Source organism: Mirounga leonina, unplaced genomic scaffold (genome assembly GCF_011800145.1).
Source record: "Mirounga leonina isolate KUSES-001 unplaced genomic scaffold, KU_Mleo_1.0 Mir_93, whole genome shotgun sequence".
NCBI lineage: Eukaryota > Metazoa > Chordata > Mammalia > Carnivora > Phocidae > Mirounga > Mirounga leonina.
The window spans coordinates 16,090,383-16,161,077 of NW_023270854.1; the positions used below are offsets into that span (position 1 = coordinate 16,090,383).

The window sequence follows — 70,695 nt, forward strand, 5'->3', positions numbered from 1 at the left end:
TTCAGAAAGAAGAGGGGAGGAGTCTGCTAGAGATGGCCAAACTCTGAGTGGGGGGGTGGGTCAAGGCTGCTGCAGAATGGTCATCCTTGGATTTACCTTCTTAGCACTCTAAAGAGGATTGCTGAGCTTCAAGACCATCATCCCCTTGAGATAAATGTCTCTTGTGCTTCCCTTAGACACTCTGAATTCAATTAGTTTAATTAGAAAACAAGTAAAGAGGAATTATCTTAATATAGCTTTGCTCCTAACAACTCAAAAAAAAAAAAAAAGAGCCCATTTCTTTGGCAGAAATCCAAGTTTCCCTCTTTTATTTATATATTCTGAGATAATGATGTAAATGCTCCATTTTATTAGCAAAAAAAGTGGACATCTCTTACCCAATAGATCATATTTTAGCTTTAATAATAATAATAATACTTTCTGATTTCTTCACTCTTTAATGAAGTAAGAACATTGGTATTCTAGTTAATATTTTTAGACCACTAATGGGGGGTGGAGAAAGAGAAGAGGGAGAATGCTTTGATTTTCGGGGCTTGCCTAACTGTGACTATGACTTGTTTCAAGCCACTAATGTGGCGTCTGCGAACTCAGAGCTGGGAAGGGATACTAACCCATCGGCTCTCACAAGCCCCTGCTGGCTGATTCCGGCACACGGGTTGTTTGCCCAAATGCCTGCAAATCTATTGCCAAGGGAATTTTTCCTCTTACGTGGAGGCTACTTGGATTGGCATCAGCTGCAAAAGCAAGCTCAGGACCAAGGCCAAGGTAATTGGGTTGGTAAATGATTGGGGAGTAGTGGAAGAGTAACTTCATTGTGTTTGTTCAATAAACGTATTCCTCCAGGACTCATGCGCACATTTACTCCAAAGACAAGCATGGGACTTCCAAGTGTAGGACTCCTGAGAGCTCAGCGTGGCAGTGGTAAAGCCACGGTGGCCTGTGGAAGAGTCAGGGAGTCCAGAGACTAGCCCCTCGTCTGAGCCCTGCCACAGCCATTTTATCTCATCATGGGCAGATCACTTCCTCTCTCTGGACCCCGGTTTCCCAGATTCCCAGATCTCCGAAGGAAAGGTGGGGGCTAGCAGTGGGAGAACAGACAAGATAATCACCAAGCTTTTCCTTCTAAGTCTTAAACATATGATCCTCTGAAATACAAGAAAACTAAATCAGAGGCTAGTTTTAAGTGATGGTGTTCCTAAAAATACCGTAATTGGGAAACAACAGGGATGCCAAAGGAGGACAGACTTCTTGCCAATTAATGGATGATCTGCGGAGAGCTGTGGTCTCTGTTCTTACACAAAAGGAAGTCTTTCAAACAGCGTAATGCTACCGGGGAAACTCAACAGCTCCCAGATGCCCTTGGTTTCATCTTGTGATTAGGTAAAATGTCTGTTTCCATCTGCCCACCTGAGAGGTTCTCCATTCAGCCAGAAATGCCTATATGATGCCCATCCCTTCATTGGTTGGTGTGTTTTAGCCACAGATATGTGATGGGGTAAATAATAATTCACTGCAGTATCTTTTTATCAACATTTACCCCACCTCAGTCTGAAAATACTAGAAGATATTTAGATTGCCATAGCGAGTGGTAAACTGATGTATAGGAAGTGTTTTATCTCGTGCCAATCTGATGAAAGTGGCCAACAATATTCATTATTGGTTGTCTACTTGTAAAAATGGGTTTTCTAATAAGCATTTCTGAGAACATTTTCCTGGTTTTCCTTCTGCTATGCTTCAACTAGGAAAATATTTTATTGGTTAGGAAGATCTGGTAGTGAGAGACAAACAAGCACTGTGTGTTTTATCTCTGAACTCACTGTGTCCGAATTAAAGACAGTTTAGTGATTTTTTTTTTTTTTACAACGGTCTGCATCTTGTATATCGTGCCCATGACGTGACATGCAATGTACAGTAGAGTATAGGGGAGAATTCATAGCATCAAAGGAAGACAAAATAAATGACACAGGGCTGATGCTTAAAAATATACTGGGTGGTTCAGTCAGTTAAGCCTCGGACTCTTGATTTCCATAGTATTCCTATATCCTTTGACTCCCAAATGTTCTTATTTCATCTGCTAGTTCTCTTAGAGTCACAGGAAGATTCACAGGGCCTATCATGTAAACACGCCGTATTGGGAGGCAGTGCACATAGTGGTTAGATGGACACATTACTGAAAAACACCTAGGTCCAGATTCCACCCCAAACCCTGAAACCTTGGCACGTGATTCAATCTGTGTTTCAGATTCCTCGTCTATAAGAGGAGATAATATTGACTATCTCACAGGGTTACTGTGAGGACTAATTAGGTAATCCACGTAAATTCACTCTCAGAAGAGTGCCCACTGGCATAGCATTAGTAGTCGATAAATTTATTTATATATTTCCCTGAAAGAACATGTATGAGCTAATAATAGAAGGAGTGTGAGACAAGAGGAGTTATTCCAGGATAAAAATACATCTACTGAAGGAAGAATCTACATGCAGATGATAGAGTTGGTTTTACACACGTGAAGTGATATCATATAAGCCCTTAAATAAACATTTTTCGCCAAAACCTCAAACACCGCTTCAAGGTGAAATTACTAGACGCCACAGTCAGACGCCATTAGCTCACTTTGTGAACGTGTCACCTGCTCACCCGGCGCACAGGAAAGTCACCGTACAAAGGCCCATTTCCCGCAAGAGGGTTCTGGGGGAAGCAGTCCACCTAGAATGCTTCCAGAAATGGGACCTCCCGCATCCATCCAAGACAAAAGAGCCACTTTACATTACAACTTCCCATAATTGCTGGTTACATTTAGATTTCATTTTCTTCATGCTGGCCTGTCCTTATTCCCTTTCTCCTCAAAATCTCCCCCTCTCACCCCACCCCACTTCAATTATTGTTCCATATTGTCCTTCCCACGTCACACGGAACCTCCCACTCTAAAGACCTTCCCAAGCCCCGACCACCCCCACTCTCCTCACTACTGGAAAGGTTTCTCTGAGCCATGCCAAGTTTAAAGGGGCTTTAGCTATGTCTAGGTTCAGCCCGCATGTGGGGGCTGGCAGGACGGATTTTTCTTTGATCCACCTAATGAATTAATGAATTAAATAGAGGTGGAGTTCAGAAGGCAGGCTCCTTACTTTTGCTGAAGTTCGGCTGATTATGAGCCGGCGTAACTGCTGGAAAAATGCAGCGAGCTCCATGCTAGAATTAGGGACATGGCCGAGTCCATTCATCTTCCCTAATCGAGTTCTTGGGAAATACACATGTAGATTAGCCCCTAACAATGACCCCCGGCTGATTGCTTGGAGTACCCTCCACCGCGCCCACAATGCCATTGACTAGCTCTTTATGTCGCGCACAAAGAAAGCCCCAACCTCCCCTTGTCCTGCTTTGCCCTGTTTCCCCCGAAGTCCCTCGCCAGTGGCTGTTGAAGCCTTTTCTGCTTTTCTCTCAAGACTCTGAAATAAACAGTAAATAAAAGCTAACCTCACCTGGACCTATTAGGGAGAGCTGGGCAATCCCAGAGGGAATTAACTTTGGAAAACAAGGCTCTAAGCCCCTTAGCGTGTGGGCAGAAGCTTAAGAAAACACTGCCAATCTTTGTTGAGCAGTGATTATAGAGATCAATTTAATATTGGGGAAGTTTACATAAAAAGCATTCTTGGTCATAGGGAAAACAACAAACACCAGTCAGCCACTCGGGCAGCCACCAGGTCTATGTAACTGGCATTTGGGACATTGTGGGGGTGCCACCAGACCCTTTGCAGGGACAGTTGCCTTCGACAGCCTAGAAAGCCCGAGGACCCCAGGGACAGGCTTTGCCTGGACTGAGATGGGAACCTCCCAAGGATTTGTTCACTAGTCTGGGACACCAGCGCCCCAAAGGCCTCTGTCTACGGGCTCTGGCTTCACTTCTCCGGGAAGCTAAGCTGCCATTACTTCAGCCTCTTAGATGCAGTGGCCAGTCTCAGGGAAGGATTAAGGATGGACTGCAGGCTAAGATGGGCTTTTATTCTTTTCAAAAACATCCCACTCTACAACCTTTATTACAAATGAGCCATAGGCAGAAAACGCTGGACAAGGAGTCCCGTGGTCTGAGTTCTAGTCCTGACCTCTCCCCTTAACAGCCTCAGTGTCCTCTTCTATAAAATGGGGACAAAGGCATTTGTCCTGCTCACCTCACAGGATTGTGAGCATCCTCTGATGGGAAGAGTGTGAAAGGATTCTGAAAGTTATAAGGTGCATATTGATTATCATTAACCTAGCTTTTTCTTAAAATAAAACGTCACTTCTGGGGTGCCTGGGTGGCTCAGTCGGTTAAGCATTTGACTCTTGATTTCGGCTCAGGTCATGATCTCAGGGTCCTGGGATGGAGCCTGCAACCAGCTCCTTGCTCAGCAAGGAGTCTGCTTGAGATTCTCTCTCTCCCCCTGACCCTCCTCCACTCTCTCTCTCTCAAATAAAAATAAATAAATCTTTAAAATAAAACATAATTTTTACTTGAACCTGTAGCTCAATATCTCCTGCAAACTCACCTGCTTGCTATTTTAATTTACCTTTTTATAGGTCTACTAAAAAATAGAGTGATTTGTGTAATGACCACTTGCATATGCCCATCATAGAGAATTAATCATTTCATGATCCTTAATGTGGTCACATGTCCTTTTGAGTGCCCTTCTAACACCAATTTAAAGGATTGGGGGGTGCCTGGCTGGCTCAGTCAGAAAAGCATGCAGCTCTTGATCTCATGAGGTCCTGAATTCTAGCCCCACGTTACGTATAGAGATTACTTAAATAAATAAACTTTAAAAAAAATAAAATAGAAGTGAGGGTTGGAAGATAATGTGTTTTTCTCTTGTTTCTTCTGTTGTCTTGTCTCCCAGGCTGGCTGTTAAACTTCTCAAGGCAAGCACCCAGCCTTTCTTTTCTTCTGTGGTGCTGGCATGGCCCACCTGAGTGTGGGACCCTCAGAAGGGAGGCAGTAAACCCTTGTCTGAATGCAAGCAGAGAGAAACTAACGGTGGGGGTGGAGGAGACGTCCCTGTGTGGGGATCAGAGCTCCTGCTGCAGAGGACATTTTAAGAATCTCTATTTTGTATCTGTATGAGATCATGAGGTGTTAACTAAACTTATCTTGGTAATCATTTCACTATACAGGTAAACCAAATTACAAACCAAATTACACTGTACACCTTCAACTCACACAGCGCTGTATGTCAATTACATCGCATAAAAGTGGGGAAAAGGAAAGGAATCTCTAGGTCCTCAGACCTTTAGGAAAGCATTTTGGTTCACCTTTCCCGCTAATAGTTTAGAGAAGAGGGAGGGGGGGGGGGGGGGGTGGCCTCGGGTCGGGCATCAAAGTTGAGAAGTGTCAGCCTTCACAGCGCGGACCACAGCACCCGCACACGTGAAAAAACACTTGTCGGCAGTAACCATCATTCCACCTGGCCTGCGACTCTCATTCTGGGCCAAGGAAGCCTCGTGGGGCTCCCAAAGCGCAAAGAAATGCAAGCAGATTACGCCTATAACCCCCCAGAGAAGTGCGAGGCCTTCACCCCAGACGAAGGTCCTTGCCCCGTCAGCCTGAGGCTGGGACATCTCCTGGGTCTGGAGACTGTTGGCGGGGAGAGGGGTCCCGCGGGACAGTCTACGAGAGTGAAGGCGGGCTCCCCCTACCCCACCCGCCCCGGGCCTGAGCCCGGCAGCAGGTCCGTCTCGGGGCCTCCCAGCCTCCTGCTGGGCGGTCGGGCACTCGAGGTCACCGGGCGCGCAGGGACAGATGGCCCCACCGCCTCCTGGGGCTGGCGCTGGGGTGAGCGAGCCTACCGGCGCGCGAGTCCGAGGGGACAGGAAGGAGCGGTTAAACATATAGAGACAAATAAAATAAACCCGAAGGCTTCGGACTACGGAGCCGAAAGAGGAGTGCCCTTGGGGGTAAAAAGAGGGAGAGAGAAGGGAAATTTCAAAACTGGGACGAAGCGTGCGTGGCCCGACGTCCTACGCTGTAGAGCAGGGCAGCCGCCCGTCCGCTCTGTCTTTCCAAAGGTCGCCCCGGGCGCTCAGCCCGGCCGAGGAAGTGAGCCCGAGGGCGGAGGCGACTCTGGGGTCGCGGGAGTGATCGTGGGGGCGGGGTGGGGGGGAAGCCCAAGAAGGGAGGCAAACCCACGGGGCACTGGGGGAAGGTGAGACCAAGGGCGTCGGCCCCATTGAGGCCAGACGGGGGAAGCGGGTCCCAGAGCGGGGTCCCCAGGTGTGTCAAACATCCCACCGCCGGCTCCCCCCGAGACGTGTTTAGAGCGTTTGGAGCGGATCGAGAGGTGGAAGGTGGAAAGTTCGCAGTGCCGGCCCCGCCCGGAGTGGCAGCACGGGGACCCTGAGGGAAAGACCCGCCCCGCTGCCGAGGGAGGGGCCGAGGGAAGAGGCTGGGTCCGGGGCAGCAGGGGAGGAGCCGGGGCGAACGGGCTCGCAGCCTTTAGCCCCCGGAGCCCCAGCTACCCCGAGTCCGAACTTCAGACTCCTGCAGAGACCCAGGCCGCCGTGGGCCGAGCGCTCGCCCGCCTCCGGCGCGCGCAGCCCGGGCCCGCGTCACCCGCCAAGCTTGACCTTGGGTCCGGACGCCGCGGGTGGGACGGCGGTACCCGGGAAGCGCCGACTTCGAGCCTCTTCTCTCGGCCTCCAAGGCAGGCGGCGCTGCGAGAGCGCGGGCCGCGCCCTCCGGCCTCCTGGCGCTCCCCATGCACCTGCCCGGCTGCGCCCCCGCCATGGCCGACGGCAGCTTCTCGCTTGCCGGCCACCTGCTCCGCAGCCCGGGAGGAAGCACCTCGCGGCTGCACAGCATCGAGGCTATCCTGGGATTTACCAAGGACGACGCGATCCTCGGTTCCTTCTCCGCGGAGCCGGGCGCCCGGGGCGCGAAGGAGCGGGATAGGAGGCCGGGAGCGCGGGCCGCCTGCCCCAAGGCGCCCGGGGGAGGCGGCGAGCCCTCCCCGCAGCCTGCCCCGGCGCCTGCCCCGGAGTACGAAGGTGAGTGTGCACCCCTGGCTGCTGCGGGGCCCTGAGGGGGTGCCCAAACTTAGGAGCTCCGCAAGACGAATAAGCCCCTGCCTTAACCTTTATTAAGGCATTTGGGCGCGGAGTCGGGCTGTGTAGAGCAGGAGGCTCCAGTTTGCGTTCCGAGAAATCTTAGGGGCCCCTCACAGCCTTTCCCCGACCTCCTGGTCCCGCGCCCGGGAGGAGCCCGCGTCCCGCTGCCGGCGCCCAGGGGTAGGTGGAGTGGGCCCAGAGATAACTCCCGGAGTGTCTCTGACCGTCTGGGGCCTCTTCGTCCCAGCCCCTCGACCCTATTGCCCCAAGGAGCCTGGGGAGGCACGGCCGAGCCCAGGGCTGCCGGTCGGTCCCGCCAGCGGGGACGCGAAGCTGTCGGAGGAGGAGCCCAAGAAGAAGCACCGGCGGAACCGCACGACCTTCACCACATACCAGCTGCACGAGCTGGAACGCGCGTTCGAGAAGTCGCACTACCCCGACGTGTACAGCCGCGAGGAGCTGGCCGGCAAAGTCAACCTACCCGAAGTGCGGGTCCAGGTAAAGCGCCCAGATCGGTCCCCGGGGAGGGCCCCAGGCCCAAGCTGCAGCGAGTGCTCACCGAACCCCCGGGCGTCCACGCATGTATTGTGGCGCTCTTCCCATTGGTCCTCCTCGACGGGGCTCGCCCAGAGCCTCAGAGGCGCGTCACCGACCTTGTGGGTGACCCACCACCGCCCCTGGGACAGTCTGTTCCAGTTTGTAGTAGCATCTCCCTTTTGGGGGTCTCCCTCTTCGAACCTAAAGAGAGCACTAAGACAGGGCTGGCAAGACGAAGAGCGACAGCTCGTTAGACGCAGCCAGGACTGGGGCGGGAGGCGGTGAGTAGGGAGGAGATGTAGGCAGCCTCCCGCACTGGGGCCCCAAATGCCACCCTGGTCGCTGGCGCTCACCCTGTCGAGAAACCCAAACCCAGTCTTCTTGCAAGGGCCCTGGCGCCTGCAGTTGAAACTTTTGGTGGATTTGTTTAAGAAACGGACTTTTGCTTCTTTGGTGCACATCCAACCAAACTTCCTTCCCTCTGCTGCAGAGAGGCCTTTTCTTTTCTTTTCTTTCTTTTTTCTCTCTTTCTTTTTTCTTTCTTTCTTTCTTTTTTTTTTTGTAAAAGGGTTTTTGCTTTAATTAAAGCTGAATTATCTTTAATCCCTGATCATTAAAATATTTGAAAGCCTTAAATATTTGCTAGTCATCTGTGAAAAATCTGGGAGGATTTCCAAATTAGGAGAGTTTACAGAGGCCTGAAAGGGAGTCATTGGGAACAAATTTCACTACCTCTGAAAGGCAGTGGAACTAAGGTGGGATTTTTGTGTGTGTCTAATGAATTAGATTTCCAGGAAGTGAAGATATTCAGATGTTAGGGGACTTTTAGCCTTACCTTAAAGGTAAAAGGGGACAAGCTTTTGCCTTTTGTCTCTTCTGCTTATTATATTAGGGGTTTAAAGTAATGAGTAAATGCTGCGGTTTAAAAAAAAAAATAGTTCCCTAATGTAATTTAGGATTAACTTGCAAGGACAGTTCAATTTCTCTTAATTTGGGGTGGTGGAACTGCGATGGATGTGGTTGAAGGTGTGGACATTTTAGTACCTGCTTTTCAGGGAGAGAGGCTGCCGTAGGGGGAAGAAAGGAACACAAGTGAAAGACGAAGGAGGAGGAGAGACAAAGCCTCCCAGTGCCCCCACAGACCACAGACACAGCCAGCACAGGGCTGCCTTCCCACTTGGTGCCGCTTCTGTCTTACCTTCCTTCCTCCCTCTTTATTTGTTCGGGGATTTTGGCTCCTCCTCTAAGTTGTCAGCTTCTTGAGAACAGTGTCTGCGGCTTCTCTGTGACCACAGGGCCAGCACAGTGCCCGGCATATGGCGGGTTCTTAACACATGGCTCTGATGTAATCAGACAGGGGGGGGGGCTCCCGTGGGCCTCCAGCTGCGTGGAGGGCAGCAATACAGCCCTCTAAGAGTAGACTATCCCAATCTTCAGCTCTCTGACTTGGAAGACTGGGTGGAAGGCAGTAGCCGATATTTTGGGGGGCCAGAGTGGGACATGCATGGAATTGGAGGAAGCAGTGGGATGGGAGCCCTCCCGAAGCTGATGTTTCTCTTTTCTCTATTATCGGCAAATATCTAATGTTTCTGGGGGAAATTAGGGCCCCAGCTATGGAGATGAATCTTTTGTGGGAAGGGGACAAGGGTACCTAACTTTTCTGTTCTTTTTCTTCCTCCTCCTCCCCCCAAATCCTAGCATTACATACATTACCCTTCTAAGGTCTCAGCTATTCCCCTATTTCCTTCCATTAAAGGAAGCCACCACTTTGGCCAAAGTTCTTTCAGATTCTCTACCAAACTAGACCAGTTCTCTCTGTTCTGTTTCCAGGGGTAGGAACTTGGTAGTGAAACCCTAATTACACCTTTTCTTGGGCTTTTACCAAATCACTAATGGACGTTTTATCATCAAGAAACCAGACTTCATTCTTGGTGCAGACTTTCTATATGTAAAGGGGGGAAAAAAGAAAGAAAGAAAAATTGAATTCATTGAACTTATCTTAATGTCAAAATTGACTCCAAAAAATTCAAGGTAAATATAATAAACAAACGACTGTAATCATTGAAAGCCATTTATAAGAAATATCAGAAATACTAAAGGGATATCAGTTAAAGAAGAATGAAGATCTTATTAAAGCAGCAACTCAAATAAGCTTGGGATAAAATAAAACCACTTTTTTCTACTAGTTATAACCAGTAATTCCTGGAAATAGCTGTATTTTAACATCCAGTGCTGCCACTTAGGGTACTTGGAGTATTTGTTTATATATATGTTTATAATAGAGACAAAAGGTAGGCAAAGCACAGAAACTGGGGGCGCCTGCCTTCTGCTCAGGTTATGATCCCGGGGTCCTGGGATGGAGCCCCGCGTTGGGCTCCCTGCTCAGCCGGGAGCCTGCTTCTCCCTCTGCCTCTGCCCGCCGCTCCCCCTGCTTGTGCTCTCTCTCTCTCTCCCAAATAAATGAATAAAATATTTTTTTAATTAAAAAAAAGAGAGAGAGTCTGAGCCCAAACACAGTCAGTGAGAGCAGGACCATAGAGAGAGGAAGCAACTGCTAAACCGAGGTGCCAGGAGGAGCTGACAACCAGCAGGTCCCCGACATTTGGTGACATCTGCTTTCCAAAAACGAGAGGAGGGAAGAGGCAAAAAGGAGAAAACGGGGTGGAAAAGAAAGGAGAAAGTAGGGGTGGGGAGGTGGTGCGAAACAGTGCAGCCCCGGTTTTCTTTGCGGAGGAGAGAGTCGTCCCGGCCGGGCTGCCCCGGGGGCAGGGCGGGGGCGCGGCCCGAGCCTCCGCCGCAGCCCGACGGCCGCTGTGCTGCCCTCCGCAGGTGTGGTTCCAGAACCGACGGGCCAAGTGGCGGCGGCAGGAGAAGCTCGAAGTGTCGTCCATGAAGCTGCAAGACTCGCCCCTCCTCTCCTTCAGCCGCTCCCCGCCCTCCGCGGCTCTGGCGCCCCTCGGGGCCGGCCCGGGCGGCGGCGGCGGGCCGGCGGGGGGCGCCCTGCCGCTCGAGTCGTGGCTGGGGTCGCCGCTGCCGGGCGGGGGCGCCACGGCGCTGCAGAGCCTGCCGGGCTTCGGGCCGCCGCCGCAGAGCCTGCCCGCCAGCTACACGCCGCCGCCGCCGCCGCCGCCCTTCCTGAACTCTCCGCCTCTGGGCCCGGGCCTGCAGCCCCTCGGGCCGCCGCCGTCTGCCTACCCGTGCGCGCCGGGCTTCGGGGACAAGTTCCCCCTGGACGAGGCGGACCCGCGCAACAGCAGCATCGCGGCTCTGCGCCTGAAGGCCAAGGAGCACATCCAGGCCATCGGGAAGCCGTGGCAGGCCCTCTAGGGGCACCCGCGACCAGATCGGGCCGGACGACAGTCCTGGGAACCGACCCGGACCCGCAGGCGCGCGCCCTTCCCCCCGGGTCCCCACACGGCCACCCTGCCGAGCCGCCTGATGCTGCAGCCAGGCTTGGGTCTCGGACGCGCGTCTGCTCCTGGCTCGGCCGGGAGGACTGACCTTCCGGCCCGCCGAGGCCCTTTGGCCTCTGGCCGCCCCTCCACCCCCACGGACCTCCGGCCCTGCTGCTGGAGGCGGAGAGGCGGCCCGGCCCCCCGGAGTTCAGGGGACCCAAAGCGCCTGACCTCGGCTGTTCCCCGGGCGGCGTGGCTACCCCGGAAAACGACAACTGGGAAGAAGGGGAGGCCGAGAAATAGAGTTTGAGGGACTGTTTGTATGCGTAGTTTGAAATATTGGGGAGGAGAATTAAAGATTGCCTTGTTTTGGTTTGACTCCGGTTAAGGGCTCCCAGGACTGCGGTGGCGGGGAGGAAGGCGCATGGGGGTACGGGAGGGGCTGCGGTGACGGTTGGGGGGGGGTCAGGGAAAGCAGAGGACCGCGCAGGACCTGGGGCTCCCTCCTGCGTTCCCTCCTGGGGGTGCTTTGCTGCTGCGGAGACTCCGAGCTCCCCCCAACCCCCCCAGCCCCGAGCGCTCCTCTCCTGACGCTTGCGGGAGCCGCGAGTGTGTGGGGTTCGGGGTGTTTGGAGCCCAAGGCTCAGCTGCCTGCGCGTTCCCAGGCCCTCCATACCCCAATAGCCAAGCTGCGGCTGCTACTTCGAAGGACTGACCCCAATAGGAAACGTCTACACGACCTTCCCCAGGGGGAGAGCTGAATGTCCGGAACCCCTGAGGGCCCCGCCTCCCTGCTTGCAGCCCGTCGCTGCCCAAGGGCCCTCTTGGATCACTGTCCGGGTCATGGGCTCTGTGCCAGCCGCTGCTACCCAGGACTGATGACATTAGTCCTCCGAAGACTCGGGCAGAACAATTTTTCCTCTTCTGATCCCCACGCCTCTCTCTCGCTTCCCCAACTCGCTCCTCAACCCCCAACCCCGCGGTTCTGTTCAGTGCCCGTCAGGTTAGCTGCCGTGCTCTAGGACAGTGTCCTGGAGCGCTCTGCGCCGCGACCCCGGAGCGCACATCCTTGCGGGCGCGTCGTGGACAGTATCCGCTGTTCTCTGGGGCGGGAGGGAATCCAGAGGTCTCTGCCGGCTTCCGAAGCTCCCGCGGCACTTGGGGAGTCACCCGAGAAGGAGAGCCCAGAACTTCCAGCCTGAGCAGCCGCGGTATCCGCAGTGGATCCTGGAAGCCGGGCAGACTGGGGAATAACCCGCTTTCCCACCGCGCAGGTCCTCTGGCCTCGTTGCTTTGAGTGCACTGGAAAAGATGCGGCCGGAGCCTTAGCATCATCCACCCGCTACTGTTTTGTCGTTCGTTAGCACGTTAGTGAGCCACCCCAGCCCCCTTCCCTTGTCTAAATGAACCTATGTCCCTGGGAGGTGGAAAAGATGCAGAAAGATCAACTGTAAGGGCTTTGTGTGAACTACCAAGCACCAAGCAAGGCAATACATACTGTGATCTTGCTTCTCTGATCCCACGCTATCCCATTCCTACTCTTGGGCTCCTGAAACCGACCTGGGCAAAGGACGACTGTCCTGAGGCTGGGGGTAGAGGAAGTCTCATCACAGGACTCAGGCCTTGCCATGAGGGTCCTGAGAGGCCATAGCATAATCAGGGGTGTGTACCCCTAGACCCTCATGTGGTGCCTTGCATATAGCAGGCTGGTCAGTAAGGATTTATTGGATCTGTTATTTCCCTCAAGAGGTAGGAAGTAATACCTGTACTTTCTCTCACAAGGATGTTCGTTGAGAAATGGATGGATTGGCCAAGTGATCCCAGCCGTTGGCATGGAAAAAAAAATAGGTAAACAGGATGAATGTGTAAGTAAATTTCTTTCAGTTTGGACTATCCTCTTTCATCCATCCTTTCATCCTTTAATGCCCTCCTTTTACTAGGAATGGTTTATTCAGAGAACTCCCAAGGTCACTGGTGAGTACCTGCTCAGCCTTCCCTCTCCTTCCTGCAGTCCTGGGCACCTCTGACCTTGCCCATCCTACCACCAGCATCTTCTTTGCTTCCTTTAGATCATTTCCATGACTATTCATTTTGCCTCCTTGCACCACTTTTCTTCCTATGCTTTGTCACTTGCAGCTTTTCATCACTTCTTTCTCCTCTTTTACTACTTAGTCTGAGAATGAATATTCTAAACCGTCTCTTTAGACACCAGCAGAGTGAGTCATACCTGGATTTCAGGGACAAAGCCTTGGAAAATGATCAAAACACTAACAGCTAATGATCACTGAGAGCTTATTATGTGCCAGCACTCTTACAAGCAGCTTACATCTACTGATTCATTTAAGCCTCACAAGGACCATGCCAGGAAGACACAGTTAGCCTCATTTTATAAATGAGGAAACTGAGGCACAGGGAAGTTGCCTCAAATAACACCTCTTACAAGCATTGGAGCTGGAGTAACCAGAAGCTCTGGTCAGTTCACAAGCATACTGCAGTGTTCCAGAAGCACTTGCTGAGTAAGTGCTCCTATTTCAACTCCCGGGAACACAACTCACTAGGCCACATGGGAATTAAGATCCTGAGGGGTGGGTGCTAGCTTCCAACAGCCCCAGAGCCCCTCTCCCCCCACTCCTAGGGGCTGCCTAACAGAGCAGCTCTAAGAGCTCCAGGAGTAGAGGTGCAGGAGAGGCCGGAAGCCAGGACTTAACTCAGGCTGGAGGTTAGAATGACTTGCGCTAAAGAGCCTTAAAGCGCCAGACGACCCTGAAACACCTGCGGATGCTGCTCAAGCTCATGGCTGCGAAAAGCCCTTTGCAGAGGCGCCGGCTTCGGAAACTAGATTGTGCTGGCTATGATTTGGGGTGTCTTTCAGGGACTCGGGGTGGGGGGAGGTCTCCCCAGTAAGCCTGCATCACTTGAAAAATGGTTCTTGAGTCTTCCATAATGAGACTCAGGTCTGGGTTTGGCTCAGGCGGGTTTGGCTCAGGCGACGCTTACAGCGTCCACTGAAGGGGAGCAAGAACCTGTTGGGAGTGGTTCCACAGGGTTTGGGGAAGAAAGACACTGTTGTCCAAGCACAGCGACTTAGGTCCCCAGGCAGGCGCTGCTTCAGGCTGACTGGATTCAGTCAGTCTAAGAGGGAGGCCTTGGGAGCCTCCTCCCCAGAAGAAAGCACACGCTCTGACCTGCCGCGGGAGGAAGGCAGGTGAGTCTGTAGCCGATCGCTCCGTTTGGGCTCCTGGGTACCTGGCTAGGAGCCGCGCAGGGCCGGGCTCCGGGCCTGGGGGCGGGGCGGGAAAGGATGCCTCGGATTGGACCACTCCGAGAGAAGGGCGGAGTCAGGCGCGGCCTGGGGACCTGGGGCGCTCGCTGGCGGGTGCCCAGCCGAGACCAAGGGCTAATCCAGAGATCGCGGACGCGCGGAGCTATGCCACCCCGGCCACGGCCCCCGCGTCGGGGGCGTTTCCGTTTTCGCGTTTTCCCCATTTTGGAGGAGTGTCTTCTTGCCCACGGGAGTGTCGTGATCACACCGCGCGCCACGGCTCTGGATTTATGGTGGCGATTTTTCTCTGCCGCAGGGACGCGGGGGACTGAGGGCCCCGCCTCTCCTGGTCACCCGTTTCTGGAGCCACGGGGTCCAGAGGCGGCCGCGGCCCCGCGGGGCCCTCCTTGCTCCGTGTCCTGGGGCCCCACGCTGTGGCCCCAGGCCCGTCCAGGCTCTTCATGAGGATTGGTTGTCCCGCTCTCGAAACCCAGTTCTGCGCCCTGCGGGTCTGAGCTCCCACCTCTGCTGCCTGGGAGGGTGACCGGGACTGGTGTGGATGACACGGGGAGGACCGGGAGAGACCCCTGGGGAGGGGCAGGCTTTGACCAGAGGTCAGCAACTGGCCTAGGGTGGCCCCTATGTAATTTTATTTTATTTTATTTATTTTTTAAGATTTTATTTATTTATTTGAGAGAGAGAGAATGAGAGACAGAGAGCAGGAGAGGGAGGGGGTCAGAGGGAGAAGCAGACTCCCTGCCGAGCAGGGAGCCCGATGCGGGACTCGATCCTGGGACTCCAGGATCATGACCTGAGCCAAAGGCAGTCGCTTAACCATCTGAGCCACCCAGGCGCCCCTCCCCCCCATGTAATTTTAAACAGAGAGTCCCTGTTGGGGAGATGGGAAATGTCCAAGCAGGGGAGACAATCCCTGCCCGTCCCCCACTCCCATCTCCAGTTAATCCAGAATCCAAAGAACGGAGACAGGGAATCCTAATCCTCCCCTCTCTGAGCCAAATTCATCGGTTAATCGAAAGTCTGCTGAGGGATTCTGGAAGCCGGGGCAGCCCAGGACTCCAGTCCCCGGGAGCCGCGTCCGCCCCGCAGGCGGCGGACAGTGGGGCCATCAGGAGTGCGGACTCAGCTGCCCAGGCGACTTTAACATTTGAAGTCATGCCTCTCCTCTCCTGCCACCTTCCCTCCTCCTCCCCTGCCCCCCAGCCTCGCCGCGGGCCCTTCTCTGTCTCCATCCAAGTGCTCCTTTTCACCCACAGAACCTTACTACACGAATAGAACTCAAGCCTCCAGGAGGCCAGCAGGAAAAGATTTCCGGGGGAGATAAAATTAATGAAAAAATTGGCGCTTCCTCTCTGCACAGCCAGCGCGAGCTCCGCACCGGCCCTCGGGGCTCCGCCCGCGTCCTAACTCGCCTGGGAAAGTGGGACGGCCCTGCAGCGGCCCGCGGGTGCGCGGGACCCTTCAAGAGGCGGATGGTGTGCTTTGTGGCCAATGTCGTCCCCTTAATTGGGAACTGGCTCTCATAATCTGGCCTCAGCTTGTTAACTGTACAATAGTGGGCAGAGTTAATGACTCATTAGTGATTAATTCTTTAACTGTGCCTTAACTGCTCACTGTAAACCCCCTTTCCTAAAACTGGATTAAATCGTCTAGATCCTTGGCCACGTCTCTCACAGCCCTGGAAGAGGCTTGGAGGATGCCATGTTCCCTCCAACTTCCAGGTCAGCTTCTTAAAAGCAGGTGCAGCGGCGCCCCTCAGCGTGGAAGTGGGGAGACCTGTGGGGTGGCGGAGTTGTGACATTGCCTGGTCATGACCTTCAACAGCCCCATCCCCCCCACACACACACACCAAAGCTGGATCTCCAAGATCTCCCCTCCTCCCTCATTGTCCCACCAAAGACACCTGAAATGTAACACCCCATTTTCCAAGCAGCTTTCCTCTGCTCTGCACTTAACATGGGTGTGTGTTCACAGTAGATTCTGAATGAATTGTATAGGGGGGTGCCTTCCTGTCAAAAGTCACCTGCAGAAGTTATTTCCAGGGCTAACAATAGCTGGGTTCTATATATAGTCTCTCCATCTGTACTTTTAAAAAGTTAGCCCTTAGTGGTTTTTTTTCACCTTCTTAATTTTCCTACAATCGTTATCCATTCTGGAAATTTGTAAGATATAGTGGACATGTAATGATAAACAAGAATCTCCACCCTCAAGGAACATGGTCTAAGTAGAGGAAATGACCCATTTCTACATATGTTTTCAAATGCCTACTGGTTTTCTCCACTTGGTGTTCCACAGGCCACCCAAAATAGATATGCTCAAAACAAAACTTACTCATCTTTACTCTGTGGCTTCCTATAAACCTCCTTAAAATTCCTCCCTCTTTCTTCATTCACAGCCACCCAATGGATATGAGAATCATTCTTGATGCCGACACAAGTTATTTTCCACTTCCTTTCTACCTCTTACCTCTCTCCCCGCCATATAGCTTCCAAATCTTAGCTGCCCAGAATGAAGACACCTCCCAGCCTCCCTTTCAATTAGATATGATTAAATATCTACTAATGTCGTGGAAGGGAAAACACTTCTAGGAAGTAAGTTCTAACAAGTCACCAGCTTGCTCTGCTCTTGTCCCTTCCCTGCTGCCCACTGCCTACGAGGTGGGTGTGATGCTGGTGCTGGAGTACCCACCTGGGACCATGTCATGAAGCCATGTGTTGCGAATGTTGAATGACAGGATAGAAGGGACCGTATGTGGTAAGTCCCTGACACAGGAGCACTATACCAGCTCCGGATTGCTACCTGGGTTCTCTGTTTTAAGTCTATTTGTTGACTGCCAGCCAAACCTAGCCCTGATTCAGTCATTCCTTTAAACACCTATATGCAGTTCATTACTTAGCCACATTGCTTTTACTTCAGAACACCTAAGTTCACCTATCCTTGATTTTCTCTGCCAGTTCTCTAGTTCAGGGCTTTATTATCCCTCCCCCATGTTGCCCGGCTTCCCACGGCATACAGACTTTCTCATATGGCACTTAACACATATGCTCCTGCTTCATGGTTGTTTCTTCATTGATTCATTTACGACCATGTATTGAGTTCTTTCTCTCTCTCTCTCTCTCTCTCTCTCTAGCTGTGAAGATATGGCCTCCATATGGATCTGCTTGTCACTCAGTCCTCAATCTCTCCTTCACACTATAGCCAGAATTAGGTATCTCAAACAGTTCCTCTGCTTAAAATAATTCCTTATGGCCCATGGGACCAAAGCCAGGCTCCTGGTGAGTATGGCGTCTGAGGCTCTTTTGAACCAGACCCGACCCAGCTTTCCAGGCTTGTCTCTGGCATTCTTGCTCTTTCCTTACCTTCCTCTTTCCCTCTTCCTTTCCTTGCCCTCTGTTCAAGTGAGACCAGCATACTCTGCCTCTCACTGGTCCACCATATGCTTTTTCACTTTGTGGCTTTGCGCGTAAATATTCCTTCTGCCTAGAAGGACTTCCCACCATCCTGCTCCTGGCAAACTCCTCCAGGACCTGGCCCAGGTGCCACTGCCCCTCTGCACAGCTGGTCTGCATTCCTGCAGGCGGTCAGTTCCTTGCCTCCCCCCACCCCTGTACCAATCCCCCCTAAGAGCACTTCATTGTTGTCCTCCACCCAAGGGCTATTCCAGCACATATCCCATAGTGTTGTCTGTGGCCCCCAGTGAAACTGTAGGATCCTTACAGGCAGCTGTCTGACCCTTCTGGGCATATTCAGTGCCTGACCCCATGGAAGCACCTAGTAACTGATGAGCAATAACTAACACAAAGGGCAAGTGATTCCCAGAGAAAGCACCACATTCTGTAACAGCTTATAACAAAGAAACCCACCTTAGCCTATGACGTCAGGAAGTCACCAAAGTCACCCTGAGGAAGTGACACTCATGAGCCCTGAAGGGAAAATGGAAGAAAACAAGGAAGAGGTGAGGAGAAGGGGAGTTCACCACACCTGCAAAGGAAGAGAGAGCCGGGCTTGTCTCAGGCTCTCAAACTAGGCTGGGCTGGCAGGAGTCGAAGGACAACTTAAAGAAATAAGTCTGTATGTGGCTACAAACAATTCGGGAGCCAGGCTCAGCATCCAACCAAGACACATAAGGAGAATTCTCCAGCACAGGAAGGGTGTTCTTGTGCTGGACAGCCCAAAATTAACTGGACAGCCCAAAATTAACTGATGTCGCTACAGGTGGTGACATGATCATTTCAAATAGATTATCCTGCCCGTCATATGGAGAAGAGCTTGGAAGGAGGTAAGAGAGGGTTCTAGAAGACCAAACAGAAGGCTATTGCTGTAACTGAGGGAAAATGGAAGCTTGGCCTTGTGTAGTGACAAGGTGGCTAGGTTTGAGGTTGAATGAGGAGATTTTGGGGGAGCACCGTTCCTGGGAGTACTGCAATGCCAGGTCAATGCATAGAGTGGACGGAGCAAACTCCTTTTCCACCTCCCCACTCCAAAAATCCATTTAATATATTGTCTTCGGATCCAGGACATATCAGATATTAAACTGATCGGAACAGATACTACACTTGATCTTAGCCAAAAGACTGAGAAACAATTTTTTTTTAAAGTTCAGTTTTGATCAAGTGAGTTTGAGGGAAGATATTGAGTAGACAATTCCAAGTACTGATTTGGAGCTCAGGGGAAGGATCTGAGCTCTGAGATCAGTATACAGAAGACAGTATAGACCATTGGCATACCACAGAGGAGGTTGCCTCGGGGGAGGGAGCAGAGAGAGAAGAGGATGCTAATGTCGGAGCCTTGAGAAACGCCAGCATTTTGTGAACTTGCCCTGAGCTTTTCCACCCCTATGGCTTTACCCAAACTCTGGAATATCTTTCCCCACAGAAAATGCTTAAAGATGAAGGAGAATGCAACATACCCAAACTTCTGGGATACAGCTGAAGCAGTGCTTAGAAGGATTTTTAGCAGCAAATGCCTACATTAAAAAAGAAGAAAGATCTGAAATCTACAACCTCACCTTCCATCTTAAGACACTAGGAAAAGAAGATTAAACTAAACCTAGAGTGAGCAGAAGGAAGAAAATAGTTGAAATCAGAGTGGAAAGGGTACCTGGGTGGCTCAGTCATTTAAGCGTCCGATTCTTGATTTCGGCTCAGGTCATGATCTCAGGGTAATGAGATCGAGCCCTGCATCTGCTCCGTGCTGAGCATGGAGCCTGCTTCAGATTCGCTCTCTCCCTCTGCCTCTGCCCAACCCCCACACCTCTAAAATAAATGAATAAATTTTTTTTTTTTTTTTAAGAAATCAGGGGTGCCTGGGTGATTCAGTGGTTAAGTGTCTGCTTTTGGCTCAGGTCATGGTCCCAGGGTCCTGGGCCCCTCATCAGGTTCCCTGCTCAGCGGGAAGCCTGCTTCTCCCTCTCCCACTCCCCCTGCTTGTGTTCCCTCTCTTGCTGTGTCTCTCTCTGTTAAATAAATAAATAAAATCTTTAAAATAAAATAAAACAAAGAAATCATAGTGGCAATCAATGAAATGGAGAAAAGAAAAACAATAGAGAAAATCATATGAAAAATATTTGATATAAGCAGTCATCAGAGAAGTGAAAGACAAAACCCCAGTGAGACACCACTGCATACGTATTAGGATGGCTAGAATCAAAAAGTCAGTGGGAAGAAGTGTTGGTGAGCATGTGGAGAAATGAGAACCCTCGTACAATGATGGTGGAAATGTAAAATAGTGCAGCCACTTTGGAGAGCAATCAGGCGGTCCTTCCAATGATTAAATACAGTTTCTTATGACCCATCAGTTCCGGGCAAGAGAAATGTAAACGGATGTCCACACAGAAACTTGTACGTGAATGTTTGTAACAGCATTCTTCATAATGGCCAAAGGATGGAAACAACCCAAATGTCCCTCAACGGATGAACTGACAAAGTGTGGCATGTACATATGATGGGATTATTCAGCCAGGAAAAGGTATGAAGTATGTATACGGGCTACCGCATGGGTGGACTTTGAAGACATTATGTTAAGTGAAAGAAGCCAGTCACAATAGACCACATACCATACACATGGACATTGCTATGAAAGTCCAGAATAGGGAAATCTATAGAGACAGAAAATTGATTCACGGCTGCTTAGTGCTAGGGGACAGGGGGATGGGGACATAGAGGGTGATAGATAAAGGATATGGGATTTCTTCTTGAGCTGAGGAAAATGTTCTAAGATGGGCTGTGATTATGGATGATTGCATGTATCTTTGAATATACTAAACACTATTGAATGGCACACCTTAAGTGGGTGAATCGTATATCCCAAAAGTTGTTTTAAAAAAACACAAAATAGTCTTTCCACCAAGCTCTTGCTCCTTCCATCCATTTCAGGTACTTGTGCTGGAATAATTTTCCTAAATACCATTTTCATTATGCCGCTCTCTTGCCAGGTGAGCCTTTGCAGGGTCAATAAAGATGCCGCAGTTCAGCTAACACATTCAGCGCCTACTGTCCTAGGCGCAGTGATACATCCACCTGCTTCCAGCTCCAGATCTCAACTCTTCTTTCTGACCTTCAAGGCTCACCCTGCATGCCTCGCTCACCCATTTCCTTTCCCATTGACCTTCTCGGTGATAGAGACTCTTCACTTTAAACAAGTGATCTGGACAGCATTTTGCTCCCCTCCAATTCCTTCTCCATATTGTTACTCAGGGTGGCAATACCCTTTCATCCAAAATGACAGACCGGCCTAAAAGGCCAGTGCTCCCGGGAAAGAGAGCAATTGCTTAAATTCACTGTGTGATGTTGAAGCTTGGTGGGAGAAAACTTTCTCTGCCAGTGACAGTTCAGAGAGCTGGGCCTATGGAAAGAGGGGGGCCTTTAATAAAAAAAAAAAAAAAAAGAAAGAGGGGGGCCTGAAGCCCCAGGGAAGCTGGATTCGCATGCCATTTAAATAGGGCCAGCCCTGCGTCCATGTAGGATTGTTCCTGCTTTTTTTCACCTGGGTACGTACTAACCACCCTGCGTCTGTCACCTTTTCTCCTCTCCTTGCGTCTAACCCAACTCAAAGCTCATCTCCTCCAGGGATCTCTCTTTGGTTTCTCTGGCTGCAGTCTCCTTACTTCCCCAGGATCAGTCTGTCTTGTATCTATGAATTCCCCTCCTCTGTCCTCCCCTACCTCTTTTTATTTTTTATTTATTTATTTTTATTTTTAAAAATCTTTATTTAAATTCAGTTTAGTTGACATATACTGTATCATTAGTTTCAGGAGTAGGACTTAGTGATTCATCAGTTGCATATAACACCCAGTGCTCATTACATCACGTGCCCTCTTTAATGTCCATCCCTCCATCCCCCCATCCCCGCACCCACTTCCCTTCCAGCAACCCTCAGTTTGTTTCCTAGAGTTCAGCATCTCTTACGCTTTGCCGTCCTCTCTGTTTTCTTATTTCATTTTTCCTTCCCTTTCCCTACGTTCATCTGTCCTGTTTCTTAAATTCCATATTTGAGTGAAATCATATGGTATTTGTCTTTCTCTGACTGACTTATTTTGCTTAGCACCATTTTTTAAAAAGATTTTATTTATTTATTTATTTGAGAGAGAGAGAGCACGAGCAGGGGGAGGGGCAGAAGGAGAAGCAGACCCCCCCGCTGAGCAGGGAGCCAGACCAGACCCCAGACTCCAGGACTCGGCACCATGACTGGAGCCGAAGGCAGACGCCCAACCGACTGAGCCACCCCCGTGCCCCTCTGCTTAACATAATATGCTCTAGCTCTATCCACGTCATTGTAAATGGCAAGATTTCATTATTTTTGACGGCTGAGTAATATTCATGTGCGTGTGCGTGTGTGTGTGTGTGTGTGTGTGTACACACATCTTTATCATTCATCTGTCAATAGACATCTGGGCTCTTTCCATATTTTGGCTATTGTGGACATTGCTGCTATGAACATTAGGGTGCAAACAAAAGTAAAAATGAACTATTGGGACTTCATGGAGATAAAAAAAAAACAACACCTTTTGCACAGCAAAGGAAACAGTCAACAAAACTAAAAGGCAACTTACCGAATGGGAGAAGATATTTGCAAATGACTTATCAGATAAAGGGCTAGTATCCTCCCCCACCTTTTTTAAAGCAAATAAGCCCATTTGACAAAAATCTGCTTGAGGCTCAAGGTTTAGCCTTCGAGGCTTTGTACTCAAACTCACAGGACTGTGTGAATATTCAAACAGCCCTCCTCCGTCTTTTCTATATTTTGTTTTGAGGTGAGGAGCACTCCTTTCAGATTACCATTATAGAGAGATTTCTTGTCAGGAGGCCACAGGAACCCCAGTTCTGCCACGGATTTGATGCGTGGCTTCCGGCAGAGTAGTCTCAGTCTGGCTGGAGTTCCTGGGCTGTGAAACCAAAGGGCTAGACCTCAGGGCCTCTACCAGTCTCCCAAGCAGCAAAATTCTGTCCATCGAAAACACGCACTACAGTAATTTGGCTGAGGGTGCCATCTGATGGCCCTTTTGAGAACTTCACCCGCTGATTGCGCACTAGAAGCTTTCCTACTGGAATGCTGACTTCCCAGCAGGGCCTGCAATAAGGGCCTTCCCTCAGCCAGGTAATGGCTTTACGGTCTGACTCCTCCCAAGTCCATGGGCTTCATCTTCCCCTTGGGCGGAAAGACCCTCCTTCTCCACTCAGATTCCCACCCAGGCTAGGTCAACCCAGCCACGGGGATTCTTACATCATTAAAGCCACCCTAAGAGAAACCAGGACGCCAAGAAAGCTATGATTTCACGTTCTCATGCCCCCTCTCCCCCAACACACTTCACATTAGGAACGAATTGGTTCTAAGGTAATTCGTTCAAAGCAGGAGTGACTTCTTAAAACTTTCATGAGGAAATATGTGCATTTTTAATACAATGAGCCCTGAAGTAGGGCAATTCTTTTTTTTTTTTAAGATTTTGTTTATTTATTCGAGACAGAGAGAGCACGGGCAGGGGGAGCGGCAGGCAGAGGGAGAGGGAGAAGCAGGCTCCCCGCCGAGAAGGGAGCCCGATGCAGGACTTGATCCCAGGACCCTGGGATCATGACCTGGGCCGAAGGCAGACGCTTAACGACTGAGCCACCCAGGTACCCAATTCAGTACCTTTTAGATATTCAGGAAAGGGTTTTGTGTCCAGATGGAGTTTCCTTCAAGAATAGAGGCTATAGTGGGGCGCCTGGGTGGCTCAGGTGGTTGAGCATCCGACTCGATTTCAGCTCAGACCATGATCTCAGGGTTGTCAGAGGGAACCCCTTGTCTGGCTCCCCGCTCAGCAGGGAGTCCGCTTCTCCCTCTGTCCCTCCCCCTGCTCGTGGCCTCTCCCTCTTTCAAATAAATAAATAAATCTTTAAAAAACAATAAAGGCTATAGACAAATAATTGTGAATAAGCAAGAATCCAAGGAATATCATTCCTTCTTAAGAGCCCGTTTTAAAATAACTATTAGAGGGGCACCTGGCTGGCTCAGTTGGTGGAGTTTGCAACTTTTGATCTCAGATTTGTAAGTTCGAGCCCCACACTGGGTGTAGAGATCACTTAAAAATAAAATCTTTAAAAACATAACTATTAGAGGATGGATTTCAGGTAATCAAGAGATAACTAAGGAACCCACAGCCAAATAATCGTGGATGAGCACTGAATATATGCAGTCTACGGAACTACAATGAAACAAATGGCGGGATGTGGTGTGGTTATCTGCACTCACATTATAGAACTGAGGCAACAGAAAAAAAAAGAAAAAGGGAAGAGATCAGAACTAGAGCAAATTTGCTAGTGCTGGAATGCAAATAATATCCCTAAAACTAATAAGTAAAAGAAGTATATGTATATTTAATACAAAGCTAAATACAAAAAAGGTAACTTTATTGACTAACATTGGGTGATGGGGCAAAAGGAAGGAGGGAGAAGAAACAGTAGGATCATCATTTGGAGTAGGGAATGAATAGATACTGCCTATAAAAACAGATATCTGAAGATATGATATAGAAAAATAATTTTTTTTAAGATTTTATTTATTTATTGGAGAGAGAGAATGAGAGAGAGAGCACACGAGGGGGGCAGGGTCAGAGGGAGAAGCAGACTCCCTGCCGAGCAGGGAGCCCGATGCGGGACTCGATCCCAGGACTCCAGGATCATGACGTGAGTCAAAGGCAGTCGCTTAACCAACTGATCCACCCAGGTGCCCTAGAAGAATAATTTTTAAAGGTAGCCCCCCCCACACAAAGGTACAAACCTTCCTCAGTATCTGAAAACTATATACACACGCAGGGAAGCAACGAAGAAAACAGATCAGGCAGTGAGAGGCTTTCAGAAGCAAAACTATAAAAACAAAAAGGGGATTTATACTGCTAAAGAGACAAATTCACCCCAAAGAGACAAAAGCTATGAATAGCAACGGACTATGTAACCTAGCAGTAACAGTCATACAGCAGAGATTACAGGAGGTTGAGGAGAAGGAGGAACAGTAGGAAGAACATCACAATAAACTCCGGGGTAGTCAGCACCACCCGCGGCGATCTCCACCCCAGCGCTGGTTACACAGGCATATGTAGCTGTGAGCATTCACTATGCCTGAGATTCGGGCACTTTATTGTGTGTATATTATCACTCAATCAATCACATTTTTTTTTAAAGATTTTATTTATTTATTCATGAGAGACAGAGGCAGAGGGAGAAGCAGGCTCCCCGCCGAGCAGAGAGCCCGATGCGGGACTCGATCCCAGGACCCTGGGATCATGACCTGAGCCGAAGGCAGACGCTTAACCAACTGAGCCATCCAGGTGTCCCTCACATTTTTTTAAATAAAAAAAAGAATTTGCCTCGTTCAAAACTCAAAAGAACACCACTTCGGAAGTCATTCAATCTTGATACCCCGACACCATTACCCATAACGGAAGTGCTTTCAGATGGTATTGAATTATTTGTTATTTGCATAGGAGGGTTAAAGTTACAAATTTTAAGGGCGCCTGGGTAGTTCAGTCTGTTAAGTGACAGACTCTTGATTTGGGCTCAGGTCATGATCTCAAGCGTCGTGAGATCGATTTTCGGTGTCCGGCTCCCCACGCAGGGCAGTCAGCTTGAGATTCTCTCTCTCCCTCTCCCTCTGCCCCTCTCCCTGATCTTGCTCTCTCTCTCTCTCTTTCTCAAATAAATAAATAAATAAAATCTTTTAAAAAAATTACAGATTTTAAATACCGATGTGCAAAAAGATTTTTTTAAAGCCCCATTCTTGATTTTATGAAATGAAACTAGCTATCTTCATGAGCAAAAGGCAGATTTGCCAGGGACTTTTCACTTGTACAACCCTCCCCTGGGCCCCGAGAGAGGACCTGAATTAGTTTGCCAGGGCCGGTAGCACCACAAACCGGGTGGCTTAAACAACAGAAATTTATTCTCTCACATTTCTGGAGGCTGGAAGTCCGAAATAAGATGCTCTCTGAAGGCTCTAGGGAAGGGTCCCTGCCAGGCCTCTTTTCTAGCTGCTGGTAAACTCCTTGGCTTGTGGGAACGTAACCCCAATCTTCAGATGGCATTCTCCGTGTGTGTGTGTGTGTGTGTGTCTTTGTGTGCCTGTAACCACATTTCCCCTTTTTATAAGGACACAGTCATATTGGGTTAGTGACCAACCCTACTCTGGTAAGATTTCATCTTGAGTTTACTCATTAATAATTAACATTATTTCCAAACAAGGTCATATTCTGAGGCACTGGGCGGGGCGGGGAGGGGCGGCGGTCAAGACTTCAATATATGAAAGGCATAGAGATAATAGCACTGAGGACTTGCTATAGTTTTCTCTATTTATACATCTGTGAGTATGGAGCACTATGGAGACATAAGGCTGGGTAGTATCTAATAACCACCCCAAGATGATTTGGCCCTGAATGGGATCCAATGGCACAAAAATCTGGGTTGTACTTGGGGAAGGGGATATGGTACTGAGGGCTGCCATGTGAGTTGAGAGGCTCTAATTTGGAAACTTAACGTTCACACAAAAACCTGCACAAGAATGTACGTAGCAACTCAAACCTGGAGTCTGCCCAGATATCCTCCCACAGGTGAGAGGCTAAACAGGACTGTGGCCCACAAGCCACAGAATACTATTTAGCAATAGGAAGCGTGGACTCTTGAGAGATGCAGCGTGAATGCATTTCCAGGGAATCATGCTGCGGAAGAAAGCTAATTCCAAAAGAGGTGTGTTCTCTATGGTTCCATTTATGTAATACTTTTGAAATGACAAATGTGAGACATAGAGGACAGATTGGTGCTTGCCAGGCGGAGGGGTGATGGCAGGGCAGAGAGTGAGTTATAGAAAGGTAACAAGAGGGACCATGCAGGGGAGCCTGGGTGGTTCAGTTGGTTAAGCGACTGCCTTCGGCTCAGGTCATGATCCTGGAGTCCCGGGTTTGAGTCCCTTATCGGGCTCCCTGCTCGGCAGGGAGTCTGCTTCTCCCTCTGACCCTCACCCTCTCATCTCTCTCTCTCTCTCTCAAATAAATAAATAAATAATCTTGTTTTGAAATAATGTTAAGGGACCATGCAATGTTGAAACTGCTCGGTATCTCCACTGTGGTGGTGGATATGCAAACCTACACGGGTGATAAAAGTGTATAGAACCCAAAATACACAAGCACAAATGGGTACAAGTGTAACTGGGAAATCTGAATAAAATCAGAGAATTATTTCAATGCCAACATCCTGGTTGTAACATTACACTACAGTTTTGCAATATATTACCATTAAGAGAAACTGGGCAAAGTGTACAAAGTATCTCTCTGTATTATTTCTTTTTTTTTAAGATTGTATTTATTTTTTTAAAGATATGTATTATTTGAGAGAGAGAGAGAGAATGAGTGGTGGGGAGGCGCAGAGAGGGAGAGAGAGAGAGAGAGAGAGAAGCAGACTCCCTACTGAGCAGGAAGCCCAACATGGGGCTCCATCCCAGGACCCAGAGATCATGACCTGAGCTGAAGGCAGACGCCCACCTGACTGAACCACCCAGGGCGCCCCTCTCTGTATTATTTCTTACAACTACAATGTGAATCTCTAATTATCTCAAGTTTTTCAGTTAAAAAAGGAAGAGTTTAACCTATTTGGGAGGGGTGGTGATGAAAGGGATGAGTTCTCTGAGGAAATGACATTTAAGCCAAGACATAAAGGTACAAAGGGGGCAGCAGAATGTGCAAAGGCCCTGGAGCAGCAAAGAGCTTGGTGAGTCCATGGAACTAAAAGAAGTCCAGTGAGACCCAAGTGGGGACAGGTGAGGTCAGAGGCAGTAGCCAGACCAGGGAGGGCAACAGACTATTCTAGAGATTTGACCTTCTGCCTGAGGATAGAGACCATGTTTTAGGAAGCAGAGTTCCATGATTTCTTATGAACTTGGAAAAGCCCACTCAGGGTATTGGAAGACCGCAAGGATACACGTAGAGAGACCATTCAGGTCATGTGGCAATAGGAAAACTATTTCAACATCCATCGAGAAGGAGATTCAGGATGATGAGGTTCATTTTAGACCCAATGAGAGGGCATGACCCGAGGAATACTACGCCTCACACTTGGACTTCTTAATAAATAAAGGGCTTGTTTTGAGTGTCAACCTTCTGGGTTCAGCAGGAAATATAAAACCAACTGAGGGATCCCAGTGGGGGTCTACTAGAAACTAAATCCATTAGTCACCTCAGCAACCACGTAATGCCATAGATTTCCTTCCCTTGATTACTCTCTGGAAACCACATGTTTACTCAGCAGTGCCAGACCCCAGGCAGGCTCAGGGCCACCACCGGCATCTTACTGTCCCCTGAACAGGCTTGCATACCTATAACACATGTCCTTTAACTTTAAACTAATAAATGGCTTCTTCTTTTTTTTTTTAAGATTTTATTTATTTATTTATTTGAGAGAGAGAGAAAGCAAGAGACAGAGCACAAGCAGAGGGCGAGGGGCAGAGGGAGAAGCAGACTCCCCGTGGAGCAGGGAGCCCCGATGCAGGACTCGATCCCAGGACCGGAGACCCCGCTGCCCCACCAGGGTTGAGATTGGACATAGACATTCACTGACATCTTCAAAATAAGACAGAGAGTTTCTTGCTTCACACGCCTCTCGCCCTCTTTTAACATTTCACCTGTCGCAGTCCTCGGGAATCTCTGGAAGTCTTGGTGTGAATTCAATCTCTCTCTCAATCGCATCATCCAGAGAACAGTAGAATGTTCGATGGGTGGGATCAAAATCTCTGCGTAATGACTGGTTGGTTCTAGGAGAGCCGTGTCCTCGCTCTCACAAATGCACGCAGGGCCACAAGATTTGGTGGAGCAGGGAGAGGTCAGGCGGGGCGTGTGCCGCATAGCCCACAGTTATTCCTCAAGATTCCATGGAGGGCCTGCTCTTTGGTTTGTTTCCAGACCCAGCGAGGGCCTCGGCAAAAGAATCTCTGGAAAGAAATGGTCTGGTGCTGGGTTCTCACGAGATTCGATTCCAGCTCCATTTCTTTATCAAGGATGTCTGAGCAGTAGCCTTTCAGAGTGCACGGCATTGCCTAGCGATCAGGCGTCCTAACTTGTTCCCACCACCAGCTGGGAAGGGAGTGAATCTTCAGAATCAGTCGGGAGAGCAAATATTATTCGGTAAACACCCTTCCAAAACATTGCCCGCTCAACTAGGAAATCAGAAGCACGGGCAGGAATTTAAACAATATTGTTGAACAAGCACGGAGTAGTCCCCTTACCCCCGACATACCTAACAGTTAAACCAGGAGCATAAACTTCATGCCTCGAGTGTGCAGGCAGGTAATGTAAACAAATAAGCAGGAATGGGTGGGCACCAGGGTGTGATGGGGACTGGGGCAAAGTGGACAAGGTGAGCCCCATCTACGGGGGCAGCACCAGGCACTGACTGTCTTCAGAGAGAGCAGCATTTTGCAAGAGCTCATAGCCTGGATTGATATGTGAAATCCCTTGATTTTTTTTTTTTTTTTGACAGAGAGAGAGACAGCGGGAGAGGGAACACAAGCAGGGGGAGTGGGAGAGGGAGAAGCAGGCTTCCCGCTGAGCAGGGAGCCCGATGCGGGGCTCGATCCCAGGATCCTGGGATCATGACCTGAGCCAAAGGCAGACGCTTAAAGACTGAGCCACCCAAGTGCCCCAAATCCCTTGATTTTTAAGCATGTGTGACACATTCTAATTTTTAAGACACTGTCCAGGCAAACAGCATATCTGTTGTAGCCTCTGACCAGCAGGTTGCCTGTTCCTGACTACTACTGAGATAAATTGTTTTTTACATTATTCATTTTCCTTTTCTCCATGCAACCCCAGGAGTTAAGTGGGAAGAAAGGGGCCCTCTCTACAATCTGGTCTGGGTATTTTTTTTTTTTTTTTTTTTAATTCAAGATCAACCCCCAGCCTGCCCATTCAGTCTGCTGGTAGCGGAGGCATCACGGGAAATTGCCCAGCGGAGGGACCACAATTTGAAACTCCCGATTTCCTTTTTCATTTCTGTTTATTTCAGTGGTAGAGTCAAAGGAGCAATTATGTTGTTACAGTGATGGCCATTTGTCCTGCCAGGCAAAGTAAGCAGTTAAGGCGGAGGGAGGCCCAGACAAAAGCCAGGAGCAGCCTGTCAACTATGATCACAAATCTGAGCTCCGAGCAAGAGAGACGGACTATTGCTAGCTCTTCAGGACTCATGGTCTTAAAACTACTGGAAGGACTTTACATGAGCATCTGAGAAAGGACTAAAACCCAGCAAGTTTGTACTTACTGGCTGTGGCTAAGTTTTGAAATTGGTATACTGATCAAACCAGGGTGGGGTGAGGTCACGAGAAATGAAGCTCATGCTTGTTGCAGATGCTGTTGGAAGTCCATCCCAAATCACTTCCATCCTCCTTCCTCACTGAGAGAGAGTCTTGATTTTGTTTAGGTTCCTGCCACTCCCACCACATGACTCATGGGTAATTCCTACTCAGTGGTCAGATTCCCTTCACTAGCGGCAGAGTTAGGGCAAGCATGTGACCCAGCTGGTCACTGAGGTGAGGGATTAGAGACCTCTGGGGAAGGATTTATCTCTATTCATAAGGTGAAGCCTAAAAAGAGATGGCCTCGCTTCTTCCTTTGAATGTCGTCATGTCTGGATATGACACCCGGAACACCAGCAACCATCCTGTGACCATGAGGGAAGGCATCTGAAGGACAAATCTGAACTGCTAGTGGCAGAAAGGCAAGATGGAAAAACCCACGTTCTTGGAATATATTTGAGTCACTAAATTGAACTGTACTAAACAACCTTGAATCCCACTTCCCTACGAGAAAATAAATTTTTTTATCTTTTATGCAAATTTGAATTAAGGGTTTTCTGTTACTAACAGCCAAAATATTGTAGCCGGTACAATGTTCATTCCTGAAGATCTACAGTAAATTTCTTTTCCATCTAGAGTCAGATGGAATCATTCACTCATCATCCATTAATGAGCTTAATGAGTCAGCTCACAGGGCAAAGGAAAGCAGGTCCACAGGTAGAACTCCTGAGTGTCCCAGCAATCCCACTTCTGGCTACCCAAACAAAACGGAATCCGTATCTTTCTTTCTTTTTTTTTTTTAAAGATTTTATTTATTTATTTGACAGAGAGAGAGCGAGAGCAGAAACACAAGCAGGGGGAGTGGGAGAGGGAGAAGCAGGCTTCCCGCCGAGCAGGGAGCCCGATGCGGGGCTCGATCCCAGGACCCTGGGATCATGACCTGAGCCGAAGGCAGACGCTTAACGACTGAGCCACCCAGGCGCCCCGGAATCCATATCTTGACGAGATTGTCTGCATTTCCATGTTGGTAGCAGCATTACTCACGATAGCCAAGTTATGCAAACACCTTAAATGTCCGTCAGTGGATGAATGGAGAAAGAAAATGCAGTGGGCAGGGGAAATGGGATATTACTCAGTCTTTTTTTTTTTTTTTAAGATTTTATTTATTTATTTGAGAGGGTGAGAGAGAGATCGCTCATGAGAGGGAGAAGCAGAATCCCCACTGAGCAGGGAGCCTGTCAAGGGGCTCAATCCCAGGACCCGGGGATCATGACCTGAGCCGAAGGCAGACGCTTAACTGACTGAGCCACCCAGGCGCCCCAATATGACTCAGACTTAGAAAGAAGGAAACCCCTGTCTTTGGTGATGACATGGATGAAACTGGAGGTCTGTGTGCTAAGTGAAATAAGCCAGACACAGAAAGACAAAAACTGCATGGTGTCACTTATGAGTAGAATCTAAAAAAGTTGAACTCTAGGGGCGCCTGGGAGGCTCAGTCAGTTAAGCATCTGCCTTCTGCTCAGGTCATGATCCCAGGGCCCTGGGATCAAGCCCCACATCAGGCTCCCTGCTCAGCGGGGAGCCTGCCTCTCCCTCTCTCTCTGCTGCTCACCCTGCTTGTGTTCTCTCTCTCTATCAAATAAATAAAGTCTTTAAAAAAAGAAGAAGAAGAAAAAGTTGAACTCTAAAGAAGCAGAGTAGAATGGTGGTTGTCGGGGTGGGGGAGGGATGGGAAATATTGGTCCAAGTTTCAGTTATGCAGGATGAACAAATTCTGGGGATCTAAGCATGGCGACTATAGTTAACAATACTGTATTGTATACTTGAAATTTGCTAAGAGGAGATCTTACCTCTTTGCATGAAGAAAAAGAAAAGAAAAAAAGAAAAGGTAACATGCAAAGTGATGGATTTATTAACTAGCTTGATTGTGGTAAGCATTTCACAAGGCATGTGTATATCAAAACATCATGATGTACACCTTAAATATACACAATTTTTATTTGTCAATCATACCTTTGTAAAGCTGAAAAAAAACCAAAAACCAAAAAACCAAACAGACAAAAGCAAGGCTGCAGGTTCCTTTCTTCCAGTTGGTTTACCAAGTCCCTCTGTTCCTGAAGGACTGTGGGCGGAAGAGAGCAAATACACCTCCCACACGTCCACATAAACCCACGCATCCATATATAAAGACAGGTGTGACAACCTGCCAATGGGTATTTGGAAAGTATCACATCTTGTGTTTACTTTTAGCAATAAAGACGACATCCAATCAACAAAACATGGTGTTTATTGCAGTCCCTTGTTTTCAGAGATGAAGGATGGGTGGGGCCACAGAGAAAGCATACGGTCTGGAAACAATGGTTTTCTGGCACTTAATGTTCAGGAGAGACACAGGGCAGGGCACCTTCATATTAAACCTGGTGACCTGTTGTCTAGGAGTCTTCCAGTCGTGTCAGTGTCAAGACCCACTATTTCCAGTGTGGTCCCTTCCCGGGATTTAATCTTGTAATGGCCGACATGGCTACCCAACATCCATCCTCTTCTTTTCCTTATTAATAGTAAAAGAAATGTGGCTATTGGGGGTGGGGGAGGGGCAGGTGGCAGCCCGTTGGGACCAAAAGACAAAGGCGGAAGATTTCAAAGAGCAGGGAGTCTGTGTTTTGTGCGCTCACATCACGGCCTCGGCCAAAGTGTGGAAGAGTGGCATTTGTTCCTCCAAGGAAGGAGAGCCCAGCCTTCTCCAGAGAGGAGAGGCCACCCCCATGGGGGCTCTCTGGAGACAGAGCTGGGGGAGAGCCACCAGAATCTTCTCTGGTGAAGAAGTGGGGCACGAGCAGGGCATGATTACAGCAGCCAAGTGGAAGGACCAAGACCATTCTCATTCTCTCCTTGGAGACTCTCAATGCCGCCGTGGTTAAAGCCACCTCTGTGGTCAGTCAGGTGATATGTTCTATGACTTCTGTGGGCCGGGGAGAATGGAAGGAAAACCAGAGGGGAAACAGAGAGATGTTTCTGTGTTTTATCTGGGTCTAATTAAGGAAGTGATTAATCGGAAAACACAGAGCCCCAAGAGGTGAAGCAAGGAGGCCTTTCAGTGCACGTGATGACTACGGCCTTGCTGCTTCGGAAATTGTAGTAGTTCATCATTGAGGGTTTCCCTGGAAGAGCTATTTCACAGCGTCTGATTGAAGTAGCCTGTGGCTGAGGAAATGAATAATGTAAATCCCACAATTGACTTGGATTACTCCCTTCGCATCTGAGCTGGGTTAAAATGCTTTGTGATGATCAAATGTCCCCAGTAGGAACCGAAAGGTGGGCATTGTGGGGCTAGAGAAATTGTACTGCTCTGCTTGAAATGCCTGCTTCGTGTGTTACTGAACCTCTGATCATGAGCACAGATTGCCAAATTACCCTGAGCAATTCACCCTGTAGCACTTAAAAAAAAAAACGACTTTTTAAAGGAACAAATTTGAAGATTATTGCTTTCTTCCCTTCTGGATTCTTCCTACTGGTTATCCTGCTTTGCTGCAAGGACTTCTGAATACTGTCACCTCTAAAAAGCGATCTCTCTTCTTGCTCTATGCACACATGTCTGGCCTGTGTGCTCTGGAAAACAGCCACCAGGCTCCTGCTTTCCCAGAATCCCAGGCTGGATGTTAAGTATCCTCAAGAAGAGGAATGGGTAAGAGATCAAAGAGGAAATTTTTTTTTTTTTTTAAAGAGAAGGGGACATGTTATCTGTCTCTGACCATATTATTTGAACACCAGCTCCTTTTTTTTTTTTTTTAAATAAGGTCCCACAGTTTAAGTCCCATAGGCCCAAAAATAGAATCCTTAAAACTACGTCTCCCAGTTTCCCTTGAGGCTAGATCCAGACATGTGATCTAGGTTCCACCAATCAGACACAGACGTTCAAAACTCTGATTTGGAAGTAAGCCAAGGCTGAAGAAGTTTGTGGGAGGAGGGACGTACCACTTCAAGCACACGTGTCTGCAGAGGCAGGAGAAGAGAGTGCCAAGTTCATTCTGGCAGTTCTTCGGAATGCTTTAGGGATAGCAGGGCGAGCGCTAACCACCTCATCAACCCGATCAGGGGCGTGGCTTTGATCACTTAACTTGCTGGTGTGTCTCGAGCCCATTTCTCTGGTCTTCCCTGCCTACCATCTCCTCATAAAATTTCCTTTCCTACTAAAACCAGCCAAGGAGGATGCTGTTCTTTGCAGCTAAAAATTGCCCTACCCAAGCGGCACACACTCTGATATGCGATAAGCCTGCACTTGCAAAGGAGGATTCGAGAAAGCTCTTCTAGTAGGGAACAGTGTATCTCTTCAATAAATGGATTCTAATGCTGACTTGTCCTTGGTACAGAGGAGCCCGGCCAAGGTCAGGAGATTTGAGGGAGCTGTTCTTGTCTCTCAGAACACACAGAGGAAAAATAATTGCAGCGAAAACACAGGATCACATCTACTCTTAGGACATAAGCAATAAGCAAAGAAGTGACAGTCTAAGCGGGGTGGTTCTGAGAGTATTGCCTTTCCCTCCCTGCCTGAAGTGACACCATTCGAGAAAGTTTCCCCTGGGTCGGGAAGACTGTTTTCATCTTCACGAGTGTCCCTTCCGAGGGTGAATCGTGGTGATAGGGCTTACCCCTTGATCCTTAGCTGCCACGCTGACTTCAGCTGACACAGCTCAGGATCGAGTTCTTTGGAGAGATACCAGGAGGGCCCCGGGAAGAGGACGGTGGAAGGACACTGACAACACATTTCGTGTCTCTCCCCAGGGCTGGCTCTGTGTACGTTGTGAGTCAACACGGTTTTAAAAGAAATTAGAAAGAAAACATCACATCTTTGTGGTTCTTTGACAATCAAAACAAGAGCAAGATAATCTCTTTACTGTTTCAAATGTGATTTCCCCAAATGAAGGAAATCTAAACATATGGCAAGAAGCTTTAAAATCTGTTCATGTGTGAATGTCATGATAAATTTGGAACCGGTGAGTGATACCAACCACCAGGCCACGTTCTCTGGAAATGGAAGGGAATCTCTCGAATTCAGTTTCTCCTTTTGTTGTGGAGCTGACTAAATCTGCCTGGGGGGGCCCCTTTCCTCCCAGATTGGCAATGAGATTTTGGAGAAAGGGCGCTACTTGCTAGGCTTAAATATACTGAAAGGGAGGTTAAAAACGAGGTAATGTGGACAACGTTAAATGCTACAGAACATCTCGTGACGTTGGATGTCTGAATCCCAGTTCCATCTACTATATGACCTTGGCCAAGTCACTTGACCTCTCTAATGCTGTTTCCTCGTCTATTAAGTGAGAAGGCTCATTCTCAGCTTATAAAACTGTTATTCATAACATTAGCAAAATATCTATGGTAAGGGCTAAAGAAATGGGAATTATTAAGTGAAGAGTAAGCCTCTACCTTCAGCCTGGCCCATGCAATGGTAAGGATAAGGGAATATGAGCTTCTAGTTGAAGCCTCTAGAAAGGCTGAAAGTCACTACAAGGATTCAGTAAGTGGCCTTCAGGAGAGAGAGTTAAAAATCCAGCCTGCCTTCACCAGTGAGCACACAAGCTCATTATCAAGCTGTTCGTTAATCTCTGCCACATCCTTTCACTTGGAATTGAAATGAGAGAACTACCTGCCCTTTGGACAATGTGCTTAAGTTTTTTATTGTGAATGGTAACAGGGTGGGGACTAGAATGTAATTGACAAATAGCTTATAGATGTAAAGAGCATTAATTGGAAGACTCATTATGGACAGTTATCCACAGCAAACAAATTCAAAACAGAAGATGCTGCTTGAAAATCGTGAATTTAGTTAAGGTTGAAGGATACAAGAATAGTTAAGTGTTTTGCACAAAAGAAATCTTGTTGATGATCCAGTAGAATTGATGCCGGTAGAACATAGTCTCTTAAGGGTTTTGCTTTGCTTCGTTGAGAGAGGCCTGTTGTCCTGGTTAGTTCAGCTGGGGGTTCCTTCCCTCTCGTTGAGAACCTGGAGCAGAGAGTCCACCAACTTAGAAAATATTAAAAAGACGGAAGCAAACATAGTTAGCGATCCTGAGGTCTACTGCTAGAGGCAAATACATTCCCCACAAACCATCAGCATCACTTGGGAGCTTGTTAGAAAAGCAGATTCCTAGATCTACCCCAGACCTAGCGAATTGGAAACTCTGGGGGTGGAGCCCAGCGATCTGGGCTTTCAGAAATCCTTCAGGAGATTCTGAGCATGTCCATGCCCGAGAACCACAGCTGTCCCCCCAGGAGAGAGATAGAAACTGACTTCCTCTTTCCGGAGCCAGTATATGTTTGGCTCTTTCTGTTCTATTAGCCTACCTTGTATCCTGAGATACATGTCTATACAGGTCTATTTTGACCAAAGTTGGAAATTAAAGGTATGATCGCCAGGAATTTGTTACTAAAGTGTCAGCGGGGTAGGAGGACTATTAGCGAATATGGAATCTTAATTCTTACTTTGCTTACTTTGGCAATGCCTCATTGCACAAATCAAAGCCAGTTTATGAATCACATGATTGCACATTACGAAGCCACGACTGCAAGGGGTGGAACTGTGCAACTTGGGAACAGGAGCTAATTTGGTTTTCTGCTAATTCTAAATTTATTGTGGTTTGCTCATTGTGGCTTCTGTTCAAATTCAGACTGAAGAAAGAATGAGTAGTTGTAATGTTAAAATACGTCTTTGTTCCCGTACAGCACCCTTTATATGCTGAGATGAGAAAATGCCCTTCAACCAGACTGAGCTTATTATGCCTTCCAGGATTCTCTGGCCGTTCAGGTTCCCCATCGGCCAGACCCGCCATTTGTTTCTAATAAAGGAATTACTGATAGTCTCAGGCCAGTTATTACCTGCTCTGTGGCTCAACCATTTTGACCAGGTGCTAATGAGGCCAAGGCCTGGGGTTCAATTCCCACACAGACCAATTAGTTTTGCTTTTCTCCATGTGCCCAGGGCTGCTCTATTAAGGGTCACCAGCCTGCCTGAAGATGCCTCCATCCATCTTGCAATATGAGCCACTGGTTATAAAAGGGGCCGACAGAGGAGGTGGGTGAGGATCCATGAAGCCCCCACATTGGCTCAAAATATTGAATCTGAGCTGTTTGGTTCAAGGAAATGGAGGTAAAGCTACAAGGACAAGAGGAGTTGGTAATCTAGGAAGATCAAGGACCCAGAGGCAGGAGGGAGGGGTCCCTTATTAGGGCGGGGCTATATTTGAGGTGGGGGTGACTTCACTCTGCTCCTTCATAGCAACTGTCACGGTAATTGGGGAATTTTTAGTTATTCTCGAGTACATGTTGCTGCTTTTCCTATACTTGGAACTTCCTTTGGAGCGTTTCACATATTAAGAAAGAAAACCTTTCTATTCTCTGTGCTGATTTGATGGGACAATGGGAGCCATCCCTTAAAGTGAGGGCAAACTCGTACATTTACTTCCTTTCCATAACATCCTCTCCAGTGCACTCCCTGGGCCCCTTTCTTCCTATCCACCAAATAAGAAAAAAACAAAGACTGTAAAGAACCATGGTCTAGGTCCAAATTACAAAAGGAACCTGAAGGCCAACTTCAACCTTCATTGAAACTCAAGACAATCCACAGCCACATCTAGAATTACAGATTAGGCCATGGGGCTGACTTGAACACTGTTTCATGTGATAGAAACCATTGGGTAAAAGTTCCATTAATTTTTTGTGATAAGGGTACAGTTAAAAGATGAAGGTTAACCTTGAAAATGATTGGCCATAATTGCTAATAATGTTCCAGAGCTCGTTTGCTACAATATAGTAGTCTAGATTCAGTGCACATTTACACAAATCTTTTCTGAATTAAATAAATATCTTTGCCACCAAAACATAGGAAGATGCTCAGAGTTTCTGACTACAGCTCTGGAAGATTTGGCAACAGGGCTTCATGTTTTATTACTAAAATGGGAGAGGAGAGCATATGTGGATAGTTTTTAATTTTAAGAAATCCTTCAGCCTTTGAAAATTCCTGCTGCTACTTCTGGCAATGCTCGGCTAAGTTATTAAACTTTCTAACGCTGAGCAATATATGGATTTCTAATAGAACCATTCTCTTGGTACTCCCTCTTTGTGAATAAGAAAACTATAAGATGTTTTCAATTTGCATATCAACATTCTTTCACTAAGACGGAATTTCCAAAGCAAGAAGAGTGATAAACTCTTTTGGTCTATGCAACAACTACACTAACTGTTGAATTTTTTCATATCGCTGAGAAATATATCCAAAAGAACAGTACCAATGTGTGCAATAGTTCATTATTCAACTTAAGGTGGAATGAAATGCAGGGTGCCTGGGTGACTCAGTCAGCTGGGCGTCCAACTCTCTTGGTTTTGGCTCCGGTCATGATCTCAGGGTCGTGGGATTGAGCCCCACAACAGGCTCTGTGCTCAGCGGGGAGGCTCCTTCCCAGTCTTGCTCCCCCCCTTCTGCAAACTCTCTCAAATAAATAAAATCTAAAAAAAAAAAGGTGGAATGAAATGGGATGGGCCTCCTAAACTTATAAAAAGAAGAAAAACAAAACATAAAAAAAATGGTAGAAAATCGAGGCCTGATTATAAAAAGATGACTTGGTTTCTCCTGCGTCACATGAATACTGATAAATATGGTCCCCTAGAAACACTCTCTGTGACTGCCCACTCAGTCCACCCCACACTACGACCACTCGGAGGTCTTTTTGGAGCTATTTCATAATTGGCTTCGCAGCTTACAGAATATTCTTCTAAATACGACAGGAAAACTTGGATTTTTAAGGAAGGAGCTGAATTTTTATTTTTAAAAAAAGAGTTGGTTTTTTAGTTCAGTCGGTTAAGCATCTGCCTTCAGCTCGAGTCATGATCCCAGAATCCTGCTCTCTCACACACTCTCTCTCAAATAAATAAATAAAACTAAAAAAAAAAAAAAATTTAATTATTTATTTGAGAGAGAGAGAGACAGAGGGAGAGGGAATCTCAAGCATAATCCCCACTGAGCACAGAGCCCGATGGGGTGCTCGATGGGGAGCTCGATCCCAGGACCCTGAGATCATGACCTGAGCCAAAATCAAGAGTCAGCCGCTTAACCAACTGAGCCACCCAGGCGCCGCAGGAGCTGAATTTAAAAAAACAAAAAACAAAAACATTCCAAAGTTATACAGAGCAAGGGTTGAGAGAATAAAGCAACTCAAAGTGGATATTGGGGTTTCACTCAAAAAGGAAATGAGCTGGGAGTGTAAGTCCATTTCAGTGTTTGTAAAATTGCTTTTGGGGATTTTGTGCTGGTGATCATCGTTACTCCTCAGACAAAGGAGAAGGCGCTGCTCTTGGACATCTACCCCCAGGAAGTCCATCAAGTCACCTGACAAAGAAAAGACCTCAGCCAAGGGCTGAGAAGTCCATCCCAAATTCCTGGAGCCCTCAGAGCCCTGTAATCCACCCACAAAGAAGGGAGCTGACCCCAATAATACAGGGGTGGGCAAGAGAATCACTCGGGGCTTTGTACGAAGTTGCTACTTATTTCTGTATTGGTGGGTTTAATCCAGATTTTCTTTCTGAATAAAGGCTACTAGAGATGTTCTCCCTAGGTGCTTAATGCAACAAATGAACTTTCCATTTGTGTTTAGCATCGAGAATCCACAGTAGACCAAAGTGCAGTGAAACATAGAGCCTCCCTCCAGAGAAGCCGGCTGAGGCTTGGGAAAGCCAGCCCTGAACCTCTGCAAACGGGCCATCAATCAAAGAGTTAATCACCATGAAGGAGTGAAGGCGGCAGTTCCCCAAGCTCTGCGAGTGAAACACAATATTATTGTCAGAAACAGTGAGAAGTAAGGCCACTACTGGATCCTGCATCCTTCATATTTAAGATCCATGAGGACCCACCATTGCCCAGCAGACACTTCACATGTCCACGGAGCCCGCGTGGGCTCCTGCCCTTGCTCTCACCAGTGAAAAGCTATGTGAGAGAGAGGAGTAAAATGTTCTTGAATCTTCCTCCTAAGACTGCTGTGAGCATGAACAGAGTGGAGGCACACTGCTTTGCCCAGGACTTGGATTATGGTAATCACTCAATAGAAGTAGCTATCCTTAGTATTACTAGAGTTGTGATTATTATTTTTGCTTTTTATACAAATTTCATGGAAACTTCTTAAAGGTTACTGAGAATCACTTCATTTTCAGTTGCCTTGCTTTCCTCCTACAAATTTTATTCTCTCTTTCATCCCATTTACTGTCTTTGTATCTAAGCAGTGCCAGTTTGGAATAATTCTTTCTCCCTCTCTTCTACAAGACCATAGACAGGGCAGATCAGTTGATTAGATATGTTCACCAAATTTCAAAATACTAGTGTGAGACCCAAACTAGGTAATCTCAGAACAAATATAAAGAAGTGCTCTTTGCATTAAAAGTAGCAAACCAGAGTGTTATCTCTCTCTCTCTTTTTTTTTAAGATTTTATTTATTTATTTGACAGAGAGAGAGAGAGAGCACAAGCAGGGGGAGCAGCAGAGGGAGAGGGAGAAGCGGGCTCCCGGCTGAGCAGGGAGCCTGATCCCAGGACGCTGGGATCATGACCCGAACCGAAAGCAGACACTTAACCAACTGAGCCATCCAGGTGTCCCCAGAGTGCTCTCTTCTAAAAGCATATGTGAATAATCCCTTCCACTAGTACTCATCAAAAACAAATGTAGAGTATGTTGCCGGAGGCAAGGGAAACAAAAGCATAAATGAACTATTGGGGCTTCATCCACATAAAAAGCTTCTGCACAGTGAAGGAAACAATCAAGACAACTAAAAGGCAGGCTACAAATGGGAGACGATATTTGCAAATGGCATATCTGATAAAGGGCTAGTATCCAAAATCTATAAAGAATTTATCAAATTCAACACCTAAAAACAAATAATCCAGTTAAGAAATGGGCAGAAGACATGAATAGATACTTTTCCAAAGAAGACATCCAGATGGCTGACAGACACATGAAAAGATGTTCAACATCACTCATCATCAGGGAAACACAAATCAAAACCACCATGAGATATCACTTCACACCTGTCAGAATGGCTAAAATTAACAACACAAGAAACAACAGGTATTGGTAAGGATATGGAGAAAGGGGAACCCTCTTGCATTGTTGGTGGGAATGCAAACTGGTGTAACCACTCCAGAAAACTATATGGAGGTTCCTCAGAAAGTTAAAAATAGAGCTACCCTGCAATCCAGCAATTGCAGTACTAGGTATCTACTCAAAGGATACAAAAATATAGATTTGAAGGGACACATGCACCACGATGTTTATAGCAACATTATCAACAATGGCCAACTATGGAAAGAGCCCAAATGTCCATCAACAGATGAATGGCTGAAGAAGATGTGGTGTATATAGATATATACACACAATGGAATATTACTCAGCCATCAAAAAGAATGAAATCTTGCCATTTGCAACAACGTGATGGAGCTAGAGTGTATGATGCTAAGTGAAATAAATTAGTCAGAGAAAGACAAATACCATATGATTTCACTCATATGTGGAATTTAAGAAACAAAACAGATGAACACATGGGAAGGGAGGAAAAAGGAGAGAAACAAACCATAAGAGACTCTTAATGATAGAGAACAAACTGAGGGTTGCTGGAGGGGGGTGGGTGGGGGAGGGGCTAGATGGGGGATGGGGATTAAGGAGGGCATTTGTTGTGAGCGCTGGTGTTGTATGTAAGTGATGAATTACTGAGTTCTACTCCTGAAAGCAATATGGTACTGTGTGTTAACTAACTAAAATTTAAATAAAAATTAAAACAAATAAACATAGGGATTGACTCAAATAATCTCTGGCCTCCCTTTCAAAATATTCTGGGAGGGCCTGTTGGATTAAAAAAAATCCCATCAATGCACAATCGCTAATCAGCATGACCACTGATTATACTCCTAAACTGGAGTTTGGAACCAATACCCCTTCGATTTGTTAGGAGGAAAAATCATCTATTATGTTGAAAGGAAATTACACAGGAAGTGTCTACTCATTTCTCAGCATGTATTGGTGTCAGCTTAATTAAGTGCTTCTGAAGGCTTGCACTGTAAACAATTTTATTCTTCTCTGCTCAAACCTAACCTCTTTCCAACTCTCCCCAAACACCCCACCCCCCACCCCACCCCACTCGCCCTCTCCCACCTGGTGCGTTATACCTTTAGGTTTTGAACCTAGGATTTTAAAGCTGCTGTCATCCTGGTAATCCCAAGCAGATGGGGGAGATGACTGATGGCTTCTGGTCCCCTTTGCTTCTAGGAGGCTTAGCAAATTCCTTGCAGCTTCTTCCCACCGCATGTACTCTTGCAGGTGCTGCAGCAGGCTCCTTCCCTCATAAACATATGGGGACTCTCCTGTGCTCTTTTTCCCCATTAAGTGCCCTGTGAAAACAAAACCAAAAACAGACTACCATCAACTGAACCCAGGGGGAGGAAAAAACAAGAAATTGCAAAGGACACCAATTAGGTTTGCCCTGCTTCCTCCGAAGTGCAGAATAAACAGCATTTTAGTATCAGACGTTAGTTCATACATGACTCCCTGTTCAGAATGTGCAACCAGCTGGACACGACCTACAACCACAGCTCAGGAGCCCTAGGTTTGGTCCCAGCACCTCTGCTAACCAGCTAGGTGACCTCTGCCAAGTGTTGAGCATCCCCAGTCCTCAATTTTCTCAACTCTACATTGAACAGGTTGGACTAGATGAAACTTAAGGAACCTTCCATATCTACAATGCTGCCACCAATTCTACTCCCAGCTGAATGATGGAGGTTAAACATCTTCCTCAGTTGCTTCTAAATTGCTGCCGAAAAGAAGAGTCTTGATACTTTTCTTCGTGTGATTTAAAAAGACGTTGGTTTCCTCTGGGCTCTAACACAAATGTACCAATGGAATTTTTCATTTAAACTTTCTTAGAATTTTAGCTGAGACTGAATCTAGGAACTATCACCTAGAAATTCATTTGTTGAGTATGTAATGAAAAACAAGGTGAAAACAAATTCTGAGCAATGCTTCTCAGCCACAGAAATGCAGAATTTTCTCCTAGATGTCTGAAAGGGTCAGTGAAAGACTACCCATGGCTCCAGGGATGTGCACTTCCCATATAAATGAAGAAAAATTGCCGTGTGGGAGGCCAGGCCACTAAAAATGCAGAAATTCATGTATGCAAGTGGGGATAGCCACGGTGTCAGGAGTGGGTAGGGAGTTCAAGGTCTGCACTCTTAACACCTTAGCCCCTTGCTAAGAATACCCACATTATCTTACTTAGTTTCTTCAGTGCTTTTTTCCCATCTCTCTGCAATTGGATTTTATAGTTCTTTTAAAATCCTAATACTAGTAAAACTATGGTTGTTGGTTTTTTTTAATTAATTTATTTGACACAGAGAGAGAGAGCGTGCATAAGCAGGGGGAGCGGCGGGCAGGAGAAGCAGGCTTCCCCACGGAGCAAGGAGCCTGATGCGGGGCTCGAATCCAGGACCCTGGGACCATGACCTGAGCGGAAGGCAGACGCTTAACCAACTGAGCCACCCAGGCGCCCCAAAGCTATGATGCTTTTGATTCAAAGCTCACAAGGAAAACTCTCTGTGGCTCCAGTATTGTCTGGCATTAGATGTATTGAAGGCAAACTTCGTGGGAATAAGTTTCAACAGACCTCAGCCACTTAAAATGGCAAGAGCTCCATCCACCAACAGAGAAACCCTCTCCCTGACTTTATTGTTGGCGTGTCTTTACGGGACATTTCATTTGATCTATTCCACAATAAGTTCAATGCAAGTGCGACTTGCCAAAGGTAACCCACGTATAAGCAAAGATTCTAGGATTAAAATCAGCTCACAGACCAGACTCTACTATATTATACTGCTTGGAAGTGTCTTTGAACGTCCTAAAAATATAAGGCAGGTAGAAATCACTCTGGGGTCAGGAAATAAGGGTAAGGTCTACAAACGGCTTCCTAATGTTATCAAAAGGAATAGGGATCATGTATCAGTGTATCATGACTCATTATGTGACTCAGAAAAGTTAATTCTGTGAGTATTGGGGTGCCTTAAAATGAGGTCTTACTGCACTGCAGTGTGAACACTGTCATTTATGAAATGACACCTCACACAATTTCAGGACCTGACTGAGGACACAGTCCCACCTGAAGGATTGGAATCTTGAAGGATTGGCTCCTCCATTATCTGCTTGGTCAGGCTGGTACCCAGATATCCAAGAAATCACCTGGCTATTAGTCATAACAGTGATTATGGGGCGCAACTTCCCAGGAAGCAATGAAGCATTTGGCTTTATTTGTGTGGAGGAAATTGAATCATGATAGTGGGAAAGCAGGATTAGAACCTGATGCTCCAGGAATGACCTTGGTCACTCTTATCCCCTCTCACTGCTCTCGTCTAGTTAGGATGCTAGAAATGAGGAAGCTGCTATGGCCAACGAAGCAGAGGGACAATGGAGATGTTTTTACAAATAAGAACTCCATTTTTGTCATGCCTGAATAATTTGGTGGACTTCTGTAAAACGGGGAGATAAAGTAATCCACCATTCTGTGATTGATTTAATATAGTTCCTCGTGACAGCATACAGATCTGCATATTTGGTGGGTGGGTGGTGTTCAGACTCCCACCCCCAGATCCAGAGACTGGTCATTAAGGGAAGGAAGTGCACCATCTCTAACATCCCAGGGAACCCACTGCCTGGGTCCTATTTCACTTTGGAGGTGGCTACTACCAACCAAATAATCGTCTCCATGGCAACACGGATGCTCTGCCCACTTCCACTTCTCCCATCATTTGTTATGTGTCCGTATCATAGTAATAGAGATCTCAGCCTAGACAAAAGACAGGCCCTTGAAAAAAATAAAACCTTGCCCCGAAGTAAAATAAATAAATAAATAAAAGCTTTTGTCCCTTTTAATCCCGTAAAAATACCACTACCACAGCAGGCTTGAAACATAAATGAATTTTCTTAACTCAAAATTTGAAGATCACTCCAATTTAGGGAAATCTCCATTAAGACACAGAGTGCTGAGCACTTCTGAGAGCTAGTTTTTCTGGAGTGATCCTTAAACTACATTTCGCAGTCTCTGGGGCAACACTCCCACAGAGAGCCATTCTGCCGCTGAACAGTGGTGTTTCAGGTTTCAACCTTCCAGGACATTCGTGACCTCAGTGTGAGAGCCACGACCGGGAGCATTTCATGGGAACAGAGGGGACAGTTAGCACTAGTAGTGCTGACCTGTATTCTCATACCTATATTTTGCACAAACAAAACATTTCCAGAAACATCAAGCCAGATAAGAATTTAAGTTTTCCATCTGTTAACTTGCTTTCCATTGCCACACCATGCTTCTCTCAGCTGCAAGAAGCAATTCCCTTAACAAACCTGCAAATTTGTGCTGACAGCTTCCTCATGGACAGCAATATGTAGCTTTAGTTTGATATAATTAAAACTAAACTGCACGTCTTCAGTGATTGAGGAGGACAGGCATTTCCTTAGGAGAGTGGAAAGCTAAATTTAAAATCTAACAACATCGTTCCTGCTTATGAGCGCTCAGATTCCCAGAGAGCACATCTCTCCAAAGAAACTTTTTCTAGATCACATGTTATTTTATTTTTTTTTATTTTTTTATTTTTTTAAAGATTTTATTTATTTGACAGAGAGACACAGCGAGAGGGGGAACACAAGCAGGGGGAATGGGAGAGGGAGAAGCAGGCTTCCCGCCGAGCAGGGAGCCCGATGTGGGGCTCGATCCCAGGACCCTGGGATCATGACCCGAGCCGAAGGCAGACGCTTAACGACTGAGCCACCCAGGCGCCCCAAGATCACATGTTATTTTAGACCCAACTGTGATTTTCTACTTCACCTCCCCATCTCTTGTTCTCCATCAACTCTGCAAAGCTGGCCAGGAGAGGAAAAGGGAAAAGAGTGCTTCCAAGAACACATAGGAAAATAAGAAAATTGGGGGGTGCCACTGGTTAGTGTACTCTTGGATTAGGAATGCCCGAGTGCCACCACGCAGGGTGTTTTGATGCCAGACCCCCTAAGCACCCGGGGGACAGGTGCACTGGGGAACTATAGCAACCAGCGTGGGCTTGCATCAGAAACAACATGATTCTAGGGGCCCAGATGACTCTCTCGTCCTGCTTTTGGCCTGTAAGGATTGCCTCATAATAAGCCTTTTAGTCCAAAAATATGAATGAGCGAAAGGAAGTTGGAAATCTGGGACTTTCATTCTACTTTTCCAGCCCACTGGCTGGCGGCCGGACTGGACAATGGCCACTAGGTCTAAATTCCCAGAAATCCTTTTAAAGCATGAATTCTAGGTTTGGCTTTGGAATACCTTCTAAATACCCTTCTCTCTTTGAGGGTGGGGTTTTTCACTTCACCCATCCCAACCTCTCCTCTATGTGTTCCCGGTGTCCCCTCAGAAATCACAAATACCTTCACCCCTGGGACCTCAGGGACTCGGCAAAGGGTTCTTTTAGCCACAATGAAGACTACCCTGGTGGCAACCCCGAGTTCTGGATTTCTCTGACAGAGGATATGCAACACAGAGGAGCTGAGGCCGTGACCGGTCAGCCTCACCTCTTCCCATAAAGGCGTCCCTATCCTCACACCATCTGTGACTCGGCTGGTGTTTGGATTAGCATCTTTTTCCAACACACCCTCCCCGACTAGGAGTAGATGGCTAAGGAAATAGTGGAACGCACACCACCCGCACCACCACCCCTTAAATCTCTCTGGGATCGAGCAGCTTCTGGGGAAGAGCTGGGGCCGTGGTAGCAGCTACCTGGGGAAGCTGGAAGCTTTGCATTGGCCAGACAGAGGCTATGCTGGGCGCTGGGGAGAGCCCCGGAGTGACGCTGGGTGGGCGCGAGGTGGCGGGGCCGCTACCCTCCGGCCCGTTGCGGGAAAGCTGTGGGGTCTCGCCCGGCTGCCCGCCCCCCGGAGGGCGCCCTCCCCACCGCCGCTGGGGTTCCGGGGCCCGGCCGGCGCGCCTGCCAGCCCGGGCATGGAGGCCAGGACGTGTGGACAGAGGGAAGGGGGAAGGAGCTAGGGGAGGCCGCAGATCTAGAGAGCCGGAGGACAGCGGGGGCTCGGGGACGGAGAGGCCGGGATCTGCGTGGGGAGCGGGCGCCCGGAGCCTGCGAGAGGGAAGGAGGGAGCGCAGGGGAGAGGGAAGGCGGGGGAGAGGAAATCGCCGCAGTGGCGGAAGGACCGAGGGAGCTCAGGGGAGCCCCAGACGAGGGGCGGCATTCCGGGCGCGCTCGCTGAGCGGCCCGGGACCCCAGGACCGGCTCCCACACCTGTGGCTTTGCGCGGCGCTCGGGGCGCAGCCCGCGTCCGGCTCCCGGCGGTCGGAATCCCGGGGCTCCGGGACGCGCTCGGGGACCCGGCGCCCCACGTCGTTCAAGGACAGAACCGTGCGAGACAAGGCTACCATCAGGCAGGTAAAAGGAGGTGTGGGGTAGGTGAGAGGGCAGGTTGGGAGAGCCGGCCGGGGGGGCCGGGGGAGGAGGGAGGGGAGCGGGAAAGGACCACGGGCGCAGCCTGGGGCTGCTCGGGGACCGACGGCTGCCCAGGACGGGCGAGGGGAGGGGAGGGCTGCGGCGCGGAGCCCGGGGCGAGCGGGGCGGAAAGGTCGCGGCAGACGGCTGGGGTCCCGCCGAGGCCTGGGGCGCGCGGGACACTCACCCACCGCCCAGTGGTTGCCGCGCGGGTACATCTTGTCCAGCACGGTCCCTGCGCCCGCGGGCACCGGGGCGGCCGGCCCCCGGGGCGCCTGGCAGAGGACCAGCGCCAGCAGGACGAGAGGGAGCTCGCGGCCGCGCATGGTCCCGGCGGGAAGCCCCTGGAGCGCGCGGTGAGGCCCCGGGGTGCGCTCTCCCCACCGAGCGGTGGCGCGAGGACCCGGACTCGGAGAGCGCCGCCGCCGCCGCCGCCGCCACGGGGCCCCGACTTTATACGGCAGCCCGCGGGGGGGGGGGGGGGGGGGGGGGGGGGCTCTTCTCCCGCGGCCCCGAGCGCTCTGACGTCTCCCTGCAGCGAGCCGGGGCGTTGGGACAGCAGTCCCCGAAAATCATCCATCTTCCGGCCGAGGGAGGGACAGGCTGCGCACACTGCCCCTCTCGACCTGCCCGCGTAATCCTGTCCGCCCGGGCCGCCCCCGTTGGATTAATTCTGCCCATGCTCGACGCCTCCGCTCCAACACGATTTCACCCCGGGGTTCTGCAGGGTGAGCTGCCTTCGGATCCTGCAAGGGGCAGCCGAGACCCCGCGGCCGGATCCCAGGGGTGGGCCAGCGGGGGGGAGGGGGGGGCGGAGCACAGAGGAAGGACGCTTTCAGGCGGGGCTTTGCTGGAGGGGGTTGGAACCAGGAACCCCCTCCGTGGACCACACTCCCCCCTCGAGGTCCCAGTCCACAGAACCCCAGACCCTCGCCTCCCTCTTGCAGAGCCCCCTTCTCACCCCCACCACCAGTAATACCCACATCCCACCTCTGAAAGGGCATCTCAGAGATGCCCTTGCCCACTTGTATGATGAGATGTAGATCGCAGCGGGAAGGATATGTTATGTGAACAGAGCTAACAATAACTTTATTATACACCTGGCCCCTTTCATAAGCATATTGCTTCCATGAAGAAGCTGCTTTGATGCCGATTTCTCTAGGCTGCATCTACCAGAAAGCTCAAACTGTCCCTAAACTGTTACTCACACACCTGTCTAGAGTAGCTTAACTTCCCTCTGCTCCTTCTGTTCTCAGATGTGAAGAATGGTCAAGCGCCCAACTCCCCAGGTTCCTGATGCCATGGATACAAAGGGGATGAACACCCTAGCAAAGCAACAATGAACAGAAGCTGGAGGATGCTGTTGCCCACGTGTAGGCTGGCAGCACTGGGGGCACATTTCTGTGCTCCTGCAGGGTGATCCTCGCCAGGGCTGGTGACTTGTCTTGCTGGTGGGTCCCTGGTGGATCCCTGGTGTTCCTTGTCAGCTCTGGTGTTGATACCGTCGAAGCTGAAGTCGTACATTTTTGTGCACATATCTGGTGATTCACTATATTTGTGCCATTCTGAGATTATTACATGGGCACATTGCATGACTGATTGTCCTTGGGCTTGGAAGAGTATTTCCATGCATGTATTTGGCTATAAGGTACACACAAAAAAGCTAATTTCAAGATCACGTTATTAGTCACAGAAATACAGTACTACTGTCCTGAAGGCATGACCCAAATGACAATCAGGAGGAAAAGTCCACACTTGGCCTGGACTCCATCTGTCCTGGGTTCCCAGCTTCTGTCTGCATCCATCCCATCAGTAAGCGGATGTTTCACTGTCAGGTGATCATCCATAGATTTACTACCTTCCACTTGGCTATGAACTTCTGTTGGTCTTGTCCCCCCGTGTTCCTGCAGAGAACCTGGATCACAGCAGTGTTTAATATGTATCTGATACATGAACACGTAACCTGAGAAATGGTCAGGTCTAAATGTCTTCTACAACCTTGGGTCTCCGGAGGAGCATTCAAACTTTATCTTTCCAGATTAAGTTGTCGAAAACGTTCCTTCCCTTTGTTTAATCAAGATTATTTTAGGATCGGGTGCCTGGGTGGCTCAGTTGGTTAAGCAACTGCCTTCGGCTCAGGTCATGATTCTGGAGTCCCGGGATCGAGTCCCGCATTGGGCTCCCTGCTCAGCGAGGAGCCTGCTTCTCCCTCTGACCCTCCCCCCTCTCATGTACTCTCTCTCATTCTCGCTCTCTCAAATAAATAAATAAATCTTAAAAAAAAAAAAGATTATTTTAGGGTCTTTATTTTTTTTAAAAGATTTTATTTATTTATTTGACAGAGAGAGACACAGCAAGAGAGGGAACACAAGCAGGGGGAGTGGGAGAGGGAGAAGCAAGCTTCTCGCCGAGCAGGGAGCCCGATGCGGGGCTCGATCCCAGGACCCTGGGATCATGACCTGAGCTGAAGGCAGACTCTTAACGACTGAGCCACCCTGGTGCCCCTATTTTAGGATCTTTAAATGATGCTTTGCCCCTATGACACCATGGAAAAACCACTGTAAGTACATCGAAGTGTAGGAACAATTGTGCAGAAAATGAAACTCTTTGCTAATTCAGGCAAACCACTGTTTCTGGGGTCTCTTGCAGGCCAGGAAATACCTGGGTCCCTCCATCCACTCCTGGTCTTCCTCTAAGCATCCCGGCACACAGGCTGTCTGCACCCAGTCTTGGGCTTGGACATGTGACTTTCTTTGGCACCCCTTAAGGGTGAGTCAGTCTTGCTCAAGGCTGCATTCACAGTGCCTGGCCCAGTCCTAGGCACAAAGAAGAGACTCCCTAGATGGGAACAGATGCATCGTCCCGCAGATATACGAGCCTGAGTCCAACCCCCTAACCAGAAAAGACAATGGCTTGTTACCAGCTAGAGAAAGAAACCATAGCATGTTTGATTCAGCCATTCAATACGAATGAGCCCGAACAGATCCTAGCTGGGTAACCTCTTCTATGTCTTTTATTTTTTATTTATTCTTAAAGATTTTTAAAATTTACTTGTCAGACAGAGAGAGCACAGGCAGGTGGAGTGGCAGGCAGAGGGAAAAGCAGACTCCCCGCTGGGCAGGGATCCCGATGCCGGGCTCCATCCCAGGACCCCACGATCACGACCTGAGCTGAAGGCAGACACTTAACCAAGTGAGCCAACCAGGGGTCCCTCTTCTATGCCTTTTAAAATCTTCACCACAGCCCTGCCAGGTAGAGATGATTAACCCCACTGACTTCGTTAGGCGAAAGCTAAACTGCTATGAGAAAGAAATCTCACACTGCAATGCCACATTCAAAAGACAGGTCTTTTTCTCTTTCTCGTTACAGTCCAGGGCGGATGTTCCCAGTTGGAAAGTAGCTATGTTCCACATGGATATTCAGGAACCCAGGTTCATTCCATCTTGTGCCTCTACCATTCCCTAGTGTGCCTCTCCTCAGAGGGCTGTTCTACGAGGAGAGAAGGAGCGTGTACCGAAATGTAAATCAATGAACTGCTTCCTTCATTGAGAACATCTTCCTATGTCCAGTCAACCCTTGTCAGGGGTTAGGAACACACAGGGTTCGGAACACACGGGTTAGGAGCAGCGTCCACTCTCGGCAGTGTTCCCTGAAAAGAAGGCATGAGCAGATGGGCACCTGGTGTCTCATACGCCACAACCTTCCTCCCCAGATCCTCAGGTACACATTGTCTTGTGCCTGATATTCCATGCTTTGTGCTTTTCCTTTTAGCTCAGTGACTCCCAGACATTTCATTGCTACGGGCAGTTTAAAAATTAATTTCTCCCATAGAACTCAGGTTTTGATGGGCTTTTTATTGCAACACAGACCATATTGCTTAGATCTCCCATTTTCACTCATCAAAGACCTAAGGAACTGTCCATCAGAATTTCTAATCATGTTGAAATAAGTAGTATTACCACAGAGGATCAATGTAATTCCAGCTTAAATCAGTGGAACACTGACTTTTAGTTAATCTCTTTCCAGCTTCCTCAAATGTAAATGTATATTTTTAAGGCGACTTCTTGAAATATGGAAACAGAGCCCATCTCTGTCTTTGCCCATCGTTATCCAGGCAGGGAGTCTCTGCTTAAGGTTGAGGGGCTATGCTGGCTGTAAGTGGTCATTTACACATCGGTGTCTGTGAAGGCTTTGAGGGCGGGTCCCGCTGCAATGAGGTGCCCCGAGATTTCTAGGCCCAGGACAGAGCAAAAGAAGAAGACTGAGAAGGAAAATGGCTGGGAACAGGGCAGTTGTGTGCGGCCTGTGTGTGGGCTCTAACGTGGCCTCTGCCACGCAGGAACAACTGTGTGACCCTAGGCCAGCATCCGCATCCTCGTCTCTTCATCTATAAATTGAGTTGGTGTCAAGAGGATTAAATAAGGTCATGTTGTATTTATCGACTGGCAGTGGCTTATTTATTCTAATTAATGATGGAGAAATATAATTAGGGCAAGCTAATTTTTTTTAACGATCCTATTTATTTATTTGAGAGAGAGAGAGAGAGAGAGAGTGCACCCAGGCTGCGGTGAGGGGGGTGGGGGGGAGAAGCGGACTCCCCGCTGAGCAGGGAGCCCAATGTGGGGCTGGATCCTAGGACTCCAGGATCATGACCTGAGCCGAAGGCAGACACCCAACCGACTGAGCCACCCGGGTGCCGCAAGGCAAGCTAATTTTTATCTTACATTGTGAGCTTCAAGATAGCATAATTCCCTGGCTCCGTGCCAACCCGATGCCCCAGGCTATTTAGCTCCCCTGAGGAGCTAACTTAAGGAGCAGCTACTAGGTACCAGGCATTGTGCCTGGTCATCTGTACATTCACTCGTGTGATCTTCCCAGCTGTCCGAGGACATGGATGTTATTTATCCCATTTCATAAATGTGGACACTGAGGCCCAGAAGAATTAAATGACTTCTCCAACACCCAGACGGTAATGGGCAGAGCCAAGAGTCGACCTCAGATCCATCTGATTCCCAAGCTCAAAGTGTGGTAAATCTGGTAAAACTGGACTTCTTTGTAGCTCCTGGACTTTTCTGGGGTTTGATAAATTTCATCTCCCAGAAGGCATAAAAAGTATCCTAAAAATAATTTTAGAATGGCTATTGGGGATAATTTTTAGAGGCTTTTGGGCGAAATCTCACTGCAGACCTCTCTGCTTGCCTGTTTGCAGCTGTTGCCCGCTCCGCATCCCACCGTGCCTCCAGGTGCTTGCACATCGCCTTCCTACTCGCTCGTGGAAGTGGGCAGACGTGGTGGGAATGTATCAATTTGCTTTCCGGAGAGGCTCATAGTTTTGGCTACAGCAGGGATGGCCAGAGTCCCAAAATATAGCCCACGATGTCTGAAACTGAAAATGTATTTCCGAGATCTGTCTACTTGAACATCTTACTGTGGGATCCCCCTCAAAATCCGAATATTCCTGGCATTTCACTGATTACTTCCATGGTCTTCTGAGTGACTGGAGAGATTCCAGACTTACAGTTTATTTACTCCAGGGCTTCTCAGCCTCAGCACTGTTCAGATTTGGGGCCAGGTAACTCTTTGTTGTGGGGGCTGCCCGGGGCATTGTAAGATATATTTAGCAGGAGCCCTGGCCTCTTCCTGTTAGATGTTAGTAACACCCCTTACTGTGACAACCAAAATGTCTGCAGACATTGCAAATATCCCCTTGGTAGGGGATAATCACCCCAGCTGAGAACCTCTGGTCCATCTTTTTTTTTTTTTTTTAATACAAATTATGTTGGGTTTTTTTTTTAAAGATTTTTATTTATTTATTGACACAGAGAGAGCGAGCGAGAGCAGGAACACAAGCAGGGGGAGTGGGAGAGGGAGAAGCAGGCTTCCCGCCGAGCAGGGAGCCCGATGTGGGACTCGATCCCAGCATTCTGGGATCATGACCTGAGCCAAAGGCAGCTTCTTAACGACTGAGCCACCCAGGCGCCCCCTCTGGTCTATCTTAAATGCTCATCCTCCTTAACTGCTTTCCCACCTGGTGCTGCTTGTGCTCCCACTTGAACACCCCAGTGCGGGAGAACTCATCTGTTCTCCTCTTTAGAGAATGCTGACATCGGAAAACTCTTCCTTATAGTGAGCATTTCTAGCGTCCCCCATCATGCGGTCCTATTCTGCCCTGTCCAGTCCCTCAAGTGCTTACAAACCCTATATCATGCCTAAGACACTAATTCTTCTCTACATTAGATTTTCCCTGTGCCATCAACACTTCCTCAAATGTAATGATTGCTCCTCCTCTCCCAATCCTGACTGATCTGGACATCCTCCAGTGTGACTATGTCCCCTCTAAGCTTAAGAAAGTGAGAGACAGAGGTGGTGCTGAGTGTCCACAAAGGAATCCCTTGCTTGGATCCTCCCCAGAGGGAGCTGAGCATGGGTCAAGGGATGTGGTGGGCAAGAGGCACTATTTTCTAGAACTTTCCACAGATAGATGCTTGTCTCACTTGGCCTCCTAAGGCATGAAAGCCACTGTATGAGCTGCTGCCTGTTTTGGGTCAACCCTGGCTGGAAGGCTAGGAGGCTTCAGACGTTGTCCCCACCCCTCAGACTGCAGAGAGGTGAGCCCTGAGCTGTAGGAGGGCCAGAGGAGAGTGGGTGATGGCGCAGCATGGGAAAGTTCTGGTTCTGCGCAACTCTGGCTCTTTCTCCTAAGGACCTATCCACAGAGGCTGTGGTCCTCATCCTGCCTCTCTCCTGGGATATTTGTAAGGACAACAATAAAAAAGGCCACGAATGTGAAAGCACTTTCTAGACTCTGTGAGAAGAAGCCGACGGCACCACCGTGAAGCATGGTTATCTCCAAATCATCATCCCTCTCTGCTGGTGGGCTTCTCCGGGCCATGGCCTCTCAACTCTAGCCAGGCAAATTTGCAACGAGTTTAGTAATGCGTTCCTAAGGAAAATATTATTCAGGAAGGTCTCTGAAATGCTATTAGTTTAATCTGATTTGGTTTATCAAATCAAGGTACATGTATTCATCTCTGTTATGCTCCTTCTGGACGGCGCCTAGCACTGTGGCACCCAGGTATTCAGACCAATATATCACATTACGATGGGAACAAGGGTGCCTGGTGGGTCAAGTGCACACATGGAGCCTCCCAGCATGGCCTCTTGGGAGTGCTGGGGAAGGGGTGGGTCCTGCAGTAGAGTAGGGTCCTGCGGCATGCATGGCATTTCTTGAAGCCTGCTGGCCACAGTGATGAGGAGAATAACGTCAGCTGAAATGAATTAGGTGGAAGCTGCTTAAAATGATCAATCGTAGCACCTGATATAATAATGTGATGATCCTTTCCGCCAAAATCGGAATTCTTTTTTTTTTTTTTTAAAGATTCCATCTGTCTATTTGAGAGAGAGCACATGAGAGGGGGGAGGGTCAGAGGGAGAAGCAGACTCCCCGCCGAGCAGGGAGCCCGATGCAGGACTCGATCCAGGGACTCCAGGATCATGACCTGAGCCGAAGGCAGTCGCCCAACCAACTGAGCCACCCAGGCGCCTCAAAATCGGAATTCTAATTCAAGTTCAAACCAGTGTTCGTCCTCTTAAGGTTCAAAGTGGGGTCACTTTGGCTGTCATCTAAGACAAAGGAGGGGACATTTCCATAGGTATCCAGAGGCAGTGAAAAGAGTAGTGCTCCAGAAGTCAGGAGGCTTAACTCTATGTGACCCTCTCGTAGTCATAGTATTTATGATAAAGTAAGAATTGCTTTGTATCGAAATCTCATTTCACCCTTATTAACAAGTACATGATTTTATTTTTCCCTTTATTGGGGAGGGAGAGTCTTAGAAAATGTAGACACGTGCCCATGGTCAAGCAGCTGGAGCTATGGGGCAGGCCCTCCCTGTTAATCACAACTCTTCATTGCTGGACCTGGTGCAGCAACTGGTATACTGGGCCTAGAGTTTTACCTAATTCACATCTCATTTCTACCTGTCTGCATCAGTCATGGTTCTCCAAAGAGAGAACCAACGGGATGCGTGTATGTATGAATACATACAGATCGATCGATTGATCGATCGATCTATCCATCTACCTATCGCGAGATTTTAAAGAATTAACTCAAGCAATAGCAGAGGCTTCCAAGTCCAAAATCTGATGGGCTAGGCCAGCAGGCTGGAGACAGGGCTGAGTTGCAGAATCCAAATGCAGACTGCAGGCAGAATTCCTTCTTGCTTGGGGGAAGTCAGTTTTTTTCTATAAGGCCTTCAACTGGTTGGGTAAAGCCCATCCATATTATGGAGGGCAATCTGTTTTCCCCCAAGTCTACTGATTTAAATGTTAATCTTATCTAAAAAGTACTTTCACAGAAACATCTAGAATAATGTTTTACCAAATATCTAGGTATTGAGGCCCAGCCAAGTAGACACATAAAATTAACCATCACACTGTCTCTGTTGTCAAATTTGGGCAACTGTCATGAATGCCACAGTAATCTCGAAGGCACACTGCTTTTCCTGGAGTCCCACCAAAGTTGGAAATTTCCAAAGGAGCTTGGCTAGAAACAAAGGAAACAAAAAGAAAAAGAAACCATGAAAATGGAGACATGGATAGGATTTTTCAAAATACAAACCAACTTTATTGACTTATCATTGACATATTACAAGGCACCCGTTTTGAGGATACACTTTGTTGAACTGTGACAAATATGTACAACCACCCCAATCACTAACTTTCCCATCACCCCCAAACGTACCCCCCCCCCAGCTTCAGTAAATCACTGATACGCTTTCTGTTACTACAGATCATTTGTCTTTTCTGGAATTTCATATAAATGACATTCGACAGTCTGTAGTCTTTTGTGATGGGTGCCTTTCATTTACAGTAATGCTTTGGAGATTGAAAAACACTGTTGCATGTATCAGATGTTTGCTCCTTTCTTCTGATAAATAGTCTTCTATCTTGTGACTGTGTTTCAGATTGTTTCCTTACTCACCAGTTGACAGACATTTGGTCTGTTTCTAACTGGAGGTTGAGGGTGTTGTTTTGTTTTGCTTTGTGCTTTGTTTTTGGCTATAATAAATGAAGCTGCTATGAACATTTATATCTTTGTGTAACATATGTCTTCATTTCTCTGGGGTAAGTACCTGGGAGTGGAGTTCCTTGATCATATGGTAACTATGTGTTTAACACTCTAAAAAGCTGCCCAGCGTCATCTCCTGATGCAAAAGCCAATCCTCCCTGTTTGAGTGATCCATCAAGTTATAACTCCATGTTTGGAATGCCTCTGATTCTATTTACTGCCCAGAAATAAATGCCTGCCAGAGCTTCACCCCAGTGAACATTTAAACTCCCCCATCGATGTTTGCTCCTGCAAAGGGATGGCTTTCCAGAATCCTTTTCTATAAATTTGTGATTTAAGTTCCTTTGAAGACACCCTATTGAAAATGAACTACTGTGAACTATTGTGAACAGGCCCATCTTAGCTCCCTAGTGACTCACACTTTAGCTAGAGCATGTCGGCTACTCAGATCAAGGCACTGTAGGAACCCAGCTGCTTGGTTGAAGGGAAGACAGGAGAGAAGGAGGATGTTGTAGATACACTAAGTCACTTCCAACGGCCATTTCTCCTTTCTTTCTTGCTACCCCCAGGGCCCAGCCTCCCATGGCTGCTTTAACTCAATCATATCGTCCTGTTTCCTATATTCCTAGTCTCCTCAGGGCAGGAGCAGGTATGTGACCTATTTTGGCCAATGGGACCTAAGTGGAAGTCAGCCTGTGGCCATGGGAAAGCTTTTGCCTTCCTGATAAAGGGAACGGATATGGATGGCACCGACCTTCCAGCTTCTTCCTGCCTTGAACATAGACATTCCACCCAGCTCTAACAGCCATCTTGCAGCCATGACAGAAACGCTCAGAAATACACAGAGACGTCAGCCCTGACATTGTCAATATGGGAAAGCATCACTAGCATCTGTCCACCTCTGTTTTCTTGTTACATGTGACAAATAAACCCCTATTTGTTTAAGTTACTGTGAATCAGGTTTTTCTTACAGACCGATAAATCTGTCAGCAATACAGGCAGATTCTGAAAAAGTAGGTAGGAGCGCATTGAAGGCAAATGTCGTGTTTCTTTGACTAGCGCCAACAAGTAGAATTTGCCTACAAATAGAATCAAATTCTTTTCTCAAGTTTGCTGGGAATCTACTAGGTTTTCTCACCGATTTCTTCTTGCTGTAGCTTTTCCCCCAAGGAATATGGGTTGCAAATCCCTCCCCCACCACTTACTGTGTGACCTTGGCCAAAACATCTAAACTGCATCTCAGTTTCCTCATTCGTAATGATTGTTGTGAGGATTAAAAACAAAAAAAAAAACTAAAAAAGTGACTTAAGTATTTTATTTTTCTTTACTGAAGTAGAATTAACATGCAGTGCTAGAGGTGACAATATGGTCAACAATTCTATACATTTCTCAGTGCTCATCACGGTAAGTGTCCTCTATAAACATTTTAAAGTGCTTTTTATATTATTCCTTGTTATCAGGAAAAGAGAAATCTTTTCCATTATGCCGATCTTTAGCTTCCTGGTATATATTCTGCTGAGTGCTCTTTTCTTCAGTATAAGCGTGTTAAAGCATGTGTTCAAGTAACAAGAGATGTTCACCAGGCTTTGTTATAGATTTTTTTTTTTTAAAGCTAAATAAAGTTCTTCTAACAGAGTCTGGGCTCTCTGTAGGAGCTCAATAGGTGTTGTTGGTGGTGCTGGTGATGATGATGGAGACAGGATGATGGCTTGCAAGCACCGAATCACCTTGTAGCCAGATGAGGGTCTGCACTCCACCAGAGTTCCGTTTGCCTTTAGCAAAACTCTATACCCCTGAACTAGGATTGCAGGGACAGCGGGTCTGTATCTGCCACTTCCTAGTTCCCCTGCTGCAAAATAAATCTCCTTCAAACACAATATGCTAAGTTATTAAGCCAACCTTCCAAGGTATGTTGGAGGAAGGTCAAGTTTTCTTCAGCTTCTCCAGCAACCCTCTACCTCTCCCCGGTTCCCGTTGATTACTCAGACCATCAAATGTAATCAAACCCAACAGTGAAACGCTTTCCCTTTTCTCATTCAATGCCATCTTATTTAGCTCTGACCAGGGTTCTCAAATGTCCAGTCCTTTGGTAATTTTGACTTCAATTTATCTTCTGCATTTGCCATTTGTCACGCGTTTTGCATTATCTGCAAATTTAATCTAACTCTAAAGTTGGATTTACTTTCTCCTCCAGGTTGTTAATGAGCACTGTATATTAGATAATAAAAAATAATGCAGTTTCCTGTACCGAGGCCTATGGGATCCTTGATTCTTATTCACGTTTAGATCTAATTTAAGATGCCACTAATTTTTACTGGTACTGACCATTTGTCAGCAAAACTCAAAACTATGTTCCGTCAAATCTTCCAGGCCCTCCTCCTTTAATTGTTCTATGAATTGCCTGGGTCAGAGGTTTCACATCAAATAAATATTTAAATGATTTCCACTGAATTCCCCTGCGGGGTTTCGAGTCCATAATTATGTTCAAAAATGGCTGTGCTGGTATTAGAGAGAAGAATTGGAGGCTTTTGAATCTGCCTGGCTTGTTGCTCATTAGATTCTCTTTCACCATGTGCGGACAGATCCATTTTCTTATTAAATTTCTTGAATTCTTACCTGGAACGGCCGGCAGAGCATGAGAACATTCATTTCCTGAGTCATCGTGCTGATGAATATTCCTCTGCTTCTGGAGCTTGGAACCATACCAGATCCCACGATGCCTGTTCTCTTCACAGCGTGTGCAATGGTTCAAGGCCTCCCCAAAAGCCTGAAGTGCCCCCTGCTTCCTAAACGGAAGCACTAGAGTTTAATTACCCCTTCTCACCTTGTTAAGTAGCCAGACATTGCGTTACCTTCTAATCCAGTGGTTCCCGACTGGGACCAATTTTGCCACCTTCCCTCGCCCCCGCCCCAGGATATTTGGCAACGCCTAGAGACTTTCGTGGCTGTCACAACTCAGAGGTGGGGGTGGGGGGCAGTGCTACCTGCAGCAAGTGGGTGGAGAATTTTTAAACACGGGGTTGTGCTAAAGGAAAACTACTAAAGGACATGTTGGGAGTGGGGGTCAGTGTGATTAGGCCATCTGTGTTTGCTATTCGGTGCTTATCCAGAGGAGACACAGGCTTCTCATATCTTTAGCACAGGAGATAGTTTGCGAATTGGAACAAGGCACCCACCAAAGTGGGGCTCCTACTTTCCCACCAGACTGGGAGCCAGGGAGCTGTCACCCTAGGTGTCTGCATTCCATAGAGGCGGCTCCCAGATCCTTGAGGAAACATTTCTGGGTGGTAGAAGATTTCCATCTCAGAGGGGCAGAGAAAGGATTTATAATTGCAATTTTTCTAAAGTAGCTGCTCTAAGAAAACAGACATCTGGGACCCGTAGTCGGGGTGTTAGATGGAACAAACAGTAAATTCTTCGGACAGTGTTGAGCTGTCTTGGATAGGCATTTTCAGAAGGCGAGGGTCATCCTAGGAACAGGGTTTTGGGCTGATAGAAACCATGCTAGAGTTTGGTCAAGCCTCGTAGTGTGGAGGGCTGGACAGAGTCATTTGTGCTGAGAATTTTATGCTGTTCAATGGGCCTGGCTTTCCCGTGATAAACATCCCGGTGCATGATCTTCGTATGCATGTGTGAATATTTCTGCACCGTAGAATCCAGAGGATGGAATTGTCCTTTCTGAATATGTGCACATTTGGAATTTTCTGGTTACTTCCAAATTCCCAGAGGACACCTGTAAATAGTGCTATATCCCTGGGACCCTCACTTCCGTCATTTCTGCCTGAAATATTTAGCCTGTCACCATTTAGGAACTTCTCGGTAAAATAGCTGACTGCCAGGAAATCAGTGTGCTAGCTCCAGGCTGCTGGGCGAGGCTCTCTGGAGGGCCCGCTTGCACAGAGTTTGAATTAAAATTAACTGTTAATCCTGATGAATGGAGTGGGGGTTATAAACCTGGCTTCGGCTTGGCTGGAGGGTCTCCCAGTTACCTTCTATAATTTTTGAATCGAGGCGTAAATTTAATCACAGCTCAGACTCTAAGTCTCCTAAGGGGTTGACTTTTTATTTCTCATTGGAGGCTTTAAATCTCCTGAAGAAACAGGTCGAATTAACAGTAGAGTTGGTCATGGGGAAATTCTTTAATTGGAGCCAAGAAAAATCATGACCTTTTAACTTTCCTATAGTCTAAAGAAGCCAGATAAACCAATTTTAATTGACTTAGGAGTATGAATACCAAAGCATATCCCCTCTACCCCCAACCCCGAGTTAGAAGGAAGATGCTTTACTGTTGTTTCCAGCCTCGGGCAAAATGATCCAGGAATGAGCCTGGGGACAGGAAGACATTAATGGGTTTCAAGCTGGCAATTTCATTGCTCTGCCATTCAAGTAGTTGGAATGGAAATGACAAAAACCAAAAATAAAAACTGCCATTTATTTGTCATTATTCAACTTAGAGCATCGAAGCTACAATTACTTCTAAAGGCCAGGGCTGGGGCGCCTGGGTGGCTCAGTCGTTAAGCGTCTGCCTTCAACTCGGGTAATGATCCCAGGTTCCTGGGATCGAGCCCCGCATCTGGCTCCCTGCTCAGCAGGAAGCCAGCTTCTCCCTCTCCCAATCCCCCTGCTTGTGTTTCCTCTCTCGCTGTCTCTCTCTCTGTCAAATAAATAAATAAAATCTTTAAAATAAAATAAAATAAAGTCCAGGGCTGATATGAACTGAATATTCAACTAAGGGACGCAGTTGTCTACACATGCTTGATGCAAGGGAGGGAAAAAGCTAGAAAACAGAGTCAGACAATACACCAGCTCAGTCTTTTTTTTTTTTTTTCCATGGGTAGACTTACTGTCTGATTTCCTGGAAGTTTGTAATCTTTATGGGGAGTTGATTAAATTATATTTTTTATTAGCAATAGGATTTTTATTAATTTAAAGAGCCTCAGCAAACCTCCCACTCCACTTGGTCCTTCTCCAATGTCACCTTCCCTCACTCCAGCGCCAACTTGCCCCTGACAAGACCCCCTGCCACAGCCTGCCTGCTCCCCAAGCATGTCCTGCTCGTCTGTCCTTGCAGTTTCTGAGGTGGTATCACAGTCCTGGGGAACCATGCCTTGATCTTCCTGCCCTTCGGTTCTCTCAATTCCTTTCCTCACCCTTCGGGAGATCAATGTGTCTCCCCCAAGCCCGGAGCGTGACTCTGTTTGAGCTGCACCTTGTCAGAACGTTACCCAGGTTCAGCTGGGACCCACATGTCCCTAGTACCCCCCGGGGAGAAGGTCTCCCCACTTTGTCAGTTTTGTTGTCCTGCCCAGCAGGGATGCCCTTTCCATTTGCTCTGGTTACACTGACCCTACTCTTCAAGGCTCAGTGGGAAATGCCACTCCTCCTGGTGGTTGCTGGCTGTCCCAGCCCCCTGGGTGGGGGGACGCTGCTTTCAACACACAGCGAGTGCACCACCCCTTCACAGTTCAACCTGCCAGGTACTTGATCTCCCCACTCAGACTATATGGCTTGAGGGCAGAGACCAAGTCTCAACCTACTTAATTAGCACTTGCCCTGGGAATGAGTTTCCTCTACCCAAGTGAAAATCCCCAGAAATGATCGGGCGCCGAGCCACCTGCTTCACCAACTGATAACAGGATAGTAATTCCTCACTAAGTGTGCTCAAGGGAACCCGAAGTGCCTCTGGGCAGGGTGGGGGACCTGTGCCTCCCCCTACCTTCAGTTGCCAGGCTTGGTGGTCTTTGCTAATTTCCCCATTCTTCCTCTTTAAGTCCCTCAGCATCCTCTGAGTTCTCTTTGCTTGTCCCCTTATATAAAGAGAGACCCTATCACTTATGTGCTGATCAATGAACCTTTTCCACTCGATTGCATGGGTGGGCTCATAACAATTGCTATTTGGTGGTGGTTGACAAATATGACTGCACAAAAAATGCATCGGCTCCTTTAATCCCTACAAGAGTCCTGTAAGGAAAGTGTCAGTTGTAGACCCCAGTTTGCAGATGAAGAAGATGAGGCCCAGAGAGTGATAGAAATCACCTAAGAGGGCGCCTGGGTGGCTCAGTTGGTTAAGCGACTGCCTTCGGCTCAGGTCATGATCCCGGAGTCCCGGGATCGAGTCCCACATCGGGCTCCCTGCTCAGCGGGGAGTCTGCTTCTCCCTCTGACCCTCCCCCCTCTCATGTGCTCTCTCTCATTCTCTCTCAAATAAATAAATAAAATCTTAAAAAAAAAAAAAAAAAAGAAATCACCTAAGAAGCAAATGGCAGAGCTGGGAGGAATCCCAGGCCTCAGTGGAATCTGAGGCCTGTCCTTCTAAACTCCACGTGGGGTTGTCCCCTGCCATAGCACGTGCTGCATCTTAGGCCTTATCCCAAATTCTAGTACAAAAAGTATTTATCTTTGCTACAGACATTTTAGGCATCGACCAAAAGAGACATTACCTTCCATGGGGAAGAAAAGGGGGCCATAGAGAGGTTTGTTTCTGAAACTGTTATTGGCTGAGCTGTGGGGGCTGCTTCGAAATCCCATGCATTGCCAGGCCCTCTTACAGATAGGCCCCTGACCCACTAGGAAGCCTGTCTGTGACTAGGAACCCCTTGTCCTGGGATTATGGGGAGAACCTGTGGCCTTTTCCATGATCTCTTTCAGCACCCGGGGGGGCCCCCATGCCCCCCACACTCCCTCTTCACGGCCACACCCCTCCATCCCAGCTCCCCCAGCAGCTGGTTCAGAAATCAGGCGCCTCCCTCATCTTCACCCCAAACCTCCCTCCCTTGCACCCCAGATTCCTGGCAGCCAAATGTACACATGCGCGTGCATGGGCAAGTGATTCCACATTTACGGATCGTTCCTGTTGTTCCCAGGACTCACACACAAACTCACTGCCCGCCCCACTCCATCTCTGCCTCCTATTTTACTTCTACCTTCTCCCAGGACATTTCTCAAAGGGCAGGCTGCCCTGGCAGCACAGCCTGCTCGTCAGTCCAAGAGCCCCGGCATTTCTCTGGGGCCCCCACAGCCACACGCAGAGAGTTCGGGAATCAAGCAGGAGCTCAATAAATACCTCCTAGCGGCGGGATGGACCACAGCTCGGGGAGGTGGCGGGGAAGCAGGTCTCTGTTTGTGCAGACTATAAAACCTGCACACACACAGCCCTGAAGTCCGAAGAAGAAAGAGCCGCAGGGAACACATCCATTTATGCCCCCTAGTCAGTGACGCACAATAGATTGTCAGCCTGTCCCCGGACACAGCCCAGGCCAGGCTGGGGATGCGGTGGCGGGGGCGGGGGAGGGGTCTCTCTCAGCTCCTTCAGTGGCTGCGTCCGGGAGAACCCCTCCTCTCACTGGCATCAATAGAGGGCGGGTTTTGGGGTATTGATTACCAGCCTTGCAGCTCAATAACTTCCATGTCTTTCCTGTCTATGAACACCATCTGTTTGGGAGAAACGGTACCGGAAAAGGAGGGTGTGCTAAGCGGTTAGAGAGAGGCAAGCTGTGGGTGCGAGGGGGTCTCCTGCAGTTGAGGGGAAGCTCCAGAGGCAGGCAGCTGCGATGGGGTTTTTCCAAACTGGAATCCCACCAATGAGGCAAAGGTGGGGGAAGACAATGGCATTGAATAACCCTCACTGGGATGTTGAGCAGGTCCGTCATAAATTAGAATGGTTTCCTGTTAGGAGGATGTGGGGAGGGTCTCCATGTGTGTCTCATTCCTCCCAAACCCATCAATTTCTCTAACCCTCACCCCCCCCCCCGCCTGCCCACTGTATAGAGGGACTATGTCCCCAGGGGGCTGGTGCTCATGCTGTCCCAGTCATGGTGCAGGGGGGCATCTGAACCCACATTGACTTCCCTCCTCCGCCATCATCTTTCCCCGGGGCACTGTGCTGGGAACCCACATCCTCAGGCTCTGCGCTTAGCCTTGTGTTTTCCCCTCTGGCGTCAAGAACTCCATGATGAGAGCAAACAGGTACTTGTCAAGGTGCTTGTCACCTGGTGCTACTACTTGTCACCAGGAGTCGCTGCTACATGGGATGACAGGGTGGGAGTTCAAAACACCCTCCAAGGCTAGAGCTTGGGACTGGGTTCAGTGGGATGGAGGGAAGAGGAAGGTTTACAAGGAGCAATGTAAACTCAATTGTGCAGAGAGACTATGACGTCACAGGTGTATCTGTAAAACAGACAAAGAGATTTGGGGGGCCACCCACTAACAGAACCCATCTCAGACACTACAGAATAGTGTCATGTGGCTGCTAAAGAAGCTAAGGCCATTTTGGGCTATATATCAACAATTACGATACTTAAGTCCAGATTCATTAGGGTGGAACATGTTCTTTTTTTTTTAAGGGCTTTATTTGTTAGAGAGAGAGAGAGAGCACAAGTGGAAGAGGGGCAGAGGGAGAAGCAGGCTCCCCGCTAAGCAAGGAGCCCAATGCGGGGCTTGATCCCAGGACCCCGGGATCACGACCTGAGCCGAAAGCAGACGCCCAACCGACTGAGCCACCCAGGCGCCCCAGGGTGGGACCTCTTCTTAATGCTGATGGGATTCTGGATCATGGAGAGGCATCTGGGCACAACTGAAAGAACTGACATTGAATGTGAGGGCTTGGGTTTGCACCTCAATTCTCCTATTCAAGGGTTGGTTGATTTCTTCGCACCACCCATCTTGCTGAGCCTGTTTCCTGATCTGCAGTACATGAGTTCTGATGCCTTTCTCACATATTCACAGGGTTGGAGAGAGGATCAAATAAGCCAAAATATTACAAAGGGGCTATAGGCTCATTATGTCCTGTCCGGTTCTCGGCATCCCATCTCAGGAGCTGTGTGTTAGAGCAGGAGAAGCAGGGAGGGCTGCAGCGTCCTCCGAGGACCCCACGTCTCACAAAGAGTGTGCTTAGTCAGACTGACTAGCTCTGCAGCTTTATGAGCTTTGTGATCATAGGCTAAGTTACTTCAGTTCCCCGAGCCTCAGTTTCCCTATCTGTGATGTGGAGAATCACAGGGAGTTTGAAGATGATATAAAACCCTGGATATAAACCACTTGGCATAGAAACAGATATTCAAGAATTGCTAGATTCCTCGCTTTCTGAAGGAATTGAGGATGCATTACCAGGAGGAGAGAAGTCTGAAGAGGGACCAGATTGTTGTTTTCAAACACTCGAAGGGTAGTCATGTGGAAGGGAGTAAACTTTCTATGTGTTGCTCTAGAAGCTAAAAGCAGTGGGTAAGAGTCAGGGGCTTCTGTTCAACAGGAATTGAGCACTTTCCATGCTTTTCCACAGAACACACTGCTCCAGGAAGGAATGAGTATCTGTCACCATTAGGTATAGAAGCAGGGCTTGATTCACTAGCTGTCAGGGACATTGTAAAAGATCTCCCTGCCACGGCAGACAGGGTGAACGCGAGTTCCCTTTCTACCTTAAAACTCTATGATCCATAACGCTATGTTCCTTTAATTCCCTCATATATGTTCTCACTCACAGAGACAAAACCTATAAAAGCAATCCCTTAGAGGGTTATGAACAGCTACCTCCGCGTATGTGTAGCTTTAGAAAATAAACTCCCTCGGCTCTACTTAGAGGAGGACTGCCAGAGTAATTTGGGGACATTCTTCTGCCACATTCTCCATGGCAAGCAGAGCAATCTTGACGTCTCTGATGAAAATCTAAAGACCAGACAGATCAAGTAAAGAACCAATGGCCAAAACCAGACTCTGCTATTGAGAATTTGGAGTATAATCAACCTTGGCAAATCGTGATCTAGGCAAAAGTATATTTTACCCCCTCACCCTCAGTATTTTAATTTACATTTTTTAAGCATATAGAAAAGTACAGAATAATATAAAATATACTTTATGTATACATCAGGCAGATTTAACATATCTTAACGTGTGCCATATTTGCTTTAGATCTTTTCTTAAAAACTAAAATATCACTGATACTTCTGAAGCTTACTTTGCACTCCCCTCCAGTCCCATCTCCTTTTTCTACCCCCAGAAGTAACAACTCTCCTGAAATAGCAACCACAGCCATGCATGTCATTCTCTGTTTTTGTTACATATGTATGTATCCATCAGCAATGCATATGTATTAGTTACCCATTTCTGTGTAAGAAATTGCCCTAAAACATAGTGGCTTAAAATGACAATAATCATTTATTGTCTTGAAATAAATTCCATGGGTTGGGAATTCAAGAGTGGCTTGATAGGGCCGTTCTGGTTTGGGCTCTCTTATGGTTGTAATCAGATGTTGGCTGGGGCGGCAATCATCTGAAGGCTGGAATGAGGCTAGAGGAACCTCTTCCCAGGTGGCTCCTTCCCAGAATTAGAATGTTGTTAGCTATTGGCAGAAAGCTTAAGTTCCTCTTTATAGGACCTCTTCACAGGGCTAATTGAGTATCCTTATGGCATGGGAACTGGCTTCCCCAGAGCAAGTGATGAGAGAGAGAAGGAGGTGGGGGAGAGATCATACTCCTTTTTTACTTAGCCTTAAAGTCTCATAACTTATTTCCATTATACTCCATTGGCCAGGGTAGCTCCATGTCCCCAGCTAGATTCAAGGGAGGAAACACTGACCCGAGCTTTTGGTGGGATTAGTTCTGCTGCAATGTGGTTAGATAGGAATGTGGGACTGGGTTTGTCATGTGAAATCTGTACCCCTCTCCCACTCTCCCCCAACGACTTTCCCCAAGAAGGGCCAGAAGACGCTCTCAACTGAAGCACTGAGAAATACACAAGCGAGGGGAGAACCTGAACCCATGAAAAGTGTGTGGTTGTTCTCCTTGTGGACTAGGTATGACAGTACTGGAAAACACCACTGAGATGGGCTCCACCATTTCAATGGGGGATACGGGAACCCTAGAGGAGCAGCAAACAAACGGCTGCATTCAACTACCAAAGTCAAAGTGGGCATTATCTCCTGGAAAGGGCAGCATGGACGTACCAGTAATAAGAATGCCTGGAGCTTCAAAGATCTTTAGCGGTGGTGAATTGATCTTGGTGTCCCTAGGAAGACAATAGATAGCTTACTAGAGTATTGCTGGTTTAATGTGACAAGGAAAACTCTAGGTCTGATAGCCCAAAACCTGACTTTAGTACCATCATGACCACTCACTGAATCTTCAGATATGAATCAACTACCAGACCCAAAGTCCTTAATTGCAGGGAACCTGGGTCTTCTTGAGGAAGTACATATGTATAAAATGCACATAAAATACATATTATAAACATACAAAGAACTGATGTACATGTTCTAAATCTTCCTCAAAGCTTTCTCCAAAAGGTCCTGAAACCATTGACTAGAGAGAACGGTGCTCTGGGGAAATGGAAATGTCTAGACCTTTGGGGACTTACTAGACACTGGCTCTGAATTGACTTTAATTCCTAGGGACTTAAATGGACTGTTCTCGAACATCAAGGTGAGGGCTTCTAGTGGTCAAGTGAATGATTGAGTCTTAGCCCATATTTGAGTCACAGTGGGATTAATTGATCTACAGACCCATCCAGTGGTTATTTCCCAGTTCCTAGATGTATATTCGGAACAGATGTACTTGGCCCCTTCAGACTCTCCAAATTCTCTCTGACCTGTAGAGTAAGGGTCATTAGGGGGGGAAGGGCTAAACAGAAGCCTATTAAATGTCCCCTCCCTACCAAGATAGGGAAAGTGTAGAGATCGAGGCCATCACCAAAAGATTAAAAGATATGGGGGTGGTGATATTCATCACCATTTAATTCACTTGTTTGGCCTGTGTGGAAGTTGCGTAGATCTTGGAGAATGTCTACAGACTCTTGTAAGTTTAAGCAGCTGGAGATTCCAATTACAGCCCCTATCCCAGGTGTAGTATCTTTACTTGAACAAATCAGCAGAACCCCTGGCACTTGATACACATCTGTTGACCTAGACAAAGCCTTTTTCTCCATCCCAGTGTGCAAGGACCAGCAACCAAAAAGCAATTTGCTGCTACCTGGCAGAACCAACAGTACACCCTGATGTTCTCGCCTCAGGCCTTTGTCACTTCTCCTGCCCTCTGCCGTAATATGGTCCAGATGGAGCTTGGCAGTCCACACAATGTCACACCGGGGTACCACACAGACATACTGATTGAATCTGATGAGTAAGAAATAGGAAGTTACTCTAGATGCCCTTACTAAAGGCACGTGCTCTTTAGAGGCTGAGAATAAATCTCACATAATTCAGGCGTCCACCACTTAATTGATGATTCTGGGGGTTCGGTGGTCTGGGACACGTCAAGCTTTTCCCCCTAAGGTGAAAGATAAACCCCTGCACCTTGCACCATCTACTAGGAAAAAGGAGGTGCAATGTTTGATTGGCCTTTTTGGATTTCAGAAGCAACATACACGGCGTGTGAGTGTGTTGCTTTGACCAACCCACAGAGTCTCCAATTCGGCTGGTGGCTCTGAGTGGAGACCAGAGAGAACTAACATTCTACAGCATATTTGACCACAGTGCAAGCTCCCCTACCATATATATATATAATACGCTGACCTATCATAATCAAAGAATTCTGAAACAGCCAGTTGAAGCCTAACACACTTTTGCAAATTCCAAGGGAATTGAGTTTCAAGCAGCCTTCAAATATGGTTTCATAATCTGCAACTTAGTGCTATGCTCTGGCCTCTGGTACTTTTTCTTAACGTTCCATTTTTTCTCCCGGTACAGGAATTTCAGTGTCATTCTTAATATTTCTCCTTTAGTTGGGGCTGTCAGTAGTTATTTCCTTGTGATTAGAGATGCAAATAGGCTCAGCCTTCCTCAGAGGGTGGCCGAGGCCCTGCCTCGTTCCTCTGCCGGGGGACAGGCTTACCTTAGAGACTGAGAGCTCACAGCGAAGAAAGCCAGTGTTTGGAGAAGAAATGACATCAAAGAAGCCCCCTAAGTGGTAGCTAGCGTGTGTGCAACAGGGGGCCCCACTTAATATTTCCTGTTCAATGGCGCCTCTTTGTCCTGATGCTGATGCTGCGGAGATACGGAGTGGAATATTCAAGCCAATTATTTTATTCACATTCACTCAACAAATGTATTTATTGAGCACCCACTCTCAGCTCAAGACTTTTACGTGTGTTGCTTCTTGCGATCTCTCCTGGAGCACTAAGGAAGCAGGACAGGAACAGGCACTTGGGGGAAGGACAGGTGACAGCAGGTGATCGCAGTACAAGCAGGAACGTGAGCACAGATGGGAGCCTTACATGGGCAGTCACAGAGGGACGGACGGGAGAGGGACTATCCTTCCTTGCTGCCTGGAGGTCATGGTTGGTTCTCTGCGGATAAGCCTCCCTGCTCAGCTAGCTGGCGAGGAGAAGACATCCCTCTCACCAGGGCTCTTGTCTCAGTGTTACATCCAACCCGCGACCTTGTCTGAGTCAAATCAGGACAGTCACGTCCTACTCCACCCAGGCAAGGATCCCAGGTCCCCCTCCATCCCGCTACCCTCACCTATGAAACCACATAACACAGTGGGTCCAAATTTAACCCGAAAAATTTCCAAGGAAGGGGTGGAGGGAAGTGGCATCCTATGGCCTTGCTCTTCCAAGTGGGCCCCGAGACGGGCACCGCCAGCAGCACCTGCAAGTGTGTTAGGAATGCAGACTCTCAGGCGCCACCCCCGGCCTCCTGAGTCAGAATCCACATTCTGACAAGACCCCCCAGGCGATTCCTATGCACAGTCAAGGTTTGAAAGTGCTGACCTGGGGACACCTACATGGGTGGGGAGCAAAGTGCTGACCTCCCTTCCCTCCCCAACTTCTTTTTTTTTTTTTTTAAAGATTTTATTTATTTATTTGAGACAGAGAGCATGAGAGGGAGGAGGGTCAGAGGGAGAAGCAGACTCCCTGCCGAGCAGGGAGCCCAATGCGGGACTCGATCCAGGGACTCCAGGATCATGACCTGAGCTGAAGGCTTAGCCAACTGAGCCACCCAGGCGCCCCCTCCCCAACTTCTTCATCCACCGCCCCCCTTAGATACTGTACTGCTATGGGAAGACAGGGA

At 48.0% G+C, this 70,695-nt stretch overlaps 2 protein-coding genes and 1 non-coding gene across 5 annotated transcripts; 1 reads left to right on the forward strand and 2 right to left on the reverse strand.

Moving 5' to 3' along the window:
- The first annotated feature begins 6,726 nt into the window (after positions 1–6,726).
- RAX (retina and anterior neural fold homeobox) lies at positions 6,727–10,939 on the forward strand. The gene is made up of 3 exons (XM_034996204.1): positions 6,727–7,015; positions 7,323–7,573; positions 10,442–10,939. The coding sequence occupies exons 1-3, from the start codon at positions 6,727–6,729 to the stop codon at positions 10,937–10,939; spliced, it is 1,038 nt and encodes a 345-aa protein (XP_034852095.1).
- A 7,743-nt stretch (positions 10,940–18,682) lies between these two features.
- Positions 18,683–18,873, reverse strand: LOC118004815. Its single transcript, XR_004677705.1, has one exon. It is a non-coding gene; the product is annotated as a U2 spliceosomal RNA (small nuclear RNA).
- A 16,963-nt stretch (positions 18,874–35,836) lies between these two features.
- GRP (gastrin releasing peptide) lies at positions 35,837–47,955 on the reverse strand. Of its 3 annotated transcripts, none has more exons than XM_034995977.1 (3): positions 47,817–47,955; positions 42,309–42,508; positions 35,837–36,113 (listed from the first exon to the last, which is right to left on the reverse strand). In XM_034995977.1, the coding sequence occupies exons 1-3, from the start codon at positions 47,953–47,955 to the stop codon at positions 36,057–36,059; spliced, it is 396 nt and encodes a 131-aa protein (XP_034851868.1). In that variant the 3' UTR covers positions 35,837–36,056. The 3 variants fall into 3 exon arrangements, with proteins under 3 accessions (XP_034851868.1, XP_034851867.1, XP_034851866.1); XM_034995976.1 differs by having other exon boundaries at positions 35,837–36,089; positions 42,287–42,508; XM_034995975.1 differs by having other exon boundaries at positions 35,837–36,110; positions 42,287–42,508.
- Between the last annotated feature and the right edge of the window lie 22,740 nt (positions 47,956–70,695).

What these genes read in the sequence shown, in the direction of transcription:
- GRP (XM_034995975.1), bottom strand. Translation starts at nt 47,955, where the DNA reads ATGCGCGGCCGCGAGCTCCCTCTCGTCCTGCTGGCGCTGGTCCTCTGC. An exon ending in CGGCAACCACTGGGCGGTGG is followed by an intron (nt 42,509 to 47,816) that starts GTGAGTGTCCCG and finishes TTGTTTTCACAG; the next exon opens with GGCACTTAATGGGGAAAAAG. An exon ending in CCTAGGTTCAAAACCTAAAG is followed by an intron (nt 36,111 to 42,286) that starts GTATAACGCACC and finishes ATATTTTCTAAG; the next exon opens with TTGGTGGACTCTCTGCTCCA.
- RAX (XM_034996204.1), top strand. Translation starts at nt 6,727, where the DNA reads ATGCACCTGCCCGGCTGCGCCCCCGCCATGGCCGACGGCAGCTTCTCG. An exon ending in GCCTGCCCCGGAGTACGAAG is followed by an intron (nt 7,016 to 7,322) that starts GTGAGTGTGCAC and finishes TCTTCGTCCCAG; the next exon opens with CCCCTCGACCCTATTGCCCC. An exon ending in TACCCGAAGTGCGGGTCCAG is followed by an intron (nt 7,574 to 10,441) that starts GTAAAGCGCCCA and finishes TGCCCTCCGCAG; the next exon opens with GTGTGGTTCCAGAACCGACG.